The sequence below is a fragment of the Melanostigma gelatinosum genome (assembly GCF_949748355.1).
Source record: "Melanostigma gelatinosum genome assembly, chromosome: 3".
In the NCBI taxonomy this organism is placed as follows: Eukaryota; Metazoa; Chordata; class Actinopteri; order Perciformes; family Zoarcidae; genus Melanostigma; species Melanostigma gelatinosum.
This window is the reverse complement of record NC_136636.1, coordinates 11278092-11338822: the sequence shown is the minus strand read 5'-3', so window position 1 is coordinate 11338822 and position 60731 is coordinate 11278092. Positions and strand designations below refer to the sequence as shown.

Here is a 60731-nt window from a genome sequence, read left to right as displayed (position 1 = left end):
TCAGTGTTAGATGAAGGGATTGTGTTAATACCCTGTGCAATACAATGTGGTCCAATACTTTTTCATTATTAATCTTAATTTGTTTTTAGTGGAGATTGTTTTAGACAAGTGGCATTGTATATTTTTAGTTCATAGTTTGTGAATTTATGTATTTTTGCACAGGTGTCTAATAATACATAACAGGTCATATTATGTAATCATAGGAACCACATACTGTTGACACACGTTTAAATTCTGATTTGTCAGTTTTATAATGTGGTTCATTTGACAATTCACAGTAGGCATGTGTGTATCTAAGTGATTATAAAAACCGCCTAATGTCTGACTGAATATGGCATGTTCACTTGTATAAGTGCCCGAACAGCAGGAGAACTTTGTATATGTAGATAAGGACCATAGCACAGCGGTAATACCCAGTATGACAACATGAGGGAAGCAAAATCAAAAAATATATATTGTAAATCAACATTTCATGACCAGACTGGAGACATTTTGAATGGGCAGTTTCAGATTTTAATTCAGTGCAATACATTTTAGTTTTTTTTAATCAATTAACTCAGATGACACTAGACTAACCACTTCAACAACCAACTGCTGATAACCACAACATCCAGCTGTTCTGACTTTTATTCTTGTAAATTGTTTGTGGTTAATTGATTGTTTTTTCAGTCACAATATGTATATGTGCAAATCAATCCAGGTTAAATAACTTTGAATGTGTCTGGTGGACAGATAAATCAATGGTAGCTCTTTCCCAAACATAATCAAGCATGTGATTGGTATGATTCAACTCAGTTAACACTCACTAAAGACCACTTTCAGCACTTTGAGCAATTCAAAGTTGAGAATGAGATTTCCCAGCAGGCAGTGGGGCTCGTGGCTCACACGCGGAAGGAGACAATCAAGATGTTTTTAGCCAAGAAACACTACAAAGAAAAGCCACGCCACCCAAATCAGTAGATGAGTGGAAGACGTCTGCGGTAAATCATCTCTTTGGCCCCTTCAGTAAAGAGCAGTGTCATTAATATTCACACAATACTAAGTGTTGCTGCCTTAAACTAAATGCATAACTTAAAAAACATGATTTTAAAACAATACAACTCTGTTGATGCAACATTGTAAAATTATAAACCGATGCAAAAATCAAGATACTTTTGTGTACTTTTTCAAGTGAGCGGTACAAATAAATGTAACAGAACAAGAAAGTGACAGACTGTTGCAATGTCTAAAATATCCATGAGTTTTAAAAAATGTGTTCCACATGTAGGTTCAGCATGCAACTTATTATCCAATGTAAAACAATGGCAGACCTGTGAATCTTTTTATGCAACTGGTAGCTCTAATATACACATTGAGCAATTTATCAAGATATATCATCCATCACTGTGATTTAATCACAGTGTTTTCTATATTGTGAAACATTATACACTTTTGCCATCATCTGACAATGATGATCGAAATGTGAAATCAACTGAGAATGAACATAATCCAGGGTTTTGCTGAGTCATCCAATATTCTATTTCTGATGAGTGGGAAGAGATAAGAGCAGAGTTCTTGGTGTGCCGGATTCCTATATGTAGGGTGAGGAGGGGTACTGTGGGTGCCACCAGTCCATGAGCTTCACACTGTGTACTGGGTCCAACACCACCTGGGCCGCACCCTGATCCCCCCTCTTCTTCCACCGCTGGAGCGGCGTGTCCTGGAACACCAGACGAACGCGGTGGTGCCGCATGTCTGTGCTAACGTTGATTGTGAACTATAAGACAGACAGAGACAAACCAGTTCAAATTAGGAGAGGAGTTAAGGGTCTTAGTGCACCATTTCATAATCAACTCGAATTACAGCCAAGTGGTTACAGTTTACGTCAGTATCACTTCATCATTTTGTCCTTTTAGAAATTTGTGTGAAATTGTCATTTTATATATATATATATATATATATATATATATATATATATATGCAATAACAATACAATTGTTAGCATATAATCACAAAATCTGGATATTTTTGACGTGATTCACTTAAAACCATCTCTTTTCATTCATTCAGCTTTTATGCGATGGTGATAAACACCTGCAAACTCTTATAGACTGTAACTCATAAAAAAATAACACAGCTCTCTCTCCTCCATATAAAGTACCGGTAGTACCTAATATCCACCAAAAACCAAGCGTTACTAACCAGGGACAGTGTCATGCCCATGACCACGGGGGTGAAGATGAAGTTGAGGGTGGTGACCTGAAGCATGTAGCAGTCAGAGTCTGGGTTCGTGTGGACGTCTTCATATTGTCTGGGCATGCACAAGGACTTGGCACAACCATTCTTACTGTGTCTCTGCTGGGATGGAAATGACGACAATAACACGCAAAAGTAAATATGACAGCAACGCCCGGTTATTACGAACGATGTAAAAGGTTATCATATTAGGAAAGAAGTGTCGTTGGTTTTAAACAAACCCTTTTTACCTGCTTTAGAAACTTGAAGTTGAACTCCCACAATACCTCAGGCCGAGTACCCGACACCTTTCTGACCCAGAACAGTAAACACTGCAACAGGAAATATTGAGCACATAAAACCAACAGTTCCATAATGAAAGGCTAGTTTAAGTTTGGACATGCATGCGTGTGTTTCTTCCTGGAGTAAAATATAAAAATTTGATAAAACACGAGACAAAATGAGATGTGTCAAGACTATATAAAGGGCCTCTATCATGGCTCCCTTTGAGCTACCTAGCAGGCTGGTTGTGTATAGCCTCGATATCACATCAGCAGGCTTGGTTAACTCTAAGTTGTCCTATTTAGTCATTGGTGCATTTGCATAAAAAGGCCAGATCTCTTGAGCCTTTAAGCTGATAGCTTGCAATACCAACACATCATAAACAAAGTAAATACAAAACTTAAGCTCCACATCCGTAAAGTTAGGTGGCTGAATACACATCAAAGTATTTACCTTGGAGTTGAGTACGGTTGTGGGCGTGGATTCTGGCAGGGCAGGAATTTTTGAGACACGCAGGCTGAATGGCTCATACAAATGGAAAAGGGAGCGAATCACACGGGCACGTAAAGAGCACATCCGGTCAATGCAGTCACGCTGGAGACGGAACGGCAGGTCAGCATCAGTCTTGTAGTGCCTTGTGAGAGATGGAAGAGCGAGAAGACATGTTAGTTATACAATGTGTCCGTTTATTGGATATGGTCCTCATTTTATGAATAAATCATGAACTTTACATGTACGGTAGTTTTCACTCTGACAAATGTATTATTATATTACATTGATCAATGAGTAAAGTAAAAGCATGGAAGAAAGACAGGTTTTAATCTGAGCAGTACTTTCACTTCTACTGGCTTTGAGGAGAAAAACAGCAAATTAGTCTTTTATGGAATACTTCAAACAACCAAAATCCCATCACAATTAGGAGTAGAAACAAATTTTTCTGGTTAAATTCACAATAATTTGTACAACAAATAGTTCAAATACAAGCTCTTCTTATCTGTTCACCATTGACTGCACGTAGTTGATCAATAAAAACCACCTCACCTTCTGTAGAGCCTGGTCCAAAATGCAGCGGTGCACGTGACCGTCCAGGCATTCCTACAGATTAGAGCAAATCTGCACACGTCCTCGGGCCGGATATAGGAGGCGAGCATTAACCAAATATCCACTGGGTACACCCCCCCATCACCGCTCGCAATGCTTTCTGTGAAAACATGCGAACATCACAGTTAACTGGTCAGTCCTCAATGTTATGACTCATTCCTCCATGTGCATTACAGATTTTTACACAAATAATACCCTTTCTCCTCTTGTTTTTCTTCTTGTGGGACACTTTAGCATCATCCTCTTCCGGTTCTAGGTCATCTCTGCTGTCCAGAGCGTCGGCTGTGACGCTCTGTGAAGACAAGAGGACCTCCTCCACAGCACCCTGAGAGGCCTCCAGGCCACAGAGTAATTTCACTGAAACACAGTTATGTTAGACATTTGAATCATCTGGCCAAATGACACTGCAAAGTCAAATCATTAATATGCCGAATTGTCAGGCTGTGACGCTAGATCATTAAATGTTACCTTCTTTCGCAACTGCATTTGCAACAGCCTTTTTCAACCTCCCCGACTTCACAATGGCTGGGTCGGCATCAGCATAATCAGCAACGGTCACTGGGAAAAAAAATAGATATATTTTCTAATATTTACTCACCGTCTAGAAGTCATGTCTTTCAAATAGCAGAACCAGCTATGACCACTACTGACAGGCCAATTGTTGACGTTGAACCGGTGAATTAGTTTAGCGCTTACGTTAGATGTAGTTACCTTTTAGCTCTTGCTAAAACCAGAAAACAATCACTAAAAGGCCACCTTAGTAAGTACTCACTTTAGCTATACTGTAGTATACGTAGGGGTCAAATAATTAAATGTTGAGTGCTAACAGCTAGCGGGCGCTACTCATGAATGTATGGGCTAGGCAGCGTTAGCTAACCGGATATTGTAAAAGTGTTACCTGATTCCGAACAAACGTCCCCAGCTCTAAATTTCAGCCGTTTTCGGTTCCCTTTCTTGGGCATGTCGACACGAATGATCTGCGAACGCTTAACGGGCCTGTGGCTCCTGCCATGTCTCTATGGCAAACTGAAGTAGAGAGAAAGAAAGAAAAATGAGAAAGAAATTGAAAAATGTTCCCCCAGGATCTTCAGCCATCATGGAATGACGTGACGGTGCAAGTAACGCGAGAATATCGTTGTCGTTTTCACCCTCTGCTGCTTTACTGCCCTCTGCTGGTCATTGTGAGCATTGCAATGATTTCTCCTGACCAAAAGTGTAGAAAAGAAGGTTTGTTCCTTTGTTTTTACAGCCAATTACGTACAAATTGAGTCAGTCAAGTATTTGGCAAATATTTTTTTATTTTTTTGGAGGAACAGTAACACGATCTGAAGCAGCTGGGCTTCTTTTCAGCATGCTTTATGAATATTTAAACCAAAGAAAAAACAAGATAAACCTTTGTTGATCGTCAGTGGGGAAAATATATGTTCCTTTTATTTCTCGATTTCAGTTTTAATAACATCTGTATATCTACATCTTTATATATTAGTGCATTTGATATTGTCTCAAATACTGTCTGTTTGATAATACAAACACACACACAAGCACTACTTGCTCAGGGTGTTTCTGGCTTCACTAAGGAGCCATGAGATTGTTCCTTACTTGTTTTATCTGCCCATCCACATATTACTCAACAGCAGTATCAGAAAGTGAATGAAAGTACAGATACTTTTTGACTCTGCCTCTCATAAGGTTTCTAATGCACACCATCAAAGTACACCAGACATCACTGAGCCAGAAGGAAGACATTGGCAGAAATCACTTATTGTTATCAGACCCAAGAGTCACAATGCTAAAAAGATCCACAGTGCTGTGTTCATTGACCTATGTAAATATGTTTGTGAAAGTGCTGCAGGCCACAGCATCCCAAAATGGCTGTTGACATCATTGTTGTCAAAGCCTTTAAAAATCAACTGCAGAGAGCCACATCTCCAAGAGTAAATATGAAACAAAGCAAAATGAATTCAACTTTTGTCATTCAGAGAAGACGAAAAAAATCCCTGACAATAGCCATCACAGTAACTGACTTGTGTTCTCCACCTTTAGAGATGTATCAGATGAGTTTTCAGGAGAAATCAGGTTCTTCTCATTTGCAGCCAGAGCTTTCATCAAGCCCTTTACTATCTGCATCTCAGGTGCGTACCAGTAGTTTCCTCTTGTAAACAGCTTTTGTAACAATAACAATATATATTCTCATTGTTACTCATCCAATCTACAACTACACAGAGTAGGTCAGCCATTAAAATCACATCTCACTTGCTGACAGCCCTTCAGCAATTTTGGGGTAAAGCTGTAATAAACTCCATGCAAAAAACCCTCTTATCTACACATAACAATTTATATCCGTTATCTAACTGCAAAACAGAATCCTTTGTAATTAAAGGAAAAACATAATTTCAATCTAAACTGCACTTAAGTACAATTTTGAGGTATCTCAAAAAATAAAAGCCAAAACTTTGCCAGCTTCAATGTTGAAATAATGTAATGTATCAGTAATTACAATTCAATAATATATTTAGAGTATGTTAATGACGTTTAGCCATCTTTAAAGCTTCTATCTAAACTTAAAAGGTGAAATATAATTGAGTGGAGACTTTTAAACTCAAGTTGTGATCATCTTGCACTGAGTCTGTGAATACATGAATTATCCTTATTTACTCATATTAAAAAGGTAATATAAATTGATAGAAAAAGTAATTTACAATTACATCATCTATATTGGCACATATGAGAAAATTAATACATAATTGAAGGAACTAATGTGTGCAATATTTTATGGGTTTAGACCTCTTTCATAATCAGAAAATAATTATCGGATGGTGAAACACTTATTCCAACAAGCTCTTCTTTCATTTAATTTGTCTTCGGTCGGCAAATTATTTCTTTTATCTTTCCATGACAAATTAACTTTACGTATTTTTTTTAATTGATTGAATTTTTACCCTAATAATGACATCCACTTCACACTTTACAGTCGCCAAACCCCTGCAGAATTTTGTCAGAGCAGTATTTAAATACAAATCTGATCATAGTGTGGTCATGTGGAATTGTGGACTGTTTTTAATGTTTCAATCAATGTTCTTAATTGTTTTAAAATCTCCTTTTCTTTTGCCTTATGTTTTGATGTTTTTAATGGTTTTATGTGAAGCACTTTGAATTGCCTTGTTGTTGAAATGTGCGAAACAAATAAACTTGCCTTGCCCTTTTTACCATTTAAAGTGCAACACAATTATTCAAATATGCTGAATCAAAAAATAATCTTAAAGGAAGATATAGCTCAGTTTATGTATTTTATATACATTATCAGACAGTTCACTCATTGGATTAAAAAAAGAGCAACATGTGCATGCAACCCTACCTGCCCCTATCTCCCTGTGTGACTCCCCCGTCGACGCTGAGACATTCTTCTGCTTCCTGGGCTCCACCATAACCACCATAACCCAGAACCTCAAGTGAGACCTTAATATCAGCTCCATCATCAAGAAGGCTCATTAGAGGATACTTTATAAGGCAGCTAAAGAAGTTCAACCTGCCAGAGACAATGATGGTGCACTTCTACACTGCCATCATTGAGTCCATCCTCTGCTCCTCCATCAGCGTCTGCTACGCTGCATCCACAGCCAAGGACAAGGGCAGACTGCAGCGCAGCATTCGCTCTGCTGAGAGAGTGATTGGCTGCAATCTGCCGTCCCTCCAAGACTTGTTCGCTTCCAGGACCTTGAAGCGGGCAAGAAAGATTGTAGCCAACACCTCTCACCCTGGACAAAGACTGTTTGAGTGGTTGCTCGGCCTAGCCGACCAAACTATTTAGTGAGACTGTTCGTCACTCAGAGCAAGGCACAGCCAAAACATTGCCAGGAGACGCCTGTCAATATGTATAATCTTAAACTTCGTTTTAGATCCTGCAGGGTGCGCTGCTCACTCTTAGTGCACAGCCTGCCTCTGTGGCTTGGTTTAAACTGATGCTGCGAGAACGCGCATCGTGTCTCAGCAGCTGTTGTGTCGTGAACGCGCTTAGTGGTGCTGATGTGAAAAGTGAATTACATTTGACCAGTTAAGGGTCAAGTCTGTGAAAACTGAAGAAGCATGATACCAGTACAGAGTTTAGAAATGATGCTGTGACATTATATTGACCACACTGCAGTCCTCCGTTTTTGCACGCGCATGTGGTGCCAAACGCTTTGCCCTATAGGTTAAACGCTGGGAGTTGGTCCCTTATTTCCAGAGCTGTAGCTTAGTGGTGACAACTGCAGATTCCCCTGTGTCTGTGTGTGTGTGTGTGTGTGTGTGTGTGCGTGTGTGTGGGTGTGGGTGTGTGTGCGCGCGTGTGTGTGTGTGGCTGTGTAAATGTGTGTGTCTATGTGTGGGAGGAGTGAGCGTCGGTTCGGTGGCGGTGTGTGGAGAGATGGAAGCGGAGAAGGCGGATGCAGATAAGACTCGCTCTCACTGTCCCCAAGTCTAAGGACGCAGATTAAACGTTTCCACTCGGATATTTTTCCTTTTTTTTTTTTTTTTACATTTTTCTGCCAATATGCTATGATCTCCGTCGTGCTCGCGGGCACCACCCATCCAAACGTACCCGTCTATCTCTGAGCTGTCAATCAAATCACGCCGGGATTTCTACATGTGAGTGCATGGCGCGCCGGGCAGGGCGGATCTGCTCACGGGGTGAAAAAACGCCGCTTAATATGGATGAAAGGTCAACCATCATCTCATCGTTTCAATCACTCTGATTAGGTAAGGCGATGTAAGGATGCACGTTTGATGCACGAGGAATGTAATGCAAAGAGAGTAAGACGCGCATCTACGATTGCATTGGTGGTCCGTTGCTACGGGGCGTTAAAAGGCCCTCTTCTCAGTTACTGTACGTCTGTTTATCAGGTTTATAACCCACATATATCCCATTTTTAATCCCGACAGCAACACTGTCCTATAGCGTTGCCCAGACCACAGAGCTGGGAAGATGATGTGCGAGGTGATGCCGACCATTAACGAGGGAGACTCGGCTGGTCCTCCCAGAGGCACCAGCTGCGTCCCGAACGGCTCGGACCAGGAGGCCAACTTCGAGCAGCTGATGGTCAACATGCTGGACGAGAGGGACAAGCTCCTGGAGTCCCTCAGGGAGACCCAGGAGACCCTCATTCAGTCTCAGACTAAGCTGCAGGGGGCGCTGCACGAGAGGGACGTGCTCCAGCGGCAGATCAACGCCACGCTGCCTCAGGTGAGGAGGGTCGGGCTGTGGTGTGGGGTGAGACGGATTACATTTTGCACAAAGACAGCAACAACCGCAAGGTACAAAGGTGGTGTTGAATGGACACATGTCTACTGTGGGCCGGTCAGTGGTGATCTTGAAACCTCCAACTAGCAAAGCTCCACTGTTTTGTGCTAATGTAACTGAACATTGGGAATATGCACCAAATTACCTTAAAATGGCATCAAGGTGGACCCTGCTTTACCTGATCTGTGTCAAAATCTAATATTAAGACCTTGCTTATTTAAGTATTGTGCTTAACTGTTGCGTATACCAGCCAGGTAATGTTATAGCATACAAAATGCATACGGATTGCTCAGAAAGTGGGAGGCTAATAGGGGCTAAGCATCTTATTTTGCCTCGAGGCTAATTAGCAGGTTAATGCGGCCATGGTGGTACTGATGAAATGAAGTGCCTTTGGTCCCACCGCTAGAGCTAGACCTGAGGAAGTTGAACACGACTGTTCTCCAGGTATACTCCTGTTAAGAAATCCCCATAAGAATAAGCCAAAAGGAGGATCTAAATGTCTAGTGGGTAGAGAGGTAATGTAGTAGGTTGAAAGACGGATCAGAGGTCGATGGAGGGTTTTTACTCACACAAGGAAGAATGCTGGCTCAGACTGTGGAGGTCTCAGCCAGTTGTCGAGAGCCTTGCTGGTCAGAGAAGAGGGCAGGGCCCACCGATCATCATCTGGATTGAAACAGCCTCACCTCTGTACGCGGTGAGCTGCCTGTCAGTAGTAATGTGAGTGAAAGGTGCTGATGGTAAACTGGGATATCTTTGACGTCTGTCACCCATGTGTGTGCATGTAAGTGTGTGTATTTGAGAAAAAGAGAGCTGAATAAGGGCTGGTGCAATCACTGAGCATGACGACAATGAAGCCTCAGCACATAAAGCTGCGTTACCCTCTGACCCTCTGGTCTAAATGCGTGGCATGATGTCACAGTACGGTGTGTGGGTATGTGTGTGTGTGTGTGTGTGTGAGAGAGAGAGAGCGAGGGAGAGAACCATGCTGACGATGACAGCCTCACTGCAGCCTCTTGTGAAAGAAACATGGCCGCTTGCTAGTGTACATGGCCCTGAGCTACTTGCCTCCACACATGCATACATGTCTATTTGCGTGTGTGTGTGTGTGTGTGTGTGTGTATCAGAGAGAGAGAGAGAGAGGCGAGAGTGAGAAGAGGCTGTCATGCTTGTTTTCTAATCCTGCTTGGTTCAGCGTAATGTTTTATTCTAGCAATAATACAAGTATTAGTTATACAGTCATAGACCTCAGGGACATTATGCAGACATTATGACTGGCGCGTACATGCATAAACTGTTTCCTGCTCTCTCTCGCTCTCTCACACACACTCTCTCTCTCTCTCTCAAAACATTACACACACTCGTGCACCAGCAGTGGTCATTTCCACAGCAGACACAGCAGAGAGATGATGCAACGGACAGTGGGTGAAGCAATCCAGAGAAATGAGAAATTCTCATTTGCAATTGATTTCGACTCTGGTTTTTGTCTGCTCAACTGAAGAAATATGAGGATAGTCCCGGCCTTGATGCATCATTGGATATTGCAGCGTGCATCTTCTCATGATGAGAGGGAAGTGTGGAAAAGAATGACATCCTGTATCTGGTATCTCAAGTGTTGGTGTGATGAATGCATGAGAGCCATGTTGTAGCAGTTGCCGATGCTGCTGACCCCACCATCCTATAAGTGTCAGTGGTTGGTGTGTTTATGCCCTCGACGACAATGCAACATCACAGCTATCCGTTTGCTCTTGCCGCCTTTGTTGTGTAGCCCTCCAGTCAGCCTGTCGACATGTGTGTTGACGACTATGTGAGATGTATTTCTCTCCTTTTTTGCCCAAATCCAACCACTCTTCTCCTTCCGTTTGCCTACAAACATTTGTCATCTTCACCTACAAGGTGTGTGTGTTTGTGTGTGTGTGTGTGTGTGTGTGTGTGTGTGTGTGTGTGTGTATTTCTGTTTTTGTTATGTCTTCTGTAGGGTCTCCTGAATCAATGGGACTGGTCCGACCCAGAACTGTCAGATCTATGCCTTTCCTCCACATATACATATATAACCACACACACACACACACACACGCACACACACACACACACACACACACACACACACACACACACACACACACACACACACACACACACACACACACACACACACACATACACACAAACTGTTTGTGATTCAAAATGCAATGCTCTTCAATGTCGTCATTGTTAAAAATACATAAACCCACATCACCTTGGCATCAGTGCTCAAATTTGCCTCAGCAGCATCATAAAAATGGGACGACGTTGCCATTTTACCACAGACACACACACACACACACACACACACACACACCGAGAGACTAGGATGGATATATTCATTAGCTACAGAGAATAGAGTTTCAGATTAACATGTCAGCCCATTACAGTGCAAAATGCTTCTAATTCAGCCCTCAGAGATGGGTTTGCTCAAAGACAAATTAGGTTTTAAACACACACTGAGACGCATGCTTGCATGCACACACATGCTTGTGCCGTATACGCACACACACACACACACACACACACAGTGCCTGTTCCTCTTCTGTGTGAGAAAAACTGTTCCGACACTGTCAAGTAGAATGTGTTATAAGGCAAGTGTGTGTGTGTGTGTGTGTGTGTGTGTGTAGGTGTGTGTGTGTGTGTGTGTGTGTGTGTGTGCGTGTGTGTGTGTGTGTGTGTGTGTGTGAGTGTGTGTGAGTGTGTGCGTGTGTGCAAAGCAGAGAGAGAGCAGACAGGGTGAACACTGTGTGTCAAACAGCATTGGCATTTCTGGGTCATATATTCCTATATTACAACTATTTTCGATGATTAAGTGTGTAATATTATACCATGGAAAGGCAGATTTAAAAAATGATGTTAGAATTAAATAACAGTTCAACATTTTGGGAAATGTGCTAACTAGGGTGTTTGCCATGCGTTAGATGAGCAGATTGATACCACTCTCAGGTCTGTGTCACGAGCCAGGAGGTTATTAGCTCCTTCAGCATAAGGAATGGAAGCAGATGAAACATCCAGCATGGCTCTGTGTGTCTTTAGTTTCATCCATACAGAAAGAGAAATGTAGATATGACGATTTGTAGTTTTAGGGGAAGTCATATAGCTATTGCTAAGCTAGGTAAGTCACTACCATATTTCACATTCAGACAGAAGATTGGTTTTGATTCATCTTATCCAACTCTTGGCAAAAAAAGAGATCAAATGAAAAACTATTCCTTCAAGGAAACCCCACCAATTTAGTTTTAAAACTATTGTTTGTGGCTCTGAATTGAGCTTTCCAAAATCTGAGAAATAATTTCTGTGACATGACACCATAGCCCTCCTGGTGGGATGTGAGTTTCATGTTGGGTTTGATGGGTGTGTGAGTGTGTGCTGTGATGTTTGGACACCTGTTCCAGTCAGAGACAACACTGGCTATTTTTGCCAGCATACAAGCACACAGAGAGAAAGACACACACACACACACACACACACACACACACACACACACACACATCACCTCCTTTCCAAAACTTCTAACCCCTTAGTCCACAGTGAAACACATTTAAACATACACACCACGCACACACAACCCTTTGCATGTTGTGTTGTTTACTTGACCTCACATGCTACTGACCTGTCCTTTGACTCTTGTACAGACACATGAACACAAATTAACACACACACAGATTGTGAACATGGGTCTACATTCACTAAGCCTCTATGAAGAAGTTGAACACTGGTGGAAACCCTGCCGTGCAAGTTTTCCGAGTGTGTAACGCAGCAAATATAGTTGTAGGACGTCCTGCGATGTGACAACTGTGCATGAGCACACATCGCAACGTCGATGCTGAAATGATACGTCATGCAGGCCTAAACATAGGCCTCTGTGTTTACATGTGTGAGCCTCTCTCTCTTTCCATCTTTCCTTTTGTCTCAGGTAGATGTGACACTAGTTGTCATCCTTGTTGATGTTTTCTCTTCATTCCTCCCTAAATTGTTGTCTATTTCTTATTTCTAACCTCTCTCTCTTTCTAGCTCTTTCTCTTTCTTTCACACTCTCTCTGTTCATCTAACTCATCAATAACCCAGTAGTCCATTATCTGGTCCCTCAGACAGTTCTTGTCCCCTCCTACTCCTGCAGCTGACCTGTGACAGCACAACACAGTCTAGAGTGGGAGGGAAGGTTACACAAATTGCTCACTGTTTAAATCTCTGGAAACATAACAGTCTGGCATCGGTTATCTCGTCATTTTGGTCTCAATGCAGATTTGGTTGAGCACATAATATGATGCGGTGTGATATATTGAGAGGAATTGTTGCAATTCTGTCGAAGAATAACCTGAAATGAGGTAATGATGAATAAAAAGTTGTCAGCCTAAGTCAACAATCACCAATGTTTACAAAAGTAAATTCAACTTTCAGAAACGAAGATATTCTGAAGATATCAGCCGAAGCAGATGTGCACCCTCAGGTTAAATCAGTGTAATGAAAGACAAAGAAAGGACCTAATCGTGGACCTTAATCAACCCCACTTTTGCAATGAATTAATATATGGGCTTATGGTTAGCTCGGCCAATAGGGAGCAGGTTATTTCACCCTACTTGAACCGGGGCCAGCAGAAGTGAGCCTTGCAAGCTTGGTACTCAGCCATCACAGTAACTGTACTAGAGGTGTGTCGTGCTTACAGGTACGGTGTGAGAGGGGGTGCACGTCAAAGCTAATGTACCACACTTCAGAGGAAGGAGGAAGAGCTCCAAGGTCCCCCTGCACTGTGGTTAGAGGTGGCCTGAGCTTCTCATAACACACACACACACATTCAGCATGGCCCAAACACTCTTCCTCCACATCCATCCTCAAATACACAATAACACACACACACACACGCACTGCCTGTGTTTTCTTGAATGTCAGCATGTCGTGTCGAGTGTGTGCGTGTGTGTTTGTGTGCGTGAGCGAGCATGCCCACGGCTAGTGTTGCTTCTGCACGGATGGCTGAGCCAGCTTCGTGCACCATGATAGGAGAATATTGAGGCGGGTGGGCAAAGTCAGTGGAAACATTACCACGTCTCATTGGTCTGCTGCTCATTGGTCAAAATCTTGTGCTACGTGTTATGTGAGCACCAGATACTGGAATTTGGGTTGATGTTGAGGAAAGTGGAGCATGAAGTGAGCAGCTGAATGTCACCAAGAAACCCTGTAAGAAAAGAGAGGCATTCAGTGAGAGAGAGTCAGAGAGAGAGAGAGAGAGTCAGAGAGAGAGAGAGAGAGAGAGAGGGGGGAGAAGACATGCAACAAAGGTCTCCGTTGGAGTTCAGGGTTGGCGTCTTAACCCCACGGCCTCCAACCGTTATCCACTAAACTAATCCATTTTATGTTTAATACCTAAACAGGAACATCCCAGTATTTCACGATTTGAAGTGAAAGATTATCTTCATCACTTCAGTTGAAGGTAATGTAGCACATCTCAAATGTTTGTAATCATCCCTCATATGACAGGAAAACGATGTGGGCGTACAACTACGGACATCATGAGCTGTGATGGACGTTTACAATGGACAGTTTGAATTTTTGCCCTTCGCCTTTGTTTTCTCTCTCAGATTAGCTAAATTGGGGATTGGTAATTTTGCCACATTCCCAGATGTCGGCACTTTACTTTATTATGCTCTCATCTCTTGTTTAACCTTCAGTTTTGATGGACGAGTCAGACACCTTCTGCCCATAACGATGGGCAGACCCAACATTTTGCGAGAGAGCGAGAGAGAGAGAGGAAGAAGTGAGAAGTGAATCTAATTAACAAGGTGTCTACAACCTCCCAGCAGCAGACTGACATCACACCTCTCTCTCTGTCTCTTTCTTCTCCTCTCTTCCCCTCCTGCTGCATCGCAACATTTTTACATCATCTGTCAGTCTCGTTTCATCCATTCCTCAGCAGTTCATTTCTCTTCTTCCTGAGTGTGTTGTCCAGTCTCGTTTCAAGCACACCCAAACGCTCTGACGTGGTCAGACCGGCTCCTGGCAAGAGCTTATGCACAGCGTTCAGGCCCCTGAGCACTAATAGGTTATTAGTGTGCAAAGCTAGCTCCCCCACACTGCCCTGCCACACCATGGCTTCTGCGCTTCGTCTCTCAGTGGCATCCATCCTTCGCTCCCTCCATCCCTCTGCCAGTACCATCTGGCTCTCAGCACCAGGCACATTTAGCTCAGCCGGGCGCCAATTTGTCCCCCTGGCTACCCGGGAGAAGGAAGAGTGAGGGAAGGAGGAGTGGGAAAGGGAGATAGATGTGGAGAGTAAGATTGAGCAAAGAGAAACACAATGAGAGTAAGTCAGGAAAAGAAGACGCAGAATCAAGCGTACCTGACGGCCCCCAGTAGTGAGGGACATGCTCTGGTAATGGATAGAATGAACAGTCACTGTATGTGTGTGTGTGTGTGTGTGTGTGTGTGAGAGTTCCCTCTCCCTGGTAATAATAGCAGAGTGATTGGAGTTGCAGGACCACCAGAGGGGATTGCGAGAGTAATGAAGGAGGGGGGGCAGGAAAGGACAGGATGAGAAAGAGGAGGAGGAGCAGCAAGGGGATGTGAGATGAAGTTTTTCAAGCCAGCAGTTAAGCCCACAGCGGCCCTGCCATGTCTAACAACTAACCTATTGGAACTCTGTCAGTTCGCTTTCCCTCCTGCAACTCCCTAAGAATGGAAGATAAGGCGTCGGTGGGCGGTAGGGGGTGTGGATGTTGGACTGCAGTTTTGTTGTGGAAGTGTGGAAGTCAGACTGTGTCTGTCTCAGAAAAGTGTGGTTATGAACTTCAAGGGCATACACTCTGAAATTGTACTCACCCCCACATGTGCAAAGACACACAGTAGTAAGGGCGACGTCTTCTAGACCCCAGTTTTTCCCAGCAAGAGACTTAAGCAGCTGCAGCACAGGCGGCAGGCATCAGAAGCTAAGTCCCCGGCTGGACCCTTAAAGGGATTTAAAGTGCTTCATCTGCTCCATGAAATACAGCTTGTCAGAATCTCACAACATAGCACATACCCCCCACTGCTGACTGTCAATAACACACACACACACACACACACACACACATTTGAGAGAGTGGCTGTGCAAATGAAATGCAGGATTTGAGAGAAGGACACAGTGGTAGGACACATATTGCTGTATGTAGCTAATGGCTCCTGTGAAGTATATATTTCTCTCTGGGCATCTGCACGTTATGTGAATAAGCTGCGGAAGAAATTCTGCTTTTATGCTCTTTGTTAATCATTTGTGTTGAATTGGTTCCAGGATGTGGATCATAAATAAGCATCTGTGAGCGACATTTACCCACATAAATTACTTTTGATATTACTGATATTTTTCTACACGAGTAGCCTTTATTAACTGGCATAATTAAGCAACAAACATGTGGGCGATATGGAAATAGGAGTAGAGTGTTCAGCAATATGTTTTATTACAAATTAATCTCAGACTACTACCAATTATATTAAAAATAAATAAAGCCTGAGCTAGAATTGATTTATAAAGAAATAGTTTTCTTCATAAATTGGCTCATTATTTCATTTCCATTTGTTATAAAAAATTTTTTTACTCACCAGCTAAGTAGTAGACACAGGTACCAGTGTCACTATTCATAGAAACGTGAGAAGATTCATTTCACCAAGTCATTTGCATGAACTGATTTTATGGTCAAGTTATCACAGTTGATGTGTCTGAAGTGTTCAGCAGACAGTTGCTTATTTACAAACCTCGCAGATTTGAAGCAACATTAGCAATAAAAAGGATAGTTTGGAAGTGTCTGGTATCTTGTATCTTATCTTGCCTTTAGATGGCCCTTTCTAAGAGACTCCATTGACAAAAACAGAAAAGCTCAGTTTCAAATATTCTAAATATAGCTTACACTTAAACTGATATTTTTTTTGGTGGGTCCTTCTTTTAGGTGCTAAAATACATTTTGCTGCTGACCCGTCCACAGCAGTACATTACTTTGCTCCTGTGTGGTCTGTTTCTCCAAACTGGTGAAGTGTCGACGGCCATCTAGCTGTTATACTGACTATGGATAAGCACCTCATACAACCCCCTTCAAAACACCGGAACTATCCCTTTAAGTTGCTAAAATGCTATGTAGAGCGGAGGGGAACTGCACTCTGATGATAATTATCTGTGGCACTGGCACTATTGGACACAGTTTATATTACACATCGTCATTTGATCCATTGTTAATATAAAAGTATTGATGAGTGCATCAATAGCGCATTATCTAAACCACTTATTCAGAGGTGCAAACAGGAGTCAACGTACCCAGAGTGCTGGGAACCAGGAAGTAACTGCAATGCAATGAAGTTTGGGTGATACTTCTTGTTCACTTATGTTTTCATTTTGGTCTAGTTGTGCGGTTTAAACTTGGTTGTCATTCTTGTCTTCTTCTTCTTCTGACGAATCACCGTTGCTTTCAATGCAGGGAGTGCACATTTGCCTAAAATGTTCATGTAAGTGCTAGATTTCATGGCAGACACTTTAAAAAAAGGGACCCAGGCTGTAAAACATAGAATATGATCATTGCCTCGTATAATTCTCAATTAGTTACTCTTGGTAAACAGACGCTAGAGGTATTGATTTCTTGCATAAGAAAATGGTTCAAGTGATGAATTGCCCACAAAGAGTCAGCACTTACTGGTACTCTGTGTGTGTGTGTGTGTGTGAGAGTGTGTGTGTGTGTGTGTGTGTGTGTGTCGAATTGGGCTGATGCGTCCCACACACACAGCCACACACGCGCATGTGCAGGACCACATACAGAACACTCTCGGATGTGTCTCGCAGAGATGTATGTGGAGATGTGAATGAGATGTTAGCCAGCTGAGAGCGCTGTCATGGCTGGCCAGACACCAAAATATGCAGTATTCTGAGGATAGGCTTTGATGAATACGTGAAGACATGCACCAACCTTACACTTCTAGACCCTCTCTGAGGCAGGCTTCACTAAGTACATACTGGAGAAACTAATAAGATATTTCCAGCGCACGTACAGCCACAGAAAGCTCTCAGATCGTCTTGTCTCTGTATTAAATCACGATCCGTTTATTCAGCACCACCTACAACAGTTCTCAGCGGCAGTCTGTTATTCATTTACTTCCAGCTCCATTCACAGACGTGTGGGTTGGTGCACACACCAGCTCCATCCAGCTCCATCCCTGCGTCTTTGTGCTGGAGTTGTTCCGCAGCTTTTTGTTCATCATCTTTTGATTCATTCGTTTTTGTGTCTCCTTGTTTACCCGCAAAGCACAATAAACTGTTGTTTAAAATGACTTTATGAATACACTTGCGTTAACTCAGTGACGACTCAATATCCATATTGAGATTACAGAGACACTGATGTGTTCCCTCCCTTCAAAGTCTTGCTGTCGTCCCCTTCGTCTCTCCCTCAGTCTCAATGACTCTCTAGCTCTTGCGCTCCCTCGCTCGATGTCTTATCAGTGCTGATGGCTTCACGCCCGTGTGCTGAGAGGTGTATTGGTTAGCTATCGTTCTCTCAGGTAATGCTTCATATCTCTCCGCTAGTTGACTGTAGAGCTTTGCTCTAACTGCACGAGGTGGGAGCACAGCCGCTGGAATATGAGACGATAGGGCACAAACGTCCACATTCTTAAATTATATACAGTATATATATATATTTATATACAGTATATATATTTATATATGTATGTTTCGCAGCTTGTGATTGATTTCAGTCTCTTGTTGTGAGCTTGATGAATAAAAGCTCAACATGCTGTTTAGGTTCATTAACTTGGAAGTGGAAGTGTGTGTGTGTGTGTATATGGCCTGTAGCAATTGCGTGTAGCATTGAATTAATCTAAATCAGCTCAATAAACCAGGAGGTCGTCACATCTTCATCGCAGCCTGAGACCATTTGACTATGTTTACATGAGGCTATGCTTATATGTGCATGTATGTGTATGTGCGTGTGTGTGTGTGTCTTATTATTGCACTGTTTCATTGGTACCAAGGAAACATTTGTTGTGTGATTGCATTGTTAATTCCATGTAGTTCATCTCATTACATTGGTAATAGCCTGAACCGCTTACCACATATTGTAATTGTATGAATAACTGATATGCACAAAGTCACTGTCATCTCCGTGGCCAGCTCAGTCTGTCGATGATGAAGGTCAGTAAGCATCGTGGTGCCCCATTAGAATAATGGGGGCTGTGACTATCCTGCCCCAGTGCAAGAAGAACATCATTCACACTTAGCTCCCTTTCTCTCTCTCTCTCTCTCTCTCTCTCTCTCTCTCTCTCTCTCTCTCTCTCTCTCTCTCTCTCTCTCTCTCTCTCTCTCTCTCTGTTGCCGTATGCCCCGCACTGTCTTCTCTTCTTGCCCTCAATTCCACACTCTAATAGCCCTTTCATTCACTCATGCTGACTCTCACCCACTCCACTCTCGTGCACACACACACACACACAATTAGACTTTAAACACACAAGCTCCGTGTCAGTGACATCAAATGCCACTTGGATGTTTTTGAACCCCTCGAATTTGGTTTGAATCTCAAGCAGTGCACTCGTTTTAGATACTACAACAGTAACAAACAATATAAATGCACTGAGCAATGCTTGACTACATAATTGGAAAGGCCTGCTTGGAAATAACCTAGATCTGGATTATTGAACACCTGTAGTCAGCAGCATTCAGTTTGACTTAAGCCTGAGCTCTGTTTGCTATTACATACAGCACATTAGGTCAGTCAGGACTTCTTTCTAGTTTACTTTCATTTTGTAATGTACAACACAGTGCTTTTTTGGCAGTTCTTGTAAGACAGACAGTGCCAGCAATGGCATAACCACTCTTACATGTAGAGAACATTTGTATCCGCTCACAAGCTTCAATAATCTCAGCACAGTTTGTGGTCGTGGTATATTCAGTGTTCCTCTACTACTGGAACAATTATTTGTGTTCAATTTGGAAATATAGTTACGGTAGTTTGGTTAATTTTATAACGTGGAATCTACGTGGTGGACTTGAAATTTCCTCTTAAAATATGTTTTTCAAGCTCTGAAAATGAATGTGGTATCATTTTCTTGCTTGTAAAAATGTGTCTGAGCTTTTTAGAAAGCTCTCAGATCCTAATGGGGCTCTAAGTTGGTGCTTTATTAAATGCAGGTGCACAGGAAAGTGCAAACACTTTAGTGTATGCATGTAAAAGACTGTTGTGCTATTATCAATTATGTGACAAACATACAAAGTGTGTTGCTTCAGATGTCTGTGGCTGATAATAGTGATCCTGACCAGTTGGGAGGTGAAGGAGTCTAAAAGCTTTCTTTTAATAATATGCTGAATTCTCTCTCTTTTTTCTGTTGGTTTGTTTTGGTCGTGTGGCTCTAAATACTACGAAACCCAAGAAGCCAGTACGACGTTGTTGAAATTGGTGGAGAGAATTCCAGTATACTGGAGGAAGACAAAATTGACCCTGAATCTAAAAGTAACAGTACCTTTGACTTCTGTACGCTCAAATAACTCTGTGAAATACAAAAATCATCCCACAACATTTCCCAGTTGTTTGGTGCTATCTATTTTCAACAATGTCAATCAGTGGATGTCGGTTTGATATTCCATGTTGTCTACAGGCCAACTCCTCAGCGTGTTGCAGAGATAAATATAACAACAGTCTCACGGTGCCAAACAGCACTGCGTGCATAACCTTGGCACAATAATGAAATACTTGCCATTTACTCTTGCGTTCCAGATGTGACAGCTGTGAGCTAACACCTTTTAAAATATCGTAGGGGAAACATAAGAATTGAATTGAGTTTGAATGGCAGACATTGTTTGTGGTCACGAGTGGAGGAGTTGCACTCGTCCCCTCTACTCAGGTTCAGTGGAGGCTGCTTGAAGCACCTGTGGAAAGCTGTTTTGATTTTGACGCCATTAAGCAAGTGTCTTCTTGCAAATGAGAGAAGGAATGAGGCAAGACAATTGTGAATGAGCGATGGACTGAGACAGAGAGGAAGTGCCTGTAGTTGAGTTACATAAAGGTCATAAGAAGCTCCGCAGCTTGCAGCTTCCTCCTCCCTCCCCCGCCTCTTCACTTCCGCTGCCATCCCCTGATATTTCTCTCCATCCTCTGCCTCTCCAGTTTCAGTTACATCTTTTTGTCATTGCGATCTGTTCATTTTTTGCCGTCTCCTATCTGATCCTGAGTTTCCTCTCTCCACATCTTGTTCTCTCAGCCAGTACTGGCATGTCAGCATCTTGTGTCAGCAATGTCTTCTCTTCTCCTCTTCTTCTTCCTCTCTTCTCTTTTCTCCTTTACTCTTTTCCTCTCCTCTTTTCTTTTCTCTTCTCTCTGCTTACTTGAGTCGAGTAATGGGGGGGGGGGGGGGGGGGGTGCCACAGAAACATATAGTCATCAGTAGTCCGTTACCGTTTTATAACTCGATACTGTTTCCATGGTTGCTTACGGTAATATACCTCCCTGCTCATAAACAAGTCAACACATTGAAGAGCGAGGGTACGTGATAATAAGAGAATGCAGAAAGCAAGATACACAGTAACAGTGATACTATATTTAATGGAGCTCTTGATGATGTTGCAATATGGATATCATTATGTGATCAAGCATATATTTAATGGAGGCACTCTGCAGTTTTGATCCAGCCGTGAGGTTTAATATTTCTGTGGTTTTAAAGGTGCATAATACGAGATTGGGCCTCTCAATGGCTCTCAACATGAAAACACCTGAGCCGGTGGCTCGTAGGTAACTACGCGACGCGCTGACAGAGCTAACAGTGTTTACCTGGTGGGGAGCCGGAGGGTGGGCGCTACAGTTTCACGATGACGCTGTCGGTCTGGACGGCGTCATCAGCTGTAACCGCCATATGATGAGCAGAGGGACTTCATTCTCTGCTCAGGTAGACATTTCTCCACTATATCTTTAAATATTTTTGCTGCTAGATTAATGGTCTGAATGTCGTATTATGCTCCTTTAACAAGCCACCCATCTTTACAGCCAGTTACAGATTAACAGTTGTATGGCACAACTTGCTTTTGACTGGCAAACCTCCATAAACAGCTGCATAAATCCCTCCAGTCTCATTTTAGAGCATTTGAAGTGACACCCTGAGGAATTCTCACATGTTCTGCAAGCAAGAAATTATGAAAATAAGATATTATCTAAGCATTCTAAAACTTATTTTTCGAGAACTGTACAAGCTGACGTCATTGCTTCCAATGACAAATACTAAATTCGTCGTCAGGTTATATTTATTCCTGTCATTTGCAAAATCACTTCTCCTTCCTTACCCGTTACAAATGACATTTCACATCTATGTGTGTCATCACACACACACACACACACACGTTCACACACAAACCTGAAGACTACACACAACAGTCCGGTGGGAATACACTCAGTTGGCGCTTTTTTAATGCTGACCCAACAGAATATATGTCCGTCCCTCCAGTGTTCCCCCTCATCGTGAGGGCACGCCGCCAATGAGTCCCACATACATCTACACACAACGTATACTGTATATTCATCGATATCCTGCATCCCTCTGTCTGTCCTTTTACCTCCTCAACATCTCTGCGTGTCTGCTGCCCAGTCAGGCTCCATATACATTATGCTTTGTGTGTGTTTGTTCATGTGCTGTTCTAGCAATATTTAACTGGGGTGCACCAGGTGTAGCAAAGGGATATCTGGAGGTGGCCAACATGTGATGTCAATTTTTTTTATATGCATTCATATTCTACTAATAATTGGCTGAAACTTAAATTTATAGGCTACATGAATACATATAACTGTTTACATTTTGACGAACCTTTAAAGTCGAACATTGATGAATGACAAATAAGTGGGACCTTTTTTCTGAGCTCATTTACAAAAGTTAAGTAGTCAGCTGCTATAAGCAAACCACCAAACAAAAATGCATTATGTAAACCCTGGGTTCCAGGTTTAACTCAAAATGAGCAATATATACAAGACATTATATACTTAAGACAATTAGCTTGGACTTTTTGCGATAAATAATAAAAAACAGGTCTCGACCACATGTAACGCTGTTACAGTCATGGAGAACAAACTGCAAGGTGTTGGGCAATCCCTGTCATGGTACACCAACATAACACCAATGTAAAGGCCGTATCAGACGTCTAGGGCTGCGACACAATGTCAGTATTTGACGACCTGGAAAAGAGACCGGACGGAGGCAGCAGAGCTGACGAGAGCAAAACCCTAGAGGCACTACACTGTAACGTTCCACTGCAAAGTTGAGTCGTGCTGGGCTCCCGGTGTTTGCGCGTTTTTGTCTCGTGGTGTTTTGTTTGATTTGTGAATCCGCCGATGAAAAAGGGCACAGTATCAATCACGCAGGCACAAGCAAACATGCTGGCCAATCGGCCGCAACACAGCGAGGTAGAAGCAAGTGACATGGCAGACATTTCAGAGTCCTGGCCGCTCCTTTAAAACTGTGCATGTTCTCGTGAGACTTTTCTCTCCTCACCTCTCAAAGCCCTGCAAATTCAGTCTCCATGGAAACAGGGGGGAAGGAGAGGGAGGGGATGATGTTGACTTCCTGACACCTTCTGTCCCATGGGACACCAACTGTCAGCAACTCCATATGCGTGTGTTCATGGCTGTGCGCATGTTTTTTTAATCACATGTGATTAACATGATGTATAATCTTAGCCTGGCCAGCATGAGTCTTGAAATCATAATATCAGGCGCAAGTAGCTATGAAAGTGACGATTTGACACTTTAAAGCTCAGGCTGTTTCTTTCTGTGTGCGTATTCGTTTGGCTGTGAAGCTCTAACCTGCTTCTGATCGACTGCCAAAGCTGAGCAGCTCAGTGTGTTCGTGGGTCTGGCTGAAGGACTACGTGGAGGAATCCCCTGTTCACTGGGACAGCATGATGAAAGCAGTGATGGACCAGTCGAGAACAAACAGGAAGTAGTAACTAAACTACTGGATGTACGGCATGTTTCATCCTCTGCTTACGATGTCCCATCACCACGGCTGAGCAGTGGAATAATTACATTTGTAGAGCTATCCTGCAATGCAACTAAAGGTGTTGTACCAAAGGTACAACAACAAATCACAGCTAGCCTCAAGTACAAACAACCAGTCCGGCACTTTTGCGTCAATAAAGATGACAGAAAGAAAAGTAAGTAAGTAAATCAGGCAAAAATATGCGGCTTTAAGAGGAAAGAAGAGCAATTTGATCTCTGGCCTGAAACACAATCATGTCATGTAATATGATGAGTGCATGGCCAAGAAAGGAAACAACACGGCTGAGAGCATTTGAAACGGAGCATATTTGACTCATTATGGGGCCTTTTTGTCTTCATTGATAGAGTGAAGATAGACAGAAAATAAGGAGAGAGCGAGAGTGAGAGGATGTCCATAAACAGAGCATACATGACTTATTCTTTGATTTTCTATTGTAGCTGCCTAAAAGATTTCTAGCTACAATTACAGTACTAAGAGGTGAACTGTGAGGACAGATAAGATAATGCACAGGTGTATTTTAAAATATAGATTAATATAAATAGTATTACAGGGGAGAATAATTATTTATCATCAATTCATTTGCTGATTATTTTCTCAATTAATCATTTAAACGATATAAAATGCTGGAAGATAATGAAAAATGGCCTCCCTAGTTTCCAAGAGTCCACAGTGACTTGTTTTGTCTCAGCCCAGGAAATTTCATATTTGAGATTATCAAAATACATTACAGATTATTTTCTGGTATCGTTGTAGTATGGTTTGCAATTAATCGTGATATGGATTTCAACACGGGGAGGAAAGATAGTTAACAGGAAATATAGGGAAACAGATAAAGGGGAAGAAATATGACGAAGGAAGGAACGACAGGAAAAATAGAAGGAAGATGTAGGAAATAAAAAAGGAAGGAAAAATAGAAGTTTGAAGATGTTTGTGTTTCAGCTACTGGATTCATTAAACAGCAGTGGGCTCTGCATCCCTATACCTACCACACCCCAGCGTTGCCATGGATATTAGGCCTTGGCAGCACAGCTGTGTGTGTGTGTGTGTGTGTGTGTGTGTGTGTGTGTGTGTGTGTGTGTGTGTGTGTGTGTGTGTGTGTGTGTGTGTGTGTGTGTGTGTGTGTGTGTGTGTGTGCGTGTGTGTGTGTTGGTTAGAGGTGTGCCAGGATGACATCATACAGTAGCTTGCTGAGAAGGTCTACTGCAGGCACATGGCATCTACAATATTTATAGACCCCCAGAACAGATGAGCTCACTCAGTCACTCAGTGTGACTCGTTTCACTTCACACACACACACAAACACACACACACACACACAGCTACACAAAGAGCAAAGAAGTGGCAGAGAAGTTACTCACGCAGCAATCCGTGCCACACCCGTGCACATAAATATTTCCTCCGCTCTCCTCCATTCTGCCCTTGAGATGTGTTCTACGTACAGACACCACAATGCACGCAGCAATTATTTAACTTCATATTCAGAACGACCCTGCTCAGGATTATTATTACTGCATTGAGGAAAACATGAGAAAACACAAACACACACACATACGCTCTGTGACATAAAAAGCCTCTGTATTTTCAGTGAAAATGAGCTTCCATTGTGTGAGTCATAAGGAGAGGGAATGGTACTTGGTGAGGGATTAGACCAGTGGAAAAGTCGGGGACTGCTACAGTAACCGCATACACACGCTCGCATAAACACAATATAGGCACAACACGCACACACTACATGATGACCCCACCATCCCCCTCAAACATGTGCATATTGCACACACAGGATTTAAATCCCCATATCCCTAAATAAACAACATCATTTACTGGCAGAGTAAATACTGTACATCAGTGTAACAGCAAAGTATGATTGAGAGTGGCCACTGTGTGTGTGCGTGCGTGTGTGTGTGCGTGCGTGTGTGTGTGCGGCGGGGGGGGGTCTGTGTATAAGTGAGTGTGAGCGAGTGTGAGCTTGAGTTACAAGGCAGGAGAGCTCCAGAAAGAAAAATCACATTTCATAAATAAATCATCCAGGGCCTTGCGATGGATGTGCACACACACACACACACACACACACACACACACACACACACACACACACACACACACACACACACACACACACACACACACACACACACAAGGCAGCAATGCTTCATTCCATGGCCATCATACAGACCAGATTAGAGGCAAATCACTTTTAATGAGCTGTGTGTGTGTGTGTGTGTGTGTGTGTGTGTGTGTGTGTGTGTGTGTGTGTGTGTGTGTGTGTGTGTGTGTTCATGCTCTTAAACTGGTGGTAGAGTCGTATGTGTCCTGTTGTCCACAGCTCTAAAAAACAAACACCCAGCCATTCATTTATCCTTTAACACGCATTTAAGTTTGAGCAGAAGATTTCGATATCATTATGTTCCATGTCAAACAAGATTGTAATTGTAGAAACATGTGTGTGTGTGCGTGTGTGTGTGTGTGTGCGTGTGCGTGTGTGTGTGTTTGTTTAAGCATGTTGACCCATGTGCAGTATCACTTTTTAACACCTCTTACTTAAGACGATAGCTCTGATCTCAATTTGAACACCTGCCACATTGGTTTAACATGTGTACATGAATGAACATCAGACCCTGTAGAAAGTACCTGTTGTAGTCCACATGGGGCCAGTCCATTATATTTGTATGTGTGTGTATGTGTGTGTATCTCAGCTATGAAAGGGTATTTTAGGAACCTGCGTGAGGGAAAGTAATTCGTGCTACATTCTTCATACTTCTCTCTGTGTTTCTTCGTCTGTCTCACTTGCTTTTCTCCTCCTGTCACCGTCACACACTGACACCCCCAAAGGCTATGGTGTTGAATGAGCAGTTTGATAGGTTTCACTGGCTGGAAGGGGATTTGAGATGAGAAGGAACCCATGATAGAATTCACGAGTGATGAAATGTAATAGGAAGATAGGGGGACTTCTTTGTTTATCTTATACAGTGCAGCTATATCTGCCGCTACCGCTCTCGCTCTCTTTCTTATATATGGTTTTTAGTGCATCCCTGTAATTAGTGTATCCCTGAGACAATATCAAACGCAAGGGTATTGCAGTCCCATGGGATGTGTGTGGACTACAAAGATGGAGGACAGGAGGTACAATGTCTGTGTATTCCACTACCATACAACGATACTATTTATAGGCCTGAAAAATATTGAGTATGTCCCAATACATAGTATGTTAAATGCAGTACCAGGATGTTCAACTGCATTCTGTCGCATTTTGCAGTTTGCAAGCCAGGATGCTTCTCTGGCTGTTCTCACCCCAAATCCTCTCCGCAGCGGATATATGAGCGAGAAGGTCAAGGTGCATGTTTAGGGTGCACTGTTATGACGAAGAAGTATGTCCCAATTCAATTAATACTGCATGCAACAGTAGCTTACTTTGTAAGGGCAGCTGCAGTATAAGTATGCAATGTGGGACGCAGAGTGTGTGTAACAGCATACTTACATACTTTGTAAACAATGATTCTATGAAACACTTGTTTTTGTACCACTTGTTTTTCAAGAACCTGGTAAGCTTTTAACCCAGGTCAGCGATGGACACTTTATTGAGCATTCGTGAACAATTATACTCAGATACTGGTTCTGTATGCAGTCCCACTCTCCATGTTTCCATCCACGTGTTTCCACAGAGGCTGTGGGAGAAGGACAGGACAGCAGTATGACGCCTCACTTTCAGGCACCATGAGAGGTGCTTGTCGTTACTCTGTCATTACAGTTACAGTTATTGTAGACACACACCCACTCTCTCTCTCTCTCTCTCTCTCTCTCTCTCTCTCTCTCTCTCTCTCTCTCTCTCTCTCTCGCTCTCTCTCAGTGGTGTAGAGTTACATCCTGCCACTGCAGTTTGCACTCTGTGAAGGGCAAGAGCAGCGTTCCTGACCTCCACAAACACACACAAACACATAACACCTCGGCTACTCATTACTCTCAGCCATTTTTAGCTCCAAGAAGGATTGGGAAGAGAAGAGATTATGGAAAATTATGCCAGAGGTGCCCTCGGAGCAGTTTATTTACTCTGAATATGAAGATTAATATGAATACAGCTGTGTTTGTTGCATCTCTTGCTTTTCCTCTCGAACCGTGATGCACTTTCATCTGCAAAGCAGAGCAGCTGGGACGGACCAAGTGTGTGTGTGTGTGTGTGTGTGTGTGTGTGTGTGTGTTTGTGTGTGTGTGTGCGTGTGTGTGTGTGTGTTTGTGTGGTCTCTGGAGTATACGTGTGTTAGCTTGTGTATTCTTCAGTGAATGAGACAGTGTGTAGTAGCAGTATATAGTAATGTTATCAGCCAGACTTGACTGAAACTGTGTACACGTGTACCATAAATGGGTCAGGCATTGTTTTTATGTCGACTTGATCTTTTTTCATTCTGAGTCAGCAGAATATGATTAACATATTTATTTATGAAAACCTGAGTCTTTATACGGAAAGACAGAGAGCAGAGTAGTAGCGGCTGTATGTTCAGAACGTGGATACGAACAGTAATAATAAGTGCCTGTTGTTTGCGATGCTTGTGTGCACTGTGGCAGCAATAGGATTCCCTCTGGGCTGACCGGGAGCTTGACGGAGAGATGGAGAGGGCCTGAGTGATGAGGACAGCGGGGGAGCGAGACAGAGCTGACACAGGTGCTTTAGACAGGGGCAGAAGGGAGGAGGTGACAGAGGAGACTGAAAAAAATGAGAGCAGGAGGAGGAGGAGCAAAAGAAAGAGGTGATGAGGAAAGTGTTGATCTAGAAGGACGGATACATCTTCCCACAGTGAGGACATCAATGTGTGTATACAAAGGAGTAACATCCCTGTTTTACAGTTTTACAGTTTTGACAGTTAAAATCTATTCGTCTCTGTTCGTCCCGCATTAATCGAGACGAGCTCTGAGTTGATAGAAATGCAGATATCTTCATCTAGGTTGCTTAAATTTGAACAACGCGCTCACAGCTTTGTCAGCAGCAACAAAGTCGTGGACTTTTTTTTTTGCCCTGGGTTTTGCCTTTCAGCCTCCCCATCTTATTGGTTGAGCTAATTAGCACATGGGAGAAGTTTGCCCTCAAGAGTTTTCTGGAAGAAATCTCCTGAGGTTTGGTCAACAAATGATTTGGTTAGGTTTCGAAAAATATCATGTTTTGGGTTGACGTTAACGTGGGTTAACTATTTCTGGCAGAAAGCCCTGAAGACAAACTGTGCAGCTTATTGGGACTGCACGCTGCCTGACAGGAGGCTCTGCAGACACTCCACAGGGCTTAAGAAACCTCTGCTGCCTCTGCACGTTTTACAGAAATATGAAGTAATTAGTCAGTTAATCAATCTGTCGATCTGCAACTATTTTGATCGTCTTTTATTTGCTCGAGACATTTTTAGTCACGTCTGTCAGCCGGTCGGTCGACTTTGGTCCAGACTGAAATATGTTTTGGAAGAATTTCCATGACATTTTGTACAAACATTCAGGGACCAAAGAATTCAGCCCACAAACTCTTCTGACTTTTCTTCCAGTGCTACCAGGAGGTTGATACTTTTGGTTTTTAGAGAAATATCTCAACAACGACGAAACGTGATCCCTGTAATAACTTTGTCGATCCCCTGACTATTTATCTCACACCATCATCATACATCATACAATACTTTGTTTTGTGCAACATAAAGAACATTCACATCATCTTCAGTTGAAGTTTGTTTTTGGTGCTAATTAGCACATCTTAGTAAGCTAAAATACTAAACTAAGATGGCAAACATGTGAAATCAGCGTATAAGCATTGTCACTGTGAGCAAATTAGCACGCTAATGTTAGCATTCAGCTCGCGGCTCAAAGAGCTGCTAGCCTGGCTGAAGCCTGTTAGCCTTATGTCTTATCGCACTCTAAGTTATCTATCAGTGACCCTGTTTAGTATGGTTGGTGTATTACACTAATAACACAAAAACTAATTCGGTATTTCCAATTCTTCAGTTAGACTTGTGGATTGTTTTCATTCTAATGTTTGTTTGTGGTTCGGATTCAGTGCCGGCATTGCTCTCTTCTGTTACCAAACCTTCACCCCTTTGTATTTAGGTGTGTATTTGTGAATTTATTTGTGGTTGTGTTTTGTACGTGACAGTGGAGGTGGTGAGATGGGGGGGGGGGGGGGGGGGCTTGCCCTCTGCTCCATGTTATGTTATGATGTAAAATGGCTGCTCTCCGTCGAGGGAAGGTTCAGCTGGGATTAGCAACGCTTGAGAAAAATAGGAGAGTGGAAGAGCGAAGGAGGGAAAAAAAGAATGAGAGAGCAAGCGTGGAGGAGCTGGAGTGGATAGAGAGTGAAAGAAGTAATCAAGTGTAGTTAGGCGGCAGCAGGAGGAACGAGACTGAGGAAGCAAGGAGGAGAGAAAGAGAGAAAGAGAAACTGACAAGATGTCAGATAAAACATAGTCAGAGGTCTCCCACTTCTCTGAATTCTGCTACAGAAAATGCTCTTTTAAATGTGTCACATTTTTGGAGTTTTTGTCAGCACTGCTGATGTGCATGTGTGCTTTGTAGTGTGTTTGTCTGTCCAATGCTGGTTTGAATGCATTCTTTTGTTTCCGTCTCTGACAATAGAGCTCAGGTTGTGCCAGGTGCAGCTCCCACTGATGTCAAGGTTGAGAAGTTATCACAATGCCTTCTAAATTCTTTCCAGCTTCTCTTCTCACTCTCGTTTTCCTGCGTCTCCTTCGTCTCAATCATTGCCCGTGTACACATGGACCATGTAGTCAAACTCTTAGCTTCCACTATCTTTGGACACCACTAGCTGCTCTAAAGCTGGTAAACTGGTAGCCATGATCACTTGGTTTGCTTCTACTTTGTGTGAGCACCATGTGCTGCCAGTAGGGGTCTCTGTCTCACCATCAAACCAGATGGCAGCAGTGACCAGTGTGTTAGGCTTCTCACAAGATGTGAGGCTGAGGTTCGAGCCTACAGTGAGCTGCTTTCAGTTCATGTCACCACAATCATTAAAAGATGTTTTGATGTGTAGGGACTTGTCTGTCTCACTGCTTCATCTTCTGCTTTCTCTGTCTCTCTGTCTGTCTCTCTCTGTCTCTCTGTCTCTCTCTCTCTTGTGAACCTTGTTTCCTTGACAACCATGTGCAAGCAAGTAGTCCTGTGTCTTTTTCTACATTTATGTACTGCCACTCCCAATGCTTATGATGTTGAATGAGCACTTTAGCGTGTTTTTTACTGACTGAAGATGGAGCATAGCATCGGTGAGTGGCTGAGCCCAGTGAGTGGTGAAGCACAGGAGAGTAGAGGCATGAGAATAAGAGAAGGCATAAAGAGGGGAGCAATGCAGAATGAGAGTAACGAACAGTCAAATCAGTTGTAACGAATTAGACACTGGCTCATAACCTAATCATGGACACGACTCAAACACACTTTTTGCAGCTCATGCTGCTCATTGATGTAACATATATCAATAGCAAGCTTGCAAGTTGCACTTTTTTTGATTTAAAAAATAATAATAAATTGAAGAAAATGTGGGTTGTGAAAAATAACCTGATGATGAGCTTCATAATAATAATTTCTTCACTTTTGATGATGCACATCAGAAGGACCAAACTAATACCAGTGCATGCTGCTGTTTATGAGAACCATGTATCAGTAAAATACAGAAACAAATCACGATCTACGAGTGCCCCAGTGATTGAGTCTTGTATTTTGAAGTTTGGGGACTTCAAAATACAAAAAGCAAAGCAACAGTGGTCGAGATATCCAGATTTTTAGACAAGCTTCAAAAATCCCATGATGCAAATAATAATATATATAATATATAATAATAATATTTTTGATCATGAACAAACGTGAGCCATTAATGTAGAATCAAATAAGACATTTTCTACATTTTAATAATCAGGTGGACTACAAGTTGTTGGTGTGTCATGGCACCAGAAAAAAAGAGGTTAGAAATCTTGCTTCAAAGGGACATCCACGGCCGTGCAGGCAACGCTAACAATGTGAGGGTAGAATTGATATTCTTTGCTGTATAAAAGCACCGGAAGGTGTTTCAGACTCCAGTCAAGTGAATGCATTGAATTCCTACTGAGAGAGGAGGGACGAAACAGGCTGCCATTTATAAATAGAAAGAATCAGCGTGCACAATGTCATGCTGGAGGAAAAATGGTCTCTTGAATTTGTGTTGAGTGAGCACTGGCTGGAGTTTTTATTAGGAGGAAATAGGGCATTTAATTAATGCTAATTCATGGAATTAGTTCCAAATGTGACTTAAACACTCCCTTTGTGCGTGTGTGTGTGTTTGAGCAATAGAGAACAGGTGGCCTGAGCCACCAGCAGTCCTTGTCTAAACCCTGCCTCTTCCTTACTCCATCAGCTGATCACTACAGCAGCTCTGTCCCCACTTCCTCCCTGCGTCATCATATCTTTCTCTCTGATCAAAATCATCCATGTTTACGTCAACCCCTGCTTACTCCTTTTTTTCTGCCTGTCCCTGTTTATCTCCCTTGCCCTCTCTTTTCACTCTCTCTCTCTCTCTCTCTCTCTCTCTCTCTCTCTCTCTCTCTCTCTCTCCCCTTACCCCTCGTCCCTCCTGTCTCTCGTCCCGGCTGCAGTTAGAGCCGGCTGACTAGCGGAGTGCTGTTGTCCCGAGCGGAGGGCAGAGGGAGCAGCACAGGAATCTCTTCTCGTCCTGCAACAGTCAGTGTCGGTTAGGACTCAGAGGAACAATCCCTCTTTTTCCATCTTCACCCTCTCTTCCCGTCACTCCTCGTCCTCGCTACCTGTCTCTGTCTCTCTTTTTATGGGGGGTCTGTTTGAGGGATCTGATATGATTCACCTTCACCATGAACCCAACAGTGAAGATCCACCTTCTGAATGGGACCCACTTTAACACCTACATGTACCAGGTAGGGACTCACCACCCGTAGAGTTTGTGGATGTTACTGGTAAAGCATTGTCTCCAGCTCTAATAGCTCTCTCTCTCCACGTGTCCTTGCCTGAGTATTGATTTCAGTGCTGATGACTCTTTTCTAGGACTGAGATATGGCCTCATCTCCACCTCTTCCTCCTTTTCCCCGCCATGCCGAAATCAATCTGTGAACAATGATGTATGCTTTGCAGTGATGTAAATTGCATATTGGTTTAGAAAGGGCAGCCCCCCCCCCCCCCCCCTCCAATAAGGCTTTTCCCTGGTTAATGTGGCTCGTTGCATGTTTTCAACCTCCAACTGTCCAAGCAAAAAAAGAGATGAATATATCTGTCATGCACTGGTGGGGAATTCTCTCTTTTTCTGTGACTGCGGTGCGTGCTTGTATGTTTATTGCAGCATGCATGCGAGAGACTCGACTCTGCTGATGCACAACAAAAACTCTTTGTGTATCTCCTTTCATCCGAGCAGAGGAAGTATTCCCTTCTCTTCCTTCCTCTCTTTCTTTGTCCCTCTTTCTGGAGTCGGTTTTGTTTTTCTTAAATGGAGAAAACCTGGATACGCGAATGGATGCTATTCTAGGCCTTCAATGGGCACAGAGGAGAAGTGAAAGTTGGAAAACTCACAAAGATTTGACACATTTGTTTGCCGAGCATAAGAAAATGATCTTTTGGAAAACACAGACAGAGAGTTGATGTGTCAGCTATGCAGTGAAAATGCTTTTGCTGTGTCAATCAACTTCATGGACAATATTCAGGGTTTTCAATTACTTTTGATTTGCATGTTTTTTTACACTGGTGGGGGTTTTTTTCTTGCCAGGTTTAATTTAAAGCCCTTCAAAAGTGGTGAACACTTCTAGATTCACTTATGCTTGGGATTTCACATAGAAATCCCCTTTTTCCAAGGTGTTCAGAGTGGGATTTACTGAGTTGCGCCGAGCGCATTTGCTGTTGTGTTATCAGCGCTTCAGAAGTGAGTCCAGAGCTGGCACGGCTTCAGTCAGTCTTGGCATTATCCCTAATGTGCTTCACTTCCGCTGATTTGCTCATGACTCAGAATGATTATGCAGAAGCCTAATTTTACTACATCACTCTCAGCCATGAAGAATAAAATACACACGTTCTGCATTCTGAAGGGAGAAGCTTCTTTTTTTAAAGTTTTCAGTGAGAGTTGTTCCTCCAGTCAGGGTGGAGATCTGTGCTGCAGTCAGCGTTCGCCTGATGAGACGTTCGTGCGAAGTTCGCGTGCTGCTCAAACGCTCCACTTTCCTAATGAGCCCGTCGCCGTGGCGACGGCCCCGCAGTGTGCGGTGCGGCGTCATGGCAACAGATTACTCACTGCCTACGGGGCCGACACCCCGGCAAAGGTGTCGGCGGCGGTCGGTGCATGTGCGTAGACTCTTCGGAGCAAGGACGAGTCCACCTCTGTGCTGTTTGCGGCCTCGCTCTCTCTCTGCAGTGGTGAAGAGTTACAGAGCTGTGATATCCGAGTCTCCCCGGGGACTCACTCGTTCTCCCGTCCCGGGCCCTGCATTCATCTTCACTCCTTAGTGAATGACCGAGATTTACATCGGAGTTAATTTAGTGTCTTTTGGAGCTCAGCCACTCTGTACGATCTCTGATGAGGTATCTCCTTCTTCTTCTCTCATTATCATTTCTGAGGGTTTACTGGTGAAGCAAATCTTTTCCTGCTCCTGCATTGTACAACATGTATTCCTGTAGCTCAAACGAGAACCTTGTTTTCTGAGTGAAGTGTTGTCATAGTTACTGAATAACAGGAGGAAAAACAGACTAAGTGATTCTAGTGTCTGCACTGAGGCAGTGCCAACTAACTAACGCCTACTTCTGTGCTGAAGAAATATGATGAATTCATCTACTCAAGGTTTGCTGGTCTTTCCGAGATGCAAAATACAATCTGATTGCTGGCGATGTGCACTGGGGCTTTAAGGATCTGAGGAGCCCCAGTACCACAAACCGTATACCGTATGAATCACACAATGTGTGAATGAGTCCATAGTCATGTTTACAGTTTCCATCTCTTTCCTTTCATTCTTAGTCACATATTTTCCTCTTTTCCTGTCCTCCCACCAACTGACGATCACAGAGACGATGTCACTGTCACTGTTCTCGAGCTTTGGCAGACATTGATTTATTTTTGTATTGGCCTCAGCCTTCTGTCTTGTTAATCTGCCCGCACAGGAGTTAAGAGGTTGTTTGTTGCTCAGTACATTCATTTTTATGAAAGTATGATTTACTGCATCTGTAATCTACGATACATCGCTGGAGTTAGTGTGTTAATATACAATTCTGTATCCATCACCCCCCTTTTTCTAAATTTACTTTTGTTAGTGCTTTTCTATTTTCCCCAAATTCCCAATATCAAGCTGCAGAGACAAATAAGAACGTGTTCCATTCTGCGGAGAGTTATACTGAGTGAAGGCAAACAGAGTATACCGGTAGTTGTGAAAGAAATCATGTGTTAGAGAGACTTTTCTAAAGGAGAAAAGTAAATATTCTCAAAACAACAGGTTTCCTGGTTACATTGCAGAAATGTTTGCAACTGGTAACATTCAGGAAAAAGTTGAAAAAATACAATCATCACAGAAATAAAAAAATGTCTTTGAATTTGTTAATTGTGGGGTCATTGGTGTCATTAGGTAGCTATCAAGCCCCGAGGAAGAGCGCCGGGCTTTGAAGCAAACGGGGGAATTACAACTTCTGGGTTCGTCATGTGATGCCATGGTGCCCAAAAACACTTTGTCACATAGACTTACATTGGGAAAGAGATGCAACTCAGCGGATACTTTCTTTTGAGGTGAATCCTCTTCTGTCTTGCTGTCCTAAAGAGACGATGATCATACATTTTTCACAACGCTTTGGATTAAAGGGATCTTTGAGTGATGCTTACATGATTCTAGTCAGGATGCCACTGTGGACCTTTAACAGCGATTACATAATTACTCAGTGAAGTCATAAAAATAGCTACGTCATCAGTTGTGCAGTTTTCAAAAGAAGTACTTCAAGATCTCTTTTCCAAGAGAGTCCAGAGAAAATAGGTATGAACAGATATAAGTCATCTGTTTATAACTGATAATAAGACAAACAAAAAAACACATCCAGTCACACAAGCAAATACCAACAGCATCAGAAACAATCAAAGACATCCCAAAGGGTTCAAAAAGCTTAAATTCATCCAGTGGGATGAGACTTTCCCGCTTTAAATTGAATAAGGTGCAAGGTACTGGAAGGAAGTCTTTTGAAGTTCAGTATTTACTTATAGCCGGTCCAGTTTTAACTTTAAGAAGAGATGCGATACTGAGGCAGCTTCAGCAGGAAACATTTAGAGGAATTTAACACGATAGTGCTCCACTGCCGCATGTTAAACTGGAGCTTTTAGAAGTACTGTGAATACTGTTGGCCAGTGCCGACGAATGAAGGACCAAAGTCCTCAAAGTGCTCACTGTCTGTTCCCTTAACCACAGCTTTACAGCCGAACGACAGAAAGGAACTGCCAGGTCGGAAAATGATCGCGTCATTTGTGATGACTGCTAAAGCACCTGCCTCGCGAGTGCCCACACGTTGTCAAACACACATTCACGCTTTCTGTATGTCAGCATCAGACAGGGCAGGCGTATTGTTGAGATAAAATGTGGGGTTGTGCTGAACATGAGAAGTTGTCGTACACATTTCCTTTTTCAGACAAAGTTCAGGTGTGTGGTGTCGGTCAACAGTGCTGACCTCTGGGAAAAATACAAAAAAACACAGAAGGACGAGGCACTCACAATAGGCCATATATTTTTTGGGATTGTGTTGTGTGTGTCTGCACTCCAATCTCTCTCTCTCTCTCTCTCTCTACACACACAGCATTTTTTTCATCCTTTAATCCCAAACTGCTGATTAGAGAAATCCCTTTACAATGTCTGGGCTCTGGGTGTTTGGTAACCGCTTGTGATTGAAGGCAGAGGAGCTACGTTCCTCCAGACGCCAGAACCTTCTCTCTCTCTCTCTGTCTCTCTCTCTCTCTTTCTCTCTCTCTCTCTATATATATATATATATATATATATACATATACATATACTCTCTGACAGATGTTGACATGTCGTCAAAGAGTTGCTCTCTGTATCTGACTGTATAAAGTTTAATAAACATCCCAGGATTTTTCATAGCTCATACAGTTTTGGGGGAGTTAGAATTGCATAGTGCACAGAGCAACAGCATGTGTGTGTGTGTGTGTGTGTGTGTGTGTGTGTGTGTGTGTGTGTGTGTGTGTGTGTGTGTGTGTGTGTGTGTGTGTGTGTGTGTGTGTGTGTGTGTGTGTGTGTGCGTGCGTGTGCGTGTGCGTGTGGAAAAGAGAATAAAAGCGAAAGCAGGTAGAAGCTGCCCGTGGGAAAACGGTAGACAGACCTCCATAAGAAATTAAAGAGAAGTTTTTTGTCGAGACAGTGATGCGTTATACTTTATATGTTACACTTGTCTGTTCTGTTATATAATACCCCTAACAAGGGGTATGTATTTATACCTTTATCTGTTCTTGGTTATTTGTCAGTGCATGTTTCACACATTTGTGTTTTTTAGCATTCAAGCAGTTTGTGGGGAGAAGCACAGAACTCCTGAAAGGCACAAGGATGAAGGGATGAAACAGAGAGTGCGAGAGGTGGCGGTTGAGACTTTTTGCCATGATTGAAAGAGACAGTGAGCTCCAACATCTGTCGGTGGATTTGGGCTGAGCTCCTGTCTATTTGTGCGCCCCTGTGGAATAAGGGAAAGTAGAATGAACACGCTGACCCATTTTCCCCCTTTTCCTCCCGATGCTCCTTCCCTCTCTCGTCCCTCTCCTGACTTGTTTTTTTGCCTGCTACGTGATGCTCGGGGTCAGCAGAGATCCAGATCATTTTGCGAGAGTTTGTGTGGAAGAATGCGAGCGTTTGTCGCAGATCGGAATTCTGTTATTTAGATTATTATTATCAACTCAGTTCAGCTGTCACACAACAATGTAATGTTCTTTTTATATATATCTTATATATTTAAAGTAAAAACACAACAGGTCAGTTTATAGGGCGAATGTTAAAAGCACAGGGCGAATTTAAAGAGACACATTTGTGTGATGACATTGAACAGATCAGATGTTTTGCTCCTGATCCTTTTTTTACATTCCGCATCTTAGTCACTTAGTTACCAGTCAGTGGTGATGCAGGGGTCGATGTTACAGAAACATTACGTGCAGTAGTCCACCTTCTCTTCCCCCCTCTCTGTTTCTCTCTAGCACACACACACACACCACACTCAGGTCCGCTTGTCTCTGTCCTTGCCCAGACCTGACAACTGCGCTACTATATAATGCATAAAGTTGGAGGCTTGTGGGTCAGGTCGGTTGCGGGTAATAAAAAACTCTGAACTGCGCATCAGTCTGTGCATCCTATTTCCCAGATTAAAGGCAAGGAGAGTGAATATTCATAAAACATCCACTTTAGGATCGGCCCACCCAGCTTGGTGGTGTAGACCAGTGACAACCGGAGAGACCAGAACTTCATTGGCCATTATCACCAGTTTATCACTGTGAAACTGAAGACCGGAATGTGTCTCATACAAGATATACAATATCTTGCCCTAAAATTGGGATATTAATCAATTTGTTCTGCTTAGAGACACTCTTCATAACTTATAAGTGTCGTCCAATCACATCTGTTCTGGTTAGACCGGTCTTCTTGATCTCAGACAGGCGTCAGGTGTATTGATGGCAAGTTAACCAGGCCTAGCACTTTATGCATCCAACTTCAAAGTAGAATATCTTAGTCATGCGCCACATTTGGGTCATCAGTGAGAAACGTAAGACCAAGAATGCAGTGCCATTCCTGCAGGGAGCACCAGGACTTTAAAAGCTGTGTCTGTGTTTGAGACAAGAAGAGCGAGAGCATAAGCCTGGTATTGGCTTGGACAAAAGCCAAGCTGACAAGAAATGCCAACAAAGCACCAGGAGATGTTAAAACAACATGCACACACACAAACTGACTCACACACAAACTGACTCACACACACACACTGGCGCACTAACAGATGTACACACTTTAGTAAACAAACAGCCACCAAATCTCTGTGTGATCAAAGCACAGAAAATATTGAAAATCCAGCAGAAGCTGTGTGTCACTGGCTCTTTCGCAGAAGCTGGGACTCACATTTCACCCATTCTCTTCCACTGATCTGGAGAGACTTGTGTGGGGATCAGTTTACGCGATTGTGATTTATTTGAGTGAGGAAGAATGTGGAGACGTTATAATCCCAAACCAGAGCAGGTGAAGCTTATCATTTTCAGCTACAGACATCTGACACTGTCAGGATTTATAAAACTCTTTACAAATGCATTAAATGTTGTCTTGCAGTCGTGGACGGGTGTGGTGTATTACATCCAGTTGATAGATATCAGATATTCAGTCAGGTACAGTATAGTCTATAGATACTCTCTTATTGGTATATATATATATATATATAAATATATATATATATACTGGGTGTAACGGTTCACAAAATTCACAGTTCGGTTGGGTACGATACAGTGGAGCCACGGTTCGGTACGTTTCGGTACAGTAGAAAACTATAAATGCCAGAGAAATGTACTTGATTTAAAAATATATTTATTCATTACATTATTCATTATTCATTAGTATCGTTACACGCCTAATATATATATATATATATATATATATATATAAATATATATATATATATATATAAATATATATATAGATATTTTTTATATATATATATGCTCCTTAAAGGAATAGTTCACCCCAAAATGAAAAAAGGGCCAGGTAAAGAGCTATTAAAGTTGATATACTGTAATAGTCAAACACACAGCAGGTTAGTGCTGCAGTTTCTTCTCCCGAAAGATTAAAGTTAATGGAGCAATCTTTTTGCAGCTCCAAAAAAGCATAAAATGTCCATCAAATTTGCAATACGTGGTTGTTTGTGGTTCTATCTCGAACAGTGTGGGAGACAGCTGTGATGCATGAAGTTAACAAACTGCACACTCAACAGACTTGGGGATGTATAGATGCTGACTTGTATTGTTGTGGTGAACTAAACCTTTAAATGTGTGTCTAAGGAAGGGTGTCATTGCTCCATCAGGTCTCAAAACTTATTTTATGTATTCATCCTATTCAGTACATACTTGATGTTATCTTGTTGCAAGATCTGAATGACGCTACTGCAGTGTGATATTAACAAAGGAGTGAACGGTATCTCAGAGTTGCGTCTCCACTTTCGTGCAAACGTGCCATTCGTTTGTACAAAATGAGTGAATCCCGGACTGAAAATTGCTTCAAACATGCCACGTCTGACCGACTGAGTGGATCCAAACCAACCAGAAACCATTGTGGTCCAAATTCTAGTCGCTCAACGGTCGAGTTTTTCAAATGTGGCGATAAAGGACGTCTGGAGTGCTTAAAAGCTTCAGTGAAGTGCAAAGCCATCTGTCAAAACTGAGGAGCGTGAAGAATGAATATCAATAAATCAAATGGCTCTCAAGTGAAATGTACTTTTGTAACACGGCTAAGAATTCATTTTGAATAATCTATTGTCTCTCTTTAATAATGATAAGTCCCTCTATCATCACTGGGAACTGGATTTTATGGATGTGCTTTGATTGTCAGAGGGAGTAAGATGACACTGTTTTCACACCATTGCATTTGCTTTTTGGACAATATGCTGGAATGTGTGATCAGGGCCGTTCATAATGTTTTTTCAGTGACCATAAAATGATGTGTTGAGACATTCCATATTCAGTGTTGCACATTTGTTGGTAATGGGAAAGAATAACACAGACGGTTATTTTTTATTTTCAGTGGAATGGATTTTGTATGTTCTTGTCCTATTGCAGCTGGATCATTTTTAATACATTGTGGACGTGTCTCAGCACCAGTTGAAGTCCAAAGCCTGCTCTGTTTTTTCAGATGTGGAAAGAGTGGCCAACTAGAATATTGTACTCAAGTAAAAGTACTGTTACTTTTAAGAAATATGACTCAGGCAGGTGCTGAGGTGGGCAGAGGGGCACAGCTGAGGTCCTGTTTATGCAGATCAGATAGCACAGTGCCACTTCGGTCATCTCCGCCCGCTCACACCAACTCTTATCGCAGGTGCACAGAAAGGTTTTCCCAGACAGCGTCCATCAGACAGCATATTTTCTTTTAGCAGAAGCCAGACTGTACTCCCCATTATTTAAGCCTGCCCTCACTTCACCTGCAGCTAAAGTATTCCTCTAACTAGCGGTGGGCTCATCCTGTGCTGCGCTGTGCCAGGAGTGTGCTTGTGCCACCAAAAAAACTGTCATCCACATGTGTTTGCACCTTGAGATTATAGCTGCATATGTGCTCAGCTTCACAAAATATTGATCACGAATACAGCATTCACCTCTGTATGGTTATTGCGTGTGTGTGCTTTGTAGGAGTTTGCCACCCTGACGAAGGAGCTGAACATATGCCGGGAGCAGCTGCTGGAGAAAGAGGAGGAAATATCGGAGCTGAAAGCTGAAAGAAACAACACCAGGGTATGTGTGTGTGTGTGTGTGTGTGTGTGGTGATGCTGATGAAAACAAACAATGTTTCTAAGATTGAAATTAGTATTCTCTTTGGTCGTGCATAAATTCATGTGTGTGTGTGTGTGTGTGCTGTAGCTGCTGTTGGAGCACCTGGAGTGTCTGGTGTCTCGTCACGAACGCAGTCTGAGGATGACAGTGGTGAAGAGACAGGCACCCCCACCATCTGGAGTCTCCAGCGAGGTGGAGGTCCTCAAAGCCCTGAAGTCGCTGTTTGAACACCACAAGGCTCTGGATGAAAAGGTGGACACACACGCACACACTCGCACACACACTAACAGAATCATACTGGGGAAACAATTGCCTCTTTTGGTGTCGGTATTTCCATCAGTCTGGTCATGCCCGCCACTAGTCGCTCCTAGTGTTTTCAACAGAATTGCTGTCCTCCTCACGAATTAATTCTGATCAAATCAGTTTTGCTGTGGGTTTTTTTTTACATGTGAAATGAAAAATTATAAAACTGCTTTTCGGTCTTGGTTTCAGTTGAGTAAAGGGCCCATGGCACCATTTGAGAACTTCTAGAAACCAATATTGTGTTCTATACTAGCGAAGTCAATTAAGACATGAATTGTGAGACGCTCTCCATGTACAGATCTAAATATTATCCAGGATTGTGCAGCGTGTCCTCGTTTTTCTGGATTTTGTCTTGATGTGTGTGTTCGTTGTGTGTTTTGTCAGGTACGTGAAAGGCTTCGTGTGGCTCTGGAGAGGGTGTCCACCCTGGAGGGACAGCTAGCAGTTAACACACAAGAGGTGAGGTGTGTGAATGCTTGTGAACGTGTGTGTGTGAGTGTGTTTGCGTGTGTGGTTATCGGTAAGGGAAACATCTGTTCAGTCCCTTGCAGACATCTGGTAAAGCCTTCAGTCTGATCTGATATATGCTTCAAGTGTCACACTTCATACACACACACACACGTGCATTGCACAAACTCGCCTTCTGTACTCTTCTGTTTAAATATGTCATCAAAGACTTCATTCTAAAGATAAAATGATGTTAAATATTCACAGCAGGCTCAGTTCAAGCAGAATCCCAGTGGGTTATGTAAGATGTGAAAGCAAAGCTTGTTAAGTTGCACTGATCACACAGTTTTTTTATAAGAGGAGCAGACCCGCACTGAAGCGACCCCTCCCTCCTCTAATTCATTTTTGTAGTTATGTAAAATATGGTCGGGCATGTTGTCTGAAGCATGCTGGCAGCCTGGAAGCCAGGCTTCCCTTTGGGAAGTTTTGTTCTTGGATTCACTCAGGAAACAGAAAAGAGAAGGTTTGCTCATTGGGGGGGGGTTTTTCTTTCTTTTTCATCTACACTGCAGTTGAACATGGTGAGACAAAGGAAGGATGGTGACTCAGTGGAGCGAACAGATGGATCCAAACCTACATGGAAGGTCTTCCTGGCTGTGTGATTGTTTTTTTGCTCTGTGCTTTATCTTATGTCCGCCTATAGTATTCGTCCGTCTGGCTGTCAATCACTGTCTTTGCATCTTCTTTCTATCTTTCTTCAGTACATTAACATAGTACGCTCACACACACACACGCACATACGTGAGGTTAATGGAGCTAAATGTAGCATGAATCCTCCTTTACCTTTCTAGTTTATTCTGATAAAACTCTTGCTCTTTAATCGAGCCCTGTCCTCCATGGTTTGCTTCCAGCCCTGAACTGAGCACACATTATGTAACTGTAACTGTGTCTCGTTCCGTCCACAAGAAGTAACAAACCTCCCTAAACAGCAGAGCCTGTTTGTATCTGAATGGAAATTGCCTTCCTCTGTACCGGCCGGCAGCGTTGGGGGAGCGGCACAAGATCCACTTAACCAGGCCACTCCCATTTATTTGGCTTCAGGAAGAAGAAAAAAAAGGCAAAATGAAATGTCAACATACAGTCGTTTGATTAAAGGAATAATCAAACTTGAAAAAAAAATCAATAACTTGCCAAGAAAAAGGGAAGAGAGCAGGAAGAAGACTGTGTTAGAGAATAGCCTCAGAGAGTGAGGGAGAAAAGAGAATGAAGAGAATTGGCTTTAGTACGAGCGTTAGGAGTGTGAACTCTGTTAGGACATTTATCCACGACACACGCTGCCCTGCAGACATTTACTGCCCCCGGATGCTGCAATAAGAGGATAATTGAATTGAAAATGCCATAAAATGATCATGACCACATGTACTTTTTCAGCAGGAACCCTAACCAAGACAATCATCGTAGGGCCACGTCGTACCTGATGTCTGTCAGTCACATGGGGCTGTGCAATGCTATTTCCAAAACCCCTGGGAGTAAATCTAATGAGTTGATATGGCTGCACTGGAATCATGCACAATTGCATAAATCACCAGGGCTGTTTTATTACACAGCCTCAGACCCTTTAGCCCCCTCCCTCCCTTTCTGGGTATGTTTCTATACTCATGAGCAGGCAACATTGGAACATGGGTGGAGGGGGTCCTACTAACTTTCACTGCCCACTGTGTTGCCTGTCTGAATATGCGTCCCCAAAGGCTCATTTAATTAAGGCCCTGGAATTAACTGCACTTTGAGCTGTGAAGAGAAACAACATCAAAACAACAACATGGCAGCCTAATCTACCACAGCCCACCCTCCTATGCATAACACCCAACACTTTTATATCTAGGTCATACAACTTTATCAGTTCTGCAACGACTCTCTATACCCTCTGCCCATAGTGTGCACACTTGTGTGTCTCAGTCCTAAAATACATTTCATGGGAGAATGTGCGTATATTGCCATTAATGTTGTGTGTCCACCTTACAGAGACTGCCCAACGGCTCCATAGATGGCCACGATGATGGCAGCCGGGTGTCCGAGCTTCAGGAGCTGCTGGATCGGACCAATAAGGAGCTGGCCCAGAGCCGTGACCACTCTGCCACTCTCAGCGGCCGCATGGCCGACCTCGAGGCAGAGCTCGCAAATACACGCCGAGAACTGAGCCGCAGCGAGGAACTGTCAATCAAACAACAGCGGGAACAGAGAGAGGTGAGAGCAAAGGAAACATGTGTTTTGTTCTGGGAGCGAGCACTGAGAACAGCAGGTTACAAAAAGCTGGATCTTTTTAGGCAAAAAGCCAATTGAATTTTTAATTCTGCTGTTTTATATTTAAAAAAACGTGGTTCTATATTAATACAATACTATATCATTCATTTTAAAAAATGCAGGTTTGTTTTCCATGCTATTGAGATTTCTCACTCCTACAGAGAAACCGTGTACAGAGAAAATGATAGCAGATGGCTGAACATCCACTATTTTCCATTGAGTTATTGCATTTTACTCACCAACTACCAGCAACTACCAGCGACATACTCGATTATTGTTGAAGCAAAACATTTGAAAAGGGGTTTCCTAAAGCTGTCTGTTGTAAATGGAGTGTATGCTTGATAAAAGCATAAAGATGAAAGCAAAACAACTATGTCACTACTTACCAGTATTATCAGTTCGTACAGGCTATAATACAGGTGATAAGTGCAGTAACCACACAGTCCTCTTGCTATAGCCACCTAGCTTTAGCATTTGTGTCATTTATTTTCATTACAAAACAGTAAAGCACATAATTGTCTTGTATGCTAACTGCCTATATGCAATATACTATGAAGATTTATACTGATAATGTATCCATGAAGTGATAAAGTTCACTGGTTATTGCTGTTGCACGTAGCTGAAGACCTGTTTCTCATGATTCCCCTGTTGTTGTTGTTGTTGTTACCGTGTCTCTGCACCCACAGAGAGAGGATATGGAGGAGAGGATAACAACGTTAGAGAAACGCTACCTGGCTGCTCAGCGGGAGACCACACACATCCACGACCTCAACGACAAACTGGAGAATGAACTGGCCACTAAGGACTCGCTGCACCGACAGGTAACACAACAACACGAGTCATAGACTAGTCATAGAGGGTTCCTGACTGGAATTTAAACACGGTTAATTCAGCCTGACATCAGGACTAAATCAATATTCATGAATGTGCCGTGTAATTATTCTGCAATGTTTAGGCTTCCTTGGATGCATTACAATCCTACCGTGTTGTTAAGTGACACCAAAACAAATGTATCTTGATGCAAGGTGAGTTATGGATTCAGGCTAATGTGCTCTCTCTTGCAACATTTTAATATTTAATGCCTCTACCATGTCATCTACAATAAAAGTACATCAAGCTGTGATAGTGTGACAATGTGTGTAAGGTATTGAAGAATGTTATTGTCAGTGTGTGAGCGTGTAATAAGAAGATCATCAAGGTTCAGGTGTAGTTCAGGGTCAATCTGAGTTCAGCTCCACATGGGGAATACCAGAAACACATTTGTGACTATTTGCAGTGCCCTTGCTACTCGCTGGTTGCACACTACACTGATTACACCTCACTCATTACATCGCCCTCAATGTCCCTCTTCTTTCTTTGCACTTGTGTGTGTTTATGTGTGTGTTTGTCAGAGCGAGGAGAAGGTGCGCCAGCTGCAGGAGATGCTGGAGATGGCAGAGCAGAGGTTGGCTCAGACCATGAGGAAGGCTGAGACACTTCCAGAGGTGGAAGCTGAACTGGCACAGAGAGTAGCGGCACTTTCCAAGGTAACACACACACACACACACACACAGAGCTATAGAAAACACAGCAACGGGTCCTGATGCAATACAGCAAGGATCAGTTATTGACAGATAGAAAACACAGAAGCAGATAGACAGTGAACACTGTTACACAGGCGGTTGTACTTACATGCGAGTGTCTCCCCCTGCAGGCTGAGGAGCGCCATGGCAATGTGGAGGAGCGGCTCAGACAGCTGGAGTCACAACTGGAGGAGAAGAACCAAGAGCTAGGAAGGGTGTGTGAGCATATGTGTGTGTGTGTGTGCACCAGCCCTGCAGGGTTTCTCTGACCTCTCACTTTGTTGTGTGTGTGCGTGTGTGTGCGTGTGTGTACGTGTGTGTGTGTGTGTGTGTGCTGATGCTTCACATTAGTTGGACACCTTGACTCATGGCTCTGTGCTCCCTCATGCATACACATACAAACACAAACGCACAGGACAGACGCACATATGAGGAGCCCTCCATTTCCCCGGTGCATTGTTGCATGAATTTGAAACAAAATCCACATATCTTGCTGCAACACGATCCTGATTGGCTGCTATCTTTAGACTCTGAATAATTCACGCAAGGCTAATTCCTCTCTCTCGCTGTGCGATCTCATGACTATATTTAGTTGAAAGAGCTCTCTGAGGAAGCACATTGGTGTTTATGTGTGTCTGTGTCAATTCACTTTCTTGAAATTACCGTAAAATACATATTTAAGCACTGCACTTTCCATTTAAGAGAAGGCGTTTACCCCCTTGTCGTCGTCCTGTAAATGACTGTAATTAAATCTGGCCGTGAGATCCATTGTTGGCCATCTGGTGATCTTGGGCTCAATACACACTTCATCCTTTAATCCACACAGAGAGGCTTGATTAGCCGCATGAATACACCCAAATGGAGTCTGTGTCAAAAGAGAAAATGTGATGATGTCATTCCCACCCGTCTGGTTCTCTCTCTCCGCTCATCAGGCTCGTCAGAGAGAGAAAATGAATGAGGAGCACAACAAGCGCTTGTCAGACACCGTGGATCGTCTGCTCACTGAGTCCAATGAAAGACTGCAGCTCCATTTGAAGGAACGCATGGCTGCCCTGGAGGACAAGGCAAGGCCTGTACACATGCATTCATGTACACATGCATTCATCTAAGCAGCAGCTCATACCGCTGTTGTTATTGCCTCAGAGAACAAATGAATAAACAGTATAGCACAGGTTATACTTGGACACACAGATTTGTTTTGACACGGTTTCGTGATTTCTTTTGTCCAGAACTCCCTCATTCAGGACCTCGAGAACTGCCAGAAACAGCTTGAAGAATTCCACCACACCAGGGTCAGTGAGACTCTAATCGATCACCTAATCACTGAAAACTACAATCGTCTCCTCACTTCCAACTTATATGCCCCATATCGCCCCATGTCAAATTTTGAATGCGGGACTTTCACTCTCGTCTTAAGGAACAGTGTTGCTACTTTCACTTGACAAAGCAATCTGAATGCATTGCACATAATGCCCCTCTCTCCCTCAGGAACGGCTAATTGGAGAGATTGAGAAGTTGAGAAATGAGATCGACCACTTGAAACGTCGCAGTGGGGCGTTTGGAGATGGAACTCACCCTCGGTAAACACAAGACATACTGTACACCTCCTCCACACATTCTCTCTCATATACACACCCTCTAACATAGTGCTATATGCATTATTGATGGGAAAACTGTGATGCGTGTCTCTCAGGTCGCACCTGGGCAGCGCCAGTGACCTTCGCTTCTCTGTGGTGGAGGGCCAAGATGGCCACTACAGCACAACTGTGATCAGGCGGGCGCATAAGGGAAGAATGTCGCTACGAGACGACCCGAACAAGGTGTTAATGATGACTTTATCAGGCCAGAAGGACCTCACACTTCCTCACACACACAAACACTGAGCCGGACGGCCAACTTACAGATCACAACATCATGTGTCAACTATTCCTCGAACCACATACAGCTCCTGACCAGTGCTGGTATCCAAGTTCATGTCTGCTTTGCTAACCAGTGTCAGTGCTTGGCTGCCTAACTTGCCATTCTCTACTAACCTCTCTGTCTCTCTGTCTCTTTTTCACCTGCTGCCATGGACATCCTGTCTGATGTAAGTCCCCTGTTCATTCATTTCTTCTCTTAACTGGCCACATACTGTGTCATATGGTATTATTTTTACATGTAATCAGAATGAATCCATATAGTACATGTATTCATGATCAATGTATGTTGAATTTGACACGTTTGCTGCGTCTACCGATGTTAAAGCTCAGGTGTGTTTGTTGTGTCCAGGTGTACGCTGTGTTTGAACAGGACTACCCGTCTCTGCGTGGAAGCGTCAGCCACCTCCTCGGCAGCGACATCGAGGCCGAGTCAGACCTGGATGATGACGTGAGCTCGACCCTGCTTTCCCCCAGCGGCCAATCTGACGCTCAGACTCTCGCTCTCATGCTGCAGGAGCAGCTCGACGCTATCAATGAAGAGATAAGGTGACAAGGCACAGGCACATTAGATTACAACACATGACACTTTCATGATCCCAATAGGGAAACTTGGTCAGTGCAGCAGCGAGAAACCGGATACAGATAAAAGGAGAACAAAGTGTTCAAGATAATACAACCAATAATTACAAGAAAAGGGACGTTTTAAAGATACAACAGCAACATAAAGGTGCTGCTGTTTCATCTTGTTCATGCAATGCACGAAGACCTGTGGCCAGACAGGATGCAGCACATCTGATAGCGGCATTAGATCGAAAGATGATGACATGTAGATAAGACTCTTCCTTCTTCAGTTGTTTCCCGCTGGAAGAGGACACTGTTTAATGCAGTTTACAGTAAACAAGCTTCTCTTGTGATGCCTCAGAATATGCTCCTGGGGAGGAGATGCAAAACAGATAGTGATTATGCTGCAGAGGAGCCAGACCCCCTTGAAGAAATACATTTTTAAAAATGTCTGTACCACAAACTTTTTTTTAATAATGCACTTTTTGCCAAGATCCTTGCATTATTTAATTATTGATGCAATTGTAAATAGTGAATAAATTATTATTTACTCGGTTCATTGAATAAATAAGAAATAGAAATACATCAGATTAGTAGAACAAATGAGAACTTCAAACAAAGTTAACTCCATATAAGTGTTTTATTCTTAATGAGAGAAATATAAAGTGTGTGTTAATCATTGATTGATGGGATGTTCTGTGCTCCAAAATCACGATGCATGTTTGCACGTGTCTGTGCAGGATGATCCAGGTGGAGAGAGAGTCAGCAGACCTCCGCTCTGACGAGATCGAGTCTCGCGTGAACAGCGGCAGCATGGACGGACTCAACGTGACGCTTCGACCCCGCGCGCTGCCCACCTCCGCCACTGCCCAGTCTCTGGCATCATCCACTTCCCCACCCACCAGTGGCCACTCCACACCTAAGCACCACTCACGCAACGCCAGCCACCATCTAGGCATCATGACTCTGGTCAGAGAGCGCACACGCTCCATATTTTGACCAGCAGAATGCTCATTGTAAAAAGCTGTAAATGTAACGTGTTTGTTGTTTTATTTGATAGCCAAGCGACTTGAGGAAACATCGCAGGAAAGTAGCAGTGAGTTTGCAAACACAGCTAAATCTGTTTTTTTTCACGGCTGCGGCTTTCGTGACTGAGCTGAGTAACTTTTGTGACTCTTCTAGTCTCCTGTGGAAGTGGACAAAGCTACTATCAAGTGTGAAACATCGCCTCCCTCGTCCCCCCGCAGTTTACGGCTAGAAACCAATTTCGCGCAGTTCACAGGCAGTCTAGAGGACGGCCGAGGGTAAACACACACACACACACACACACACACACACACAGAGGTAGCACAGTATGATAAATTAGCATCAGTTCAGACTTATGTGTCAGATTGTTTTACGAGTCCACTTCAACTTTCCACCAACAAGTTCTGAAGAGTGTTGCGCCTGGAATTGGATCTGAATCTTTCTCTTTGCTTCAAACAGATAAAAACAATTGTTTACCTTGCTTATTCGTAGTTGACAACAATGAGATCATGAGTTTAAAGATTTTAGCTGAACATAATTTGCTGTTTGCAGCAAGCAGAAGAAAGGCATCAAGTCATCTATTGGCAGATTGTTTGGGAAGAAGGAGAAGGGTCGATTGGAGCAGACTGTAGGCAGAGATGGGCAGCCTCTACCGGCATTAGCAGGTACACTGCAGTCTACATATCAGTTCTAACACTGATAAAGACAGTGTGAGATTGTGTGAGATTTACAGAGATAGAAATCAACACTGCTTTGCTGTTTTCCAGACTTTGAAATGGGCATTGGTGACACTATGACTCTGGGAAAACTGGGCACAGAGGCTGAGAGGGACCGCAGGATGAAGAAAAAGTAAAAGCATACTTTCTGTGTCTAAATTTGTGTTTTATCTCTCGTTCCTGTTGTTTGAATTTGGTAACTACGCCTTTTCTCTGATAATCCTCACTTCCCTCTGTCTTTCTCTGTCCACTTTTAATTTGCTTGTCAGACACGAGCTTTTGGAAGACGCCAGGAAAAGAGGCCTGCCATTTGCCCATTGGGACGGCCCAACTGTTGTCTCGTGGCTCGAGGTACTACCCTAGTTTACTTATATATCAACCAACCATGAATTCATTTCAGAAAACCTCCCTATAGCTAGAGATCTTCATGTCAGGCTGCTACTACATCTAAAGCAATGTTAAATGCAGTAATATCAAACACTAGAGAGACGATTACAGCCTGGTCTGCAGTCTCCTCCCCTTCTATTTGACCTTTCAATGATGGTGACGTTGAATATCTTGATGACTCTCACCAGCTGTGGGTGGGTATGCCAGCGTGGTACGTGGCAGCCTGTCGGGCAAACGTGAAGAGCGGAGCCATCATGTCAGCTCTGTCCGACACAGAGATTCAGAGGGAGATTGGCATCAGCAACCCTCTGCACCGACTCAAACTCCGCTTGGCCATCCAGGAGATGGTGTCCCTCACCAGCCCGTCTGCACCACTTACCTCCAGAACGGTAACACAACGCAACAAATACACCTCCATGATCGCACATGTGCATACATGAACAGCAAATATATGATCCAGGATGTGAATATGAACACATTACCCGACACATAAACACTCAAATCCTCCACTGTTAGACTTAACCTTCACTCTGCACCCTGGGGTGATGAGTCCTCACTCTTTGACTTTTTTTGTTCCTCTGTTCAGACCACAGTACTGGGTTGACTTGTCTTTTTCCACTGCCATCAATTGCATGGGGCTCTGTGGGAAACCGGCACACAAATAGAGCCACATATAGCAACAAGCTACCTGCCTGAAATACACTCCCTCCCTGGGCATCACTCAACACAATGTTTGTCTCTGCGTGTCTGTGTGTGATTGGCTGTGTGTGCACGGGGGTCGGCGTGTGTGGAAAAAAATGCACGAGTGCATTCTCGGCTGCGTTTTTGGGCGTGTATGCGTGTCTGTGTGCATGTGTGTGTGTGTGTTCGGGTGTGTTTTCGTCCTCTGCGCAGTCCTCCGGAAATGTGTGGGTGACTCATGAAGAGATGGAGAACCTGGCTTCCTCCACTAAAGCGGTCAGTACCATCTGGGTGCTACCCTCCCCATCCACCCCCCCACCCAACACCCACACTGTCCCCACCGTGTCACACATATGTCATCTCCCGGAAGACCCCTTCAAATGCATCACACACTAACGCATTTTTGTGCTCGTGCTGGTATTTGTATGTGTTTGGATTGAACTGTTTTAACCTGTGAAAGTTCGGTCAATGATATAAGTGTTCGAGATTATATGAGATATGTGATATGAGAAGAGTGTGTGTGTGTGTGTGTGTGTGTGTGTGTGTGTGTGTGTGTGTGTGTGTGTGTGTGTGTGTGTTTCTGAATGTGCCGTATGTGTGCCTGTAGTTGTGCCCTTTCTCTCTGACCTTGTATATTGTCTCTGCCATGCTGCCACTCAGGACAATGAGGAGGGCAGCTGGGCACAGGTGAGCCCGCTGATCTGCTTACATCTGTGATTTATGATGCTGCGTCTTGATTATATCTGTGTTTCTTTATTATACTTTATTTGGACCAAAATTAAAGAAAGAACTGACAAGTATTGTCTGTTTTGTGTTTTGATTATTTGCTTCTAATTTATGATGTTGTGGTTCTTTATTTTATTGTGTATATTGTTGTTTTGGGTAGAATTAAGGTCATGCTTTGTTCAGAACTAAGGGTAGTTACAACCTTTTTCCAGTCACAATATTACTTATGATTTTAATCTTTTTTTGATAGAATGATTTAGTGTGCGATTTAACCAGTTCCGTATCTGTATGGTCAAATTGTTGTATTTTGAATAAATGAACTAACTAAGTAAACATCTGTCTGCACACTCCGAGCCCATGCTCTTCACTCATTTTGGTGAGCTGAGCGTTAAATCAAGATACATCATGATTGACTATTTTGTTTGCATTTACCTGCGACACATGCCATCCTCCAATATCTCAGCATTTTGTTTCATTTGTGTTGAAGAACCAACGTAGTCACGGTCCAGCCACACTGCCTGACTAGAGCGCTTTTCAGGAGTGTGTACGGTCCGTACTCGATTGGCAGATAATGAATGCCCTCGTCACTTTAATAGGACGTTTTTACAGCAGACATTTTGACCCTGAAACCGAAACAGCAAAATGGAATTCAGCCATCAATAACGTCATTGATCACACCTGTATTTTTCCTATTCTGACATGGTAAGGTGGCGCCTGTGAAAAAGGCCGATTGGAGCTTCTTATAATTCCCAGCATAATTCGGCTAAAAAGAGAGAATGACTGAAAACACCTGTTGTGGTGTGGAAGGCATTTTAAGTTATGATCTACAGCAGTACTGGTTCATCTTAAAATATAAATCCCCAGGAACATGTGTCAGCTCTTGAATGAACAAAATTAACTTTTTTTTAAATGTTTTTCACAGTGCATATTTTGGCTTATCTTAGCACTGAGAGCACAGGTGTATCTGAACACTTGTGTTACTCAATATACATGTAAGCAATCTGAGGATCATTTTAAAACAATTTTCATTTAGTGATACAAAATGGCAGATTTTCTATGTACACATACAGCATATCATTCCCCTCTCTCTCTCTCTCTCTCTCTCTCTCTCTCTGTTGCACAAATTACTAACATTATGTACAACTCTCCATGTAGACTCTGGCGTATGGCGATATGAATCACGAGTGGATAGGGAACGAGTGGCTGCCCAGCCTGGGCCTGCCTCAGTACCGCTCATACTTCATGGAGTGTCTGGTGGACGCACGCATGCTGGACCACCTGACCAAGAAGGACCTGAGGAGCCACCTCAAGATGGTGGACAGCTTCCATAGGTCTGTAGCTGTAGCGCAATCAGCTCAGCTGCTGTTTGATCAGCCTCCCCGTTCATCAGATAACTGGACACATAGCAGTGGAGATGATGAAGCCTGATGATTATGTGCTTTTCTGTGTTTGTGTGTGAGCTTGTTTGTTCTGTCATGATGGTATGTGTGTGTGTGTGTATATTTCTATGTGTGTGTGCGTGTGTGTGTACCAGGGCTAGTCTGCAGTATGGGATTATGTCCTTGAAGAGACTCAATTATGACAGGAAAGATCTGGAGCGCCGGAGAGAGGACAGCCAGCACGAGATGAAAGGTACACTTTATACACACCCTGATACACACACAGTGACAAAACAACAACAACACACACACGTTCAAACACTAACAAGAAAGCACACATCCTCAGTCTCATCAGGCCAGAGTACCAGTGGTTTTGCCTGATTTGGCCTGAGCGTTGAAACAGCTGCCCCATTGGACTGTCAGAACGCCAGCTGAAGCAAGCCTACAATCTTATGATCCAAGGCTCCACATACCAAGAGTGGTCCCAAACACACACACACACACACACACACACTTAGATCTAGCCAGCCCCCTCGCCCTTTTGACCTCGAGTTCTGCACATGAACTTGACTCAGCTGTCATGTCAAATCAGAGTCCTGCCCTGTTTACGCACACACGCACACACACCGCCTGTTCCAACTTGGAAAGCTGTCAAACAGCTGTGCTTAAAATGAACAAAGGGAGTGTGCCAGCGAGTTGACACCATGTGGACATGCACATTATCTCTTTATCTCTCTCTCTCTCTCTTACTCTAAATCAAGTTGCTGTTATTTGCTAGTAACGGCGTGTGCCGGCACTCTATATAACACAATGCTACAGTACCTTGAGCCTGCGCCACTCTTTTTTACATTTTTTACGTTAGATGTGTTGGTGTGGACCAATGAGCAGGTGATCCACTGGGTCCTGTCCATTGGTTTAAGGGAGTATAGCGGCAACCTGCTGGAGAGCGGCATCCACGGAGCGCTCATCTCTCTGGACGAGACCTTCGACTACAGCAGCCTCGCGCTCATCCTGCAGATCCCTATGCAGAACACACAGGTGGTTAAAGAGGAAAACACAACTGTTTGCACTCAGCATGCAAGGATTGAACTGATGTGAATAGCAGAAAGATATCCAGTGTTGCATGATCAGATTTTCAAGAGAAGTTTGGTCCATTTTGTGGGCAGACTTAAGGAATTATGAAATAAATACAAACCAGAGATTTGTACGACAGCATGTTATTTTATATGAAAATATTCGACACATTCAACACTTTCGTTCCCAGCGCTGTAAACTCATGACAGGCCTTTTAGCCTTTCTGCCAACAGTCCATCTTCCCAACAGTCACAGTTGTTTTATGAGACTGGTTGATTTACTTTTTTGTGACTCTGCAGTTTGTGTGCAGTCAGCATTTCTTTCTACTGCAGGCCACATGCTGCCAACATTTACTTCTGCCTCAGATTCTGTGTCAGTCGTTCTCTGATCAGAAGGCCTCTGTTGTTTCACTTGAAAGTATTTCCCAGTCGCAGGCTTCAGAACAGATTACATGCGCCACAGCTTCATATTAACAGGTGAACAAAATAATGCCAAGTTTATTCGACGTATTTTAAGAGCTCTCGTTGACATTTTGCCATCAGCTCTTGTTCATTTCTGTTCACACCTGCTCACAGAAGTTGTGTGCGTGTGTTTTTTTGCAGGCCCGACAGGTTCTGGAGAGGGAGTTCAACAACATATTAGCCCTGGGGACCGACCGTCAACTAGAGGAGGTGACCACTCAAGCTGCTGCTCTGATCAAATACATGTTGGGAAAGGGGTAGATCGTCTGACCCTTGCTCTTCACCTCCCTGTCCCTGCAGAGTGGGGATGACAAGTCTTTTCGACGCTCTCCGTCGTGGCGCAAGAGGTTTCGGGCACGCGAGGGAGGGGTGGGGCTCGGCATGATGGCGGGCTCCATGGAAACGCTGCCTGCTGGCTTCCGCATGCCCTCCATGTCCATGCCACCCTCTGTGAATTTGATGCCCAAGAAACAGCTTCAGCCTGAAGGTGTGACGCAACACTAACCAAACCCCTCTGGCCTGTGTGCTTTTCTGTGTGTTTCTACGCGCTGCTCTCTGCTCATGGTGTCTGACTAACTGCATGTTGTGTCTTCTCTGTCCTGCTGCGCCGAAACCCGTCTGTGTCACTTCCGCTCAAGCTCCTCCCCCTGCGACCCCGAGACTCGATCCCTCGGCCGTGCGGACCTATTCATGCTAACTTCTCTCTCTGCTTACTAACGGGAGCGCAAATGCTAACAGGTAAGCTAACAAATCCCTAGCTGAAACTGCTGGACTGACCTTGAACCAGCATTGCCCAGCTGTGTGGCATGAGGTAGGACTGTGGTACTACCAGGCTACTGTACCGGTGTATGTCTGGCAGATTAAAGCCCTTTAGCCAGTAAACAGTGTGTATTCTATTCTCTTCTTCTTGGACTCATTCATTTACACAGCAGCATTGTGTACAATGATAATGATACGATTGTACAGGATATAGTTCTGCTAAAAGTCTATCTACGATAATACTGAATTATTGCTCAGCCCTAGTTTTTGGTTTATTAAATCCGCTATAAGTCAAGAGGTGCAGAGTGGTTTAATTTGAAGATATTTATTTGTTCTACCATCTGCTTGTATTGTACATGTCTTTCCCCTACCTCCCTTCTAACATTCCTCACCATTTGTTCTCTCTTCCAGTGCATTCTCATTACCTATACGGACACATGCTTGCGGCCTTTTGAGAGTGATATGCCAAATCTGGAGAGGGAGTCCCGGGTGCCACTGGGGAGGGGTCTCCCCCCCCCTTTTTGTTGCCCGGCCTCACCTCCCAACGTTCACCTCTCACCTCTCCTTCGGACACGTGCAATACAGAGGCCAACTCTGATCTTTTGAACTCTTTGAGAGTGCTCATTGGCTGCGCTCGCTGCTGTAAAGGAGACTCATCCCTGTCTCTCCCAGTTTACCCCCAGTGCTCCCAGTAGCCTTGTTGTTGTGGTGTTGTGCTCCTGCTCCCCCTGGTCTCAGCTGTGGGTTCTTGTCTGGTTCTAATCTGTCAACATGGCCAAGTCCAAACCAATCTTCCAGTGTCATCAGGACCTCTGCAACACAAAAGTCGGTCGGTGTAAAAGAAAAAGATTCATAGGGAGGGTGAGACGTTGTTGATTTGGATTTGGGAATGATGAATACTTGTATAAATGGCAGATCCCACTGCACATTGCCCCTCTACCGGTTATGCAAGGTATTACTCATTTATCGTCTCTGTACATAAAATGGATGACTTATGTTTTTTATAGAAATATTATATATATATATATATATCTACATATATATATTGGAAATATATATGGAAAATAATATAATATCATTGCTGTATGAAACCCAATGCCCTGTATTCGATAGTGACTGTTCTCTCTCTTTCTCTCTCTTTCTCTTTCTCTCTGTGTCGGACCTTTGTGTGTCTTTTGCTGTACGCCGTAAGTGTGTGACTTGTTAGTGGGAGGGTCTCACTAAGGAAGGGGTGTGTTTCTACAAGGACTCTTCACAGGTTCATGGGTCCAATTTCAGACTTCTCTCTTCGCCTCTTCTCCTGTTCTTTCCTTTTCCCTCCTCCTCCTCCTCATCTTTTGACACTATGTAGCTGTTACCTCTCCTCCTTTCGCCTCTCTCGCCTTCAGTATGACACTATGTAGCCTAGAATAGAGAGAATCCTTTAATATGAAGAGTGTGTGTGTGTGTGTGTGTGTGTGTGGGAGCAAATGAGTATCTCTGCTCAAGACGTGTGGAGAATCTGTGTGTGAAAGGCCGACCCCAGCCGTGTGACCATGACTTTTCTCTGTGGACGGGTAGTGTGAACACTGTAGCTCCTCTCTGTTGAATCCTTACTTTCTCTCAAATCAAACTGTAAACTGCTGCTCAACATCAGCCAATGATAAACACGAAAACTGCTCAATGTGATGGACTCTTCTAATCCCGTCCCGTCACCTCCTATTTATTTGCCATGGAGACGTGCCAGTGAGCAGTCAGTACTCTTGGCTGACCAACTCCTCATCCAATGAGAACACAGCATATGAACCAGTGAAGTGCTGGATGGGTGTTTTTTTATTTTAGAGTTTTTCCAAGGTGTCTAAAAGGTGTAATGTGCTATGTGGCAGCTATGAGTACTGTGTCTTTATTCCAGGTGTGAAACAATGCTGACAAATCAAGATTTTATTATTTGGCTATTTAAAAAAAGTGAACAGTATTTATGACACTATATAGACATAAGTAAAGCTGTTTTTTAAAGATTTTGTGTGTTGTGTTCCTTTTTTATGTCATCGCAGTCAAAGTATCTCATTAAGGGCAATGACAATGTATTGAAAATGGTCTTTATTGAAAGATTTGGACAGAAAATATCACTTTTCAGAACATCTACAAATACACAACAATCTTAGTTATAAAAGTCAAAAATAAGTTAGCAAAAAATAAAAAATAAAATGGCAAAACCACTCTGTAGAAAAAGGGAACGTATTTACATCACTAGCATTCATAACCAGTTTAAATTAAGCAGATCTTGGTCAAAACTGCCATGGTACATATTGGCCCCACAAATGAACACACACAAAGATCGAGGGATCAGGGAAAGGTTTCGAAAAGAGGAAAACTTAAATTAAGTAAGAAGAAAACCAGGCTTCATCCTTCCTCTGTGTCTCAATCAGACCGAAGGCAAGCCTAACAGAGATCCACTCTAGTAACTAAGTGTTGGGTTCATGCAGTAAAGTCCTTGAATCTCTAGTTAGACGAAGCTCCAGTGGCTCTGACAGACAGGTCTGGACCGAGGATAAGGCAGGAAATAAAGGGAATAAGGCCTCATTGTGAACAGGAGTAATTCAGTTTGGCTAGCAGACCCATTGATCAGCAGAGTTTCAATTCAAATACTATTTAAAAAATTTTAGCACAAGACACTCAGATCAATAGAGCTGAAAAATAAATTAAATTGGACCGGTTATCAGCCTGCTTTGTCAATTGTCATTTTCGGGTTTTTTAGTCTGTGGCTCTCTGTGCACCTATGGGTCCGCTGTTTGGAGGCCCTATTTGGAAATGTCCACAGGAAAGGCCACAGGTCCGCCTGCAGCAGTGATGCTGTCCACGATGGAGGTCAGGGCGCGCATGTTCCCCTGCTCGGGAGAGTCGGCGGCACTCAGGAGATCTGAAGAAGAGACCAAGTCACACATTGAGTGAGTGAGGGGTGCACAGATCTGCGTGTGCTGTCTAATGAGACAGTGTGTGAAGTGTACTCACCCTCGCTGCTGTAGCTCTGTGTGCACTGCTCTGGAGTGCTGCTCCACTCTGGGCTACTGCAGCAGGTGCTGCCTGAACTGGGCTCGCTTGACGACACCTGTTACCATGGAGATGCACACGCAGAAGTTGCTGTCAGTCACGGCACACACACACACACACACACACCACCACCACTAATGCATCCTGTAACAGTCCCCAGAGGCAAATGAACATGATTAACAGCATCTAAACCAGAGAAGCAAGACTCTTCAATCCGCAAACAGCCGGTTAATCGTTGTCGGATTGATATATTTTGGCACCTGTCGTGTCAGTTTGTCATCATTGTCTCTTTGAACCTTCAAATAAGCGAAAGCTTCTGGTAGTCTGACACACGACAACTGAACACTGGATTATAATCTGAAAAACCTCTTTAAATAACTGCGAGACAATAACAGAAAGTGTATCTGTTCGTTCCACACCAGCCATTCCCCCCCCCCCCAAACCTTAAAACTTAGCCACACTGACAATTGTGAAGCATGCTTCAGTGTGTATCAGTTCATCAAAGTCACACATTGTCAAGAACATTTGACCTTTTGACAAATTTTCCAAATTTTGCCTTGTCGTCTATCTCTTCCTTTACTTTCATTTAATCTTTGTCAAAAACATCTTCTACCTCTTTATGTTTTTTCCTTGTTTGTTCTTTTGGCTGTCGTCTCAGTCATGAATATGTGACCTTCTGCTTCTAATCATCCCTCCTCTGTCCTACTCACTCTGGGTTGGGCCGGGCTGGGTCGGTAGTGCAGTCCCTGCTGTCCCGTCTCAGTGTCCTGCTGGTTGAGGGACGACACCAGGGCCTGCAGCCTTTCGATATACTGGATGGCACTCCGCAAGATCTCAACCTTGGGCAGCCTCTGGTTTGGGTTCATCAGGGTGCTCCTCTTCAGAGCTTCGAAGGCCTCGTTCACCTTCTTCAGACGCCTCTTCTCCCTCATTGTGGCCGCTCTCCGGCGGTCCATGGTAACCGTCTTTCTTTTGCACAGCTTACAGGCCCAGGGCAGGCACTGACCCGGGCAGTGGGGCTCGGAGTGAGGTGACATGCTGGACGGAGAGGCTTTGTCCTCTGCTGCTGTCAACCCACCTCCAACACCCCCAGACAGATTCCCACACAAGCCCATCATGGAGTTCCTATCCTGGTAGGTGGATTGGTCGTACCCCCCAGGCAGACGAGAGGGGAAGTAGCTGTCCCCTCCCTCGTAGAAGCGCTGGTCAGGGAAGAAGTAAGGGTTGGTCTCAAAAAGCTCCATACTGGACAGCGCTGTGGTCTGAAGGGGGACAAAGATTCCTGCTCCCCTTGGAACTGTATGTGGTGTTCGGTCCTGCGCCTGGACCGTGTGTGTCAGAGTGTACGTGCGTGTGCCTGTCTTCGTCCCCGGCCTGAGTTTGTGATGAGTGGAAGACGTGTGGAGAACAACTGGTGTGGAGCAACTGTAGGCTGGCATTTAAACCCCTCTGCCTGCTGCAGGATCACAGGGTTAAATTTAGCACGAGCCCCCAGAAACCTGACACGACGTTTAGCTGTTGCTGCACATCTACACTTCACATCTCTGTTGGGCCCTGTGCTCTCTAGGGCTTTAAGACGCGTACTGTGCGTGTGTGTGTGTGTGTGTATTTGTGCGCTCGTGTGTGTCTGAAGAGGCCAGGATATGATCAAGTTGCTGTGGAAATGGTAATTATATCTTGGATCAAAGATGTCCGTCTTAATGAGCTAATCCCAGACTCGAGCCTCCCTCCATGACACCATACATGAAGTCCCCTGCCATGGGGGCGAAGGAGGGGCCAGTAGGGACAGTCTGGGGACAGCTGTCACTTCTACGAGGAGCCAATGATAAGCAATGACAAGAAGTTGTTTGACTCCTAGTTCTGGATGGGAAGGAAATGAGGCCAGAGATTGTTGTTTGCTTGGTTTTATGTAACCACATTCATATCGCCTGACTTTCAGAAATGATTGCACAGGGTGATGCAAGTGACCTTCTGGGCTATGGTGGACGCAGAGTCAGACAGGCCTGTGCAGGACTGGACAGAGTAGAGTACAGTAAGTC

General features: G+C 43.5%; 3 protein-coding genes across 4 annotated transcripts; 1 reads left to right on the top strand and 2 right to left on the bottom strand.

The window, feature by feature from the left end:
- Nucleotides 1-505: 505 nt before the first annotated feature.
- On the bottom strand, nt 506-4683 carry tmem183a (transmembrane protein 183A). Of its 2 annotated transcripts, none has more exons than XM_079265472.1 (8): nt 4496-4683; nt 4066-4155; nt 3793-3954; nt 3538-3697; nt 2950-3130; nt 2466-2546; nt 2182-2337; nt 506-1756 (listed from the first exon to the last, which is right to left on the bottom strand). In XM_079265472.1, exons 1-8 carry the CDS (start codon nt 4557-4559, stop codon nt 1571-1573), a joined length of 1080 nt encoding a protein of 359 aa, XP_079121598.1. In that variant the 5' UTR covers nt 4560-4683; the 3' UTR covers nt 506-1570. The 2 variants fall into 2 exon arrangements, with proteins under 2 accessions (XP_079121598.1, XP_079121599.1); XM_079265473.1 differs by having other exon boundaries at nt 2182-2334.
- Nucleotides 4684-8205: 3522 nt separating this feature from the next.
- On the top strand, nt 8206-56183 carry ppfia4 (PTPRF interacting protein alpha 4). Its single transcript, XM_079265560.1, has 31 exons — nt 8206-8331; nt 8515-8815; nt 41220-41321; nt 41448-41612; nt 42048-42122; nt 42683-42754; nt 44133-44354; nt 45098-45232; nt 45803-45937; nt 46105-46188; nt 46906-47037; nt 47203-47265; nt 47462-47553; nt 47667-47793; nt 48242-48438; nt 49194-49422; nt 49514-49549; nt 49636-49757; nt 50032-50144; nt 50247-50328; nt 50465-50546; nt 50771-50971; nt 51477-51539; nt 51924-51950; nt 53145-53320; nt 53524-53621; nt 54231-54406; nt 55045-55113; nt 55204-55390; nt 55542-55641; nt 56074-56183. The coding sequence occupies exons 2-30, from the start codon at nt 8558-8560 to the stop codon at nt 55598-55600; spliced, it is 3579 nt and encodes a 1192-aa protein (XP_079121686.1). The 5' UTR covers nt 8206-8331; nt 8515-8557; the 3' UTR covers nt 55601-55641; nt 56074-56183.
- A 1552-nt stretch (nt 56184-57735) lies between these two features.
- myog (myogenin) lies at nt 57736-60076 on the bottom strand. Its single transcript, XM_079265566.1, has 3 exons — nt 59403-60076; nt 58654-58750; nt 57736-58561 (listed from the first exon to the last, which is right to left on the bottom strand). The coding sequence occupies exons 1-3, from the start codon at nt 59934-59936 to the stop codon at nt 58443-58445; spliced, it is 750 nt and encodes a 249-aa protein (XP_079121692.1). The 5' UTR covers nt 59937-60076; the 3' UTR covers nt 57736-58442.
- Nucleotides 60077-60731: the final 655 nt, after the last annotated feature.

Excerpts from the sequence above, each read along its gene's own strand:
- tmem183a (XM_079265472.1), bottom strand. The coding sequence starts at position 4,559 with ATGCCCAAGAAAGGGAACCGAAAACGGCTGAAATTTAGAGCTGGGGAC. Across the intron at positions 2,547-2,949 it reads CAACCGTACTCAACTCCAAG|TGTTTACTGTTCTGGGTCAG; the intron begins GTAAATACTTTG and ends TTCCTGTTGCAG. Across the intron at positions 2,338-2,465 it reads ACTTCAAGTTTCTAAAGCAG|CAGAGACACAGTAAGAATGG; the intron begins GTAAAAAGGGTT and ends TTTCCATCCCAG.
- ppfia4 (XM_079265560.1), top strand. The coding sequence starts at position 8,558 with ATGATGTGCGAGGTGATGCCGACCATTAACGAGGGAGACTCGGCTGGT. Across the intron at positions 49,550-49,635 it reads AACATCGCAGGAAAGTAGCA|TCTCCTGTGGAAGTGGACAA; the intron begins GTGAGTTTGCAA and ends TGACTCTTCTAG. Across the intron at positions 53,622-54,230 it reads CAGCCAGCACGAGATGAAAG|ATGTGTTGGTGTGGACCAAT; the intron begins GTACACTTTATA and ends TTTTTACGTTAG.
- myog (XM_079265566.1), bottom strand. The coding sequence starts at position 59,936 with ATGGAGCTTTTTGAGACCAACCCTTACTTCTTCCCTGACCAGCGCTTC. Across the intron at positions 58,751-59,402 it reads CCAGCCCGGCCCAACCCAGA|GTGTCGTCAAGCGAGCCCAG; the intron begins GTGAGTAGGACA and ends CCATGGTAACAG. Across the intron at positions 58,562-58,653 it reads ACAGAGCTACAGCAGCGAGG|ATCTCCTGAGTGCCGCCGAC; the intron begins GTGAGTACACTT and ends TCTCTTCTTCAG.